At 43.1% G+C, this 71895-nt stretch overlaps 3 protein-coding genes, 1 long non-coding RNA gene and 1 pseudogene across 5 annotated transcripts in view; 4 read left to right on the top strand and 1 right to left on the bottom strand.

The window, feature by feature from the left end:
* SPRR2G (small proline rich protein 2G) overlaps nt 1–3950 on the bottom strand; it is a 14865-nt gene extending 10915 nt beyond the window's left edge. The window contains exon 1 of the mRNA XM_034935831.3: nt 3849–3950. The gene's annotated coding sequence lies outside the window, so the exon portion shown is untranslated. The remainder of the gene's footprint in view (nt 1–3848) is intronic.
* Nucleotides 3951–13793: 9843 nt separating this feature from the next.
* Nucleotides 13794–31504, top strand: LOC130541597 (uncharacterized). Its single transcript, XR_008955673.2, has 3 exons — nt 13794–14126; nt 15622–16149; nt 29904–31504. It is a non-coding gene; the product is annotated as an uncharacterized LOC130541597 (long non-coding RNA).
* An 11757-nt stretch (nt 31505–43261) lies between these two features.
* On the top strand, nt 43262–59117 carry LELP1 (late cornified envelope like proline rich 1). Of its 2 annotated transcripts, XM_057302534.2 has the most exons (6): nt 43262–43363; nt 44510–44963; nt 48669–51314; nt 55384–55713; nt 56676–57425; nt 57927–59110. In XM_057302534.2, the coding sequence occupies exon 2, from the start codon at nt 44531–44533 to the stop codon at nt 44825–44827; it is 297 nt and encodes a 98-aa protein (XP_057158517.1). In that variant the 5' UTR covers nt 43262–43363; nt 44510–44530; the 3' UTR covers nt 44828–44963; nt 48669–51314; nt 55384–55713; nt 56676–57425; nt 57927–59110. The 2 variants fall into 2 exon arrangements, with proteins under 2 accessions (XP_057158517.1, XP_003817237.1); XM_003817189.7 differs by having other exon boundaries at nt 55384–57425; nt 57927–59117.
* On the top strand, nt 57390–59112 carry PRR9 (proline rich 9). Its single transcript, XM_057302533.1, has 2 exons — nt 57390–57425; nt 57927–59112. Exon 2 carries the CDS (start codon nt 57947–57949, stop codon nt 58295–58297), a length of 351 nt encoding a protein of 116 aa, XP_057158516.1. The 5' UTR covers nt 57390–57425; nt 57927–57946; the 3' UTR covers nt 58298–59112.
* A 5753-nt stretch (nt 59118–64870) lies between the features above and the next one.
* On the top strand, nt 64871–65800 carry LOC100992307 (large ribosomal subunit protein uL10-like; annotated as a pseudogene).
* Nucleotides 65801–71895: the final 6095 nt, after the last annotated feature.

Here is a 71895-nt window from a genome sequence, read left to right as displayed (position 1 = left end):
TTCATTCACGCCAACAGTGCGTAAGTGCTCCAATTTCTCCACATCCTCATCAACACTTGTTATCCTTTGTTTTTTGGGAAGTCAGGAAACAACAGGTGCTGGAGAGGATGTGGAGAAATAGGAACACTTTTACACTGTTGGTGGGACCCTAAACTAGTTCAACCATTGTGGAAGTCAGTGTGGTGATTCCTCAGGGATCTAGAACTAGAAATACCATTTCACCCAGCCATCCCATTACTGGGTATATACCCAAAGGATTATAAAACATGCTGCTATAAAGACATATGCACATGTATGTTTATTGCGGCACTATTCACAATAGCAAAGGCTTGGAACCAACCCAAATGTCCAACAATGATAGACTGGATTAAGAAAATGTGGCACATATACACCATGGAATACTATGCAGCCATAAAAAATGATGAGTCCATGTCCTTTGTAGGGACATGGATGAAGCTGGAAACCATCATTCTCAGCAAATTATCACAAGGACAAAAAACCAAACACCACATGTTCTCACTCATAGGTGGGAATTGAACAATGAGAACACATGGACACAGGAAGTGGAACATCACACACCCGGGCCTGTTGTGGGGTGGGGGGAGGGATAGCATTAGGAGATATACCTAATGTTAAATGAAGAGTTAATGGGTGCCGCACACCAACATGGCACATGTATACATATGTAACAAACCTGCATGTTGTGCACATGTACCTTAAAACTTAAAGTATAATAAAAAATAGTAACAATAATAGTAGTCATCCTAACACATATGAAGTCACATCTCATTGTGGTTTTTGCTCTTCATTTTCCTGGTGATTAGTGATATTGAGCATTTTTTTCATATATATGTTGCCCATTTGTATTTCTTCATTGGAGAAATGTCTATTCAGGCACTTTGCCCAGTTTTTAGTTAGGTTATTTGTTTTCTTGCCTTTGAGTTGTTTGAGTTCCTTGTATATTTTGGATATCAACCCCCTATCACATGTATGGTTTGCAAATATTTTCTCTCATTCTGTATGATGACTTTTCACTCTGTTGATTCTTTCATTTGCTGTCAAGAGGTTTTTAATTTGATGCAGCCCCACTTGTCTACTTTTTTATTTCATTGCCTGTGATTTTCATGTAAGTTTCATCTATAACTTGCATTAAATCATTACCCTAGGACTCACCTAAGAGACCCAGGCTGCCATTAGCTGGTCTGTTGGAACTCTGGAGCAAAGAAATGAGAATGACCATATATAAACTGTGAATAATCTTAGAAATCAGATGGACAGAAATTACAAAGACTACTCTAGAATTAGAAATATAACCTCAGGTAATATGCAGACTTTGAGAATCTTCTCATCAAAAAGAAAATAGGTTTCAAATAATGGTAATTGACCTTTCTAAATTGACAATGTCTAAAATCTCCTTCATAAAATTAGAAGACAGAAAACTGCATTTCAACAGTCTCCATGATACCAATAGGGGGTTTTTGGTGGTGGTGGTGGTGGTGGTTGTTGTTGTTTAACTTTTATTTTAAGTTCAAGGGTACATGTGCAGGTTTGTTATATAGGTAAACTCGTGTCTTGGGGGTTTGTTGTACAGATTATTTCATCACCCAGATATTAAGCCCAGTACCCATTAGTTATTTTTCCTGATCCTCTCTCTCCTCCCCACCTCCTCCCTCTGATAGGCCCCAGTGTGTGTTGTTCCCCTCTATGTGTCCATGTGTTCTCATCATTTAGCTGTCACTTATAAGTGAGAACACGTGGTATTTGGTTTTCTGTTCCTGCATTACTCTGCTAAAGATAATGGCCCATAGCTCCATCCATGTTCTGGCAAAGCACATGACCTCATTTTGTTTTATGGCTGCATAATATTCCATGGTGAATACCAATTGTTTTCAGGAATGCACGTCCTCTGTTGAATGGAGCAGGGAGCTACCCAGAGTAACCCAAACACTCTGCCCTTCTGCTGTGCCTGAGCCAGGACATCCTGGAGGCTCCATTACTGCTATGGGTCCCACCATTAAACAGCAAGTTAGTGTGTCAGGGCTGGGGAAACAGACAGAATCACAGTTAAATTAGCCCACTGAAATGGTGCAGGCCCAAGACCCTGGCCTTAGAATTGCTTGGTGACCAGAGAGAGAAAGTGAGGGGCCGCAGGGTCCTAAAGCAGGACACATCATGGACTGGGAACCTCAAACTCCATGGCCTGACCACCTCAGACTTCCAGCTCATATCAGATGTTATGTCTTCCAGGAATCCTCTCCCAACTACATCTTTATCATTGCACTTGCCAACATATTTTAATTTTCTATGTGTCTTTATATTTTATACAAGATAGTATGAGCCCCTTAGGGCAGAGATAGTGCCTTACTCAATCTTGGGTCCCCAGTGCCTATGACAGGGCATGGTACATAATTTGGGTCAAAGAAATATTATCAAACAAGTAAATAAGCATCAGTTCTAACGCCTAAAATGACAATAAAGAATCTTCTCTCATGATTAGCAGGTCCAGTGATAATAATGGTAGAAACAAAACTGGCTTTTAACCATCCATTCAATCAATAGTTTTACTACATAGCAGACACCATTAAAAATGCACAAGATAAAGATTTGAGCTGTTCATGACCCTAATCTTGAAGAATATACAGTGTATTGTGACAGACAAGACTTGCTTCCAGATGATCACAACATGGAAAAAGTGGCACTCGAAAGGAAGCATTATTTTTAGAACTGTGCATGGATTGCGTGTGATTTTGTGTGCACATGTGATTGATAAAAACGGAGCTTAGGGATCAGCAGACAAATTATCTCATAGGTGAGGTTAAAAATATGGTTGTCTACACATTCCAAAAAGAAGGCCATCTTGCCAAAGGCACATGAATTTCTAAACATCTTATCTTTCCACTATATTAGCCCTGCCAAACATCACACGCCTACCTATAGCAATTGGAATTATGGGTGATAGAGACTTGACTATTTATATTTGGGGCTCTTATATTCGGGGACACATAAGAAAAGGGTAAGAGGTCTTCAAAATGTTAGCTGGGGAGCAGTGTATACCAATTCCAAAGCAAGTTTCAAAGCAAGAGACGTGTCCCATCCTCTTTTTGGAGCCTAAAAATGCAGCTCTCAATCCTCTTAACCTTGGCATTCTGTTCTCAGCTCAGTCCTTCCTACTCACTTTGTCCCTCTGACTGCTCTCTTCCTTTCCCGAGTCTTCAGCCCATCCATGTAACTTCTGTGCACGGCATCTGTGTCTCAGCCCTGTTGGGAGGCCATAGGAATGATATTCCTAAACAGCCAGTTAACATTTCAACCTAGATTATCACAGCTCTTGAGCACAGTGTATCCAAAACAAAACTCATCCCATTCTTCATAACCTTGCTGCTCTTCTGGAGGACCAAAACTCTATATCAACATCACCTATTCTGTCTTCCAAAGTCTAAGATTTTGAGTCATCTAAAATACCCTCATATTTCTCAGTCCTCACCAAATGGTATCAATACCGTTTCATACTAATATATAGTAATATCAATAATAGCAATACAATTAGAAAGAGAACTTTCTTTTATATAATTTATCTTACACTAAGTTATGAAATATTTTCGTTCTCAACTGCGTTTTTCAAGTAACAGGTTTTACATGATTTTAAAATAACAGAAAATGTTATTTGGTAAACAAAACTTAATGGACAAAATCATTCACAACCCAAAGAACAATGATGGAGATTATTTAAGTGCCCTTGGGCATGGAGAGGCACAGGTCTCTAACTGACTGATAGGCTGGCTCAGCAATGAATGGCAGGACCATGAGGCCAGGAAGAGAGGTACAAGAAAGGTGAAAAGTGGGTGTACCTGGAAGTTTTGTCCACCAGCAACTATTCCTGGAGAAAGTCATTTAGTCCAGAATCTCTAATCCAATGCTGATGGGTGGTCAGAAGCTCAAAAGAGTAGTCTGAAGAGGAGAGGGGAGAAGGAAGTAAGCGGCTCTGTTATTTTAAAATAATTTGAGTACCAAATACAGTCATCCCTCAGTATCCATGGGAGATTTGTTCCAGGACCCTCCCATAGATACCAAAATCCACAGATGCTCAAGTCCCTTATATAAAATCACATAGTGTTTGTATATAACCTATATACATCCTCTGGTATAATTTAAATCATCTTTAGATTACTTATAATACCTAATACGATTCCTAAACATCACTTCATTGTGTGGGGTGGGTTCAGCATAGAACTCTGCACACTGCAAATTCAAGTTTCGCTTTTTGCAACTTTGTGGAATTTTTTTCTGAATACATTTGACCCACAGTTGGTTGAATCCACAAATGTGGAACCCACAGACATGGAGTATCAGCTGTATGTTTAAGGAACGTATAAACCCTCCTCAGGATAGAGATGGAAACTAGCAGGATAACAGGATAACTTCTACACACTTCTCTCTTCTCCCTACACACTTCTCACCTCTCCCTGGTGCAAACTTTTGGGAAATTATTTTTGTTTCCATCCATCAAGTTGATCAAAGATAAAAGTAACTTAGGTCCTCTGAGAAAAGGAGCAACTAGAAGAGGATGATGAATGAGATGGTTCTACCTGGCAGGAGCTGAAAATCAGATCCAGAACATTTGCACCCAGGCAGCTTTCAGGATAGGATTTAGAAAGCAAACATGGATGGATGGATGGATGGATGGATGGATGGATGGATGGATGGACGGATGGATAGATCAGTTAATTGATCAAAATATAGGTGATTCTAAATATTGATAGATGTTGAACTAATACAATAAATAGGATATTCTAAGTTAAAAAAATCAAAGAGAATTCATTGATTCAAGCACAGAGGAAGCCTACTACAGAGCATAAAACTGAACCTGGAGTAGATAACAGACTTCACAACAACTTTCCCACAGCTAGATTATGACAGACAGTACTTCCCAGGTTCCAGAACTTGAATCCTTTTTCTGCCCTTTCTGACTTCATTTTCCTAATTTATAATGTAAGTCTGGCTCCTCAGAGGCATCAAATAGAGACTCAGGGACCATTGTTCTAACACAAAACTGCAAGAGGATGAGGCTGGGATACAAATCTAGTGTTATGTTATCTCCTCTCCCAGAACTCCTTTGGTCCAGAGGTTAAGAAAACATATATAAAATGGGTTGAGAACACAGCATGTATTCTGGTGGGGAAGTGGCAGAAATAATGAAAAGTCTAAGACAAAATAATATATAATAGAGTCCTGGAAGTGTGGCTTTGGAGGGAAATCAGAGCTCCACAGGTGATAAGCAACGCCTTATTTCAGTCCTTCTGGTGTGTCAGTGATAGTGTATAAAACCTTCTTTGAAGATGAAAAACTAAACTCTTACTTTGGGGGCCTCTGTGACTGTGAGGCACAGGCTTCATGGCCCCACCAATAGCAGTGACAGCCTTGGGGTCAACTCAGAAGTGTCTTTCTTGTCCTGTGTTGGAATCAGGCTGAACCTCTGACCGTGAACTCCACAGGCGCCAATTTTGCTTTCTATTCAAGGCTCAGCTGTTTGGATGGTGCAGCTAATGCTCTTACTCACCCAAGCCTTCTCTTTCCCATAAGCCATCCCTAATGCCTCACATGACACAATTCCTAGCTCCTTCTCTGCCCAGTCTCTTTCCTTGTACCTATATACTGGGTGGGTTGATAGGGCAGGTCCAGAGAATCATTCCTAATCTCTGTCTGGGCAGAGATTTTCCATGGACAGTCTCAGGGAGAACTAGATTTCTGCCCTGCCTTGTACCAAGGAGGGTTCTGCATTTGTAGTTTTAGTTCTGATTATAGTAGAGGGGAATGAAAGGTTTTTAATCATTGAGGATGAAGAAGATTTGAGTGTTTATGAGCCTCTCCTACATGGGTATTTAACTTAGTTACTTGGGCTTTTGTTGTTTGAGAAAGAACCCCATGTGAAAATCTGGTTTCTACAAGCCTTTTTGTTGTTGTTGTTGTTGTTCTCTTGGTCCCAAGGAAGTGTTCCTAATATCAGCAACGAAAAAATTACTACCCCTTCTTCTCTCTTCCTTGATACCTAAGCTCTGACGCTGCACCCTCAAATAAGCAGAATTGGGCCTCTGGACAGCAGAGGACCACCCAACCAGGTAGAAGCAACACATTTCACAGTCTCCAGATCATGGGGATGAAGATCTCCAAGAATAGATATGTCATTTCATTCATCACTCATTCCCATATTAGCCCACATTATCAAGATCTGGAAGACCAAAGATGGATTTTGAATCTAAGAAAAGAACAGTCCTACTCAAAACTCTCTTGGGACAACTGATACCATCCACACAAAGACAGAAAATATCTTGATGTGCTTGGCACTTTAGGAAGTTGAGTATCACAGAATTTGAGGGCAGTTAAAGAACTGTAAAAATCCACTTGATCTCTTCATAAAAGTGTTTAGGAAAAAAAAAATCCACTTGAAAATTGACAAAGGTCTATAAAGGGAACATAAGTTGGAATGGAGAAGAGGGGCCGAGATCCAGAACCATGGCATAATCAGAATGGACCCTGATGCAATCTACTTTGATTCCACCACCACCATCACAGAAGGCTCAAAATATATATGAGATATTTGGATCCTAATAACCTTGGCATGCCATACTGGAGTTAATGATCTGAAGAAATAAATAAGAGACCCTTTGTTTTGGAAAAAAAATAAAATCTCTGGCCAGGCGTGGTGGCTCATGCCTGTAATCCCAGCATTTTGGGAGGCCAAGGCAGGCGGATCACCTGAGGTCAGGAGTTCTCAACCAGCCTGACCAACATGGAGAAATCCCATCTCTACTAAAAATACAAAATTAGCCAGGCGTGGTGGTACATGCCTGTAATCCCAGCTACTCGGGAGGCTGAAGCAGGAGAATCGCTTAAACCTGGGAGGCAGAGGCTGCGGTGAGCAAAGATCACTCCATTGCACCCAGTCTGGGCAACAAGATTGAAACTCTGTCTCAAAAAAAAAACGAAAAAGAAAAAGAAATCTCTAAACTAGGTAGGGTAAATTTGGCAATTACAGTAAGTTATTTTGATATGTTTACTGTATTGGTACCATATAAATTTGTTTTACATCTGTTTAATGATTAGAGATTAGGAAGGTGGAACTTAACTATTACTCTGCTAGATGCTGAATGTACAATGGAGGATAACTCAGAAAACATTTAAGTTCTCTGACCTTATCTTCTTATAGAAGATATAAGCCAAAATATGTAAACTTACAAGTAAATAATTTTAAATGATAATAAAGGTTTTTGGATCTTACCTGCTTCATTGTCATTTGGACCAAAAGTCATGTTTGCCCTCCACCACAATAATATAGTAATGTTTTTAAGAAGATTCAACAAAAAATACATTTTATTTAATCATGTAATACTTGCTAATAATATGGCAATTATCTTAATACATTAGCCTAATATTTGCTACCCCATGTCTTATAAAATATTAGAACCTGAGTATAAATGGTTCCATGATCCCATGAGCAGGAGAAATGCCATATTCTAAATCACCTTCTTGGTGCTCTGAGTAGTGTCTCCGTCAAAGAAGAATCTGTTTTACTTTAACATCTCAAAAATAATATCACTAGGAGAGAAGAATGCTTTATATAACATAGTTATCAACACCAACCAAAAAGAATAGACTCTTCCACCAACTGTTGAAGCACCATCAGTTCTGGAAACACTCAGTTCCATAGAAGAACCTCCTAGACCAAAGGCTCAATGCAATGCCCATAGCTTTATCTATTTTCAACAAGCAGTCTGGGAATTGGTCTCTCAAAGCTCCACTTCAGTTGTGTCTTGATAGAACTTTCACTGTATCTTACATCACATAGAAGTATATCAGGAGCTCAACTCAGCACAGAGCTTCAGTTTTACAGCAAGAAAGACATGGATGTGAATGCCACAGAAATTGATTTCCCTCACAGTCTCACTAACTCTGTACCTATATTTTGGCATTTATAACAATCTGGTTTTGACTGTTATTATTTTTATCATAATAGCAGAATCATAATAGTTGCCAATTATTAAGTGCTTATTATCTGCTTGGGACATTACTAGATGCTATTTTATATTATCCGAAATTCTTAAATTTCAAAGAAGTTTTGAAGGAATTACATAAGCATATGAATGATCCTATGGAAAGGCATTGATACATTCTTAGAACTATTGAAGAGAACATAAAAGTATGCTAAAATACCCCCAGCAATGAAAAATCCAAATAAGTACCAAACGAAATCAGATAAAACCTGAGAAGGAAGATGCAGATTTGGACAACAGGGAATTCTTGGTCAATGTGCAATTTGAATCAGAAGAGCATAGGCTATGAGAGCACCCTATCTGGATGCCAATCCCAACTGTCATCTTGACTGTGTACTCATGAGTGTATGTGTGTGTGTGTGTGTGTGTGTGTAAGATATAAAATTTGGCATGTTAGATCATCAAATAAATCAGCCTTGAGAAACAAAATAAAATCCTAAGCCTCCCAACTGACTAAGTGGACCCGCTCTTGGCCAAGGGGGCCCCAGAGAAACCTCAAAACTGAGTTCCTAGCATTACAGAATGAGAGGTTGGAAGTGCCTTGTTATACTCCCTCCCTCACTAACCACCTTTAGGCTTTCTTCCCTCAGGGTTAAGCAGAAACCAGCCCTTTTGAAAGACTTGCTCTCCAATGATTTCAACCAACCTTGTGACTACTCCTCCCTTTTGCCTTTGAACACAACAGTGGACCGACGTTCCTTCCTGATAAAAGGCCACCTACGAGCCGGGGTCGCGGTGGCTCATGCCAGTAATCCCAGCATTTTGAGAGGCTGAGGTGGGTGGATCACGAGGTCAGGAGATCGAGATCATCTTGGCCAACATGGTGAAACCCCATCTCTACTAAAAATACAAAAAAATTAGTTGGGCATGGTGGTGCACACCTGTAGTCCCAGCCACTCGGGAGACTGAGGCAAGAGAATTGCTTGAACCGGGGAGGCAGAGGTTGCAGTGTGCTGAGATCATGCCACTGCACTCCAGTCTGGCAACAGACACAGACTCCATCTCAAAAAAAAAAAAAAGCCACCAACCACAAAGTGGTTCTGGCCAGTCAACAGAGGATGCACAGTGATGACTTTCATGTCCTCCACTTCACCTTTTAATGTCAGAAGGCTGAAAAGTTCAGCCTTCCATCATGTTAACACTGCCATTTTTTGAACAACCCAGGGCATGAAGCTCAATTGTGTATGTGCACATTTCTCCTTTCACAAATATTCATGACTCCTCCTACAGCTTATTCAACATGTATATTCAGCCACGCCATTCAGCATAAATTCCTGCCTTATTCTTCTCACCCTCCAAATATCTGTATTTCTGGCTTCTGGCTGGAGACTGTGTTTCCAAGTATGTCAGAATGGCTGCCTTGCAGACTGAACCGCTTTATGGAAAGAAAGCTCTCCTTTCCAAATATATGAATTTCATCATTCTTCAGTTCACAGTCTTACAGTTTATATTAACTAATGTAACTAATTAATTTATTTAGACATGATTTTAAGTTACAAAGTGTAATGGAATTTGGTTAGGTTTCTAAACAGCATTGAAATGCTTAAGAAAACATAAGAATCAAAATATGTATAAATTTTCTTCGAGTATGTATTTGGAATTGTATTAGTCAGTGGGAGACTTAAAGTACTCTAAAATTGAGGATATCAACTTGGTAACCTCAGTTTAAGTTGTTAAGAGAGTTTAACCGAAGTTGTTAACTGGATCAATTATTACTCCAAAGCTCCTTGAAAAAATTACACAAATTTCTAGAATTTTAATTAAATTAATAACATTAGTTATCTAACTTACGACTCACAAAAAGCAGTATAATTGGTAACTTTAATGAAGTAAATATGAATTTTGTAAACCAAAGTGTGCCTTAAATCATCTTTGTGATACACAAAAGCCAACTTCAAAGATACAAAAACAGTGTATGGCAATGAAAAATGAACAGAAAACAAAAGCTTTATGAGTTGCAAAGAGCAGGTAGAAAAGGTAGACCTGGGTTTAGGAATCAACTCCAGAAGACTATTGGGCAAGAGGACAAGAGAGAGGAAAGGAGGGAAGAAGAAAAGGTGGAAGAAGGGCTTGATAGAGAGATAAGAGAGGTATTCCATGGCTTCAAAAGAAAATACTTTTGATTTTAAAAATTAACCAGCATATGGTAAATCAGCTCAGGATCCCACAGACCCACATACCAGGCCCCTCACTTGCTTTTCTCCCACTCAAAGGTCCTACCTCCCTGCACCTCCCCACAGCTGCCCACCACCCTCTGAGAGCCTCTGCATATGGTGATTCAGGCCAGGACCCCACAAACCCACCTAAATAAATCAGCACTGGCTGGTCAGTGACTCAGAGAGGTGGTCAACAAGTGAGGAAGAACAGGGTATCATGGGCAACTGACACAGAAATTCTCAAAGGCCTAGAAGATCCAGGTTCCACGATCAGCTCATTCCACCCTCTTTGGCCTTGGCAGTGACATCAGATGGGAGGGTCAATCCTCCCTCTTTTCACGGAAGAGTACTTTGCTTGGCAAGGCTGTTCTTGTCACTAATGTTTATTTGTTCACACCTGCCTTAAATGCCAGTATGACTGAAATGTTGAAACTCTCTCATCTTCATTGGTTTAGCCTAAATTTTCCCAGGCAATTAGTTTCTCTGAATATGAGCAGGTAAACACCCTTCCTTCCTCCACCCTTTTCCCGGCCGTCCTGGGACTACTTGAAACACAGGTGTGTCTTACCACACACAAACACTAAAACTCAAAAAGAGAGTAAATAACAATTACAGCTACTATTGAGCTAATGGATTGCATATAAACATTCAAGATTCTTGGACTACAGGAGCCTTTACACCCACTCGCCTCCCCAGGAATGCTTCCCTGTATTCATTCATCAGGCTGACATTTGAGAATTTGGGTTATACGGACTTGTGTGATCACACCATATACCCTTTCAGTACCTGAATCTCCACTGCACATGCCACCACTTTTCCTCCACCCAGCCTACCACCACTCACCACTATGGACATTTCTTCAGCAGATAATTGCTCACTTTTTCCACTGGCTAGGGCTTGGGTATCATGCACCAAAATGCTGAAAGTTGACTGGAAACCCTGTGTATTCATCTCTGGTGAACAGCCACCTCTCAACTTCATAGCTGCCAACAGATGGTGGTCCCATCTCCCTGGCACAGATAGTGAAGTCTCTTTTTTTGCCCAGGTATGGTTCCATAAGCACAGTTTTCCCTACCAAATAATACAACAAAGCAAACACATCAACCAGTGAAATTAGTGGATGTCTAACATTACCCAAGGACCACAATTCCCCTCTTGAGCTCTGCCCAATGCTTCTGCCCTCCCCTCCCATGCCCCCCAAATCCCCAGCCCTGTACTCCAGCTATCAGTATCTACGTCTGTCCTTTGGCCATGTACTAAGGACTTGTTCAGACCTTCTTCTTTGGTTTACCAATTTCCTTTTACTCTCAACTTTAATCCTCCATTGAAATTGGAGTGACCTACAGCTTCAGGTATCCAGCATCCTCCTGAATATATGAGACAAGTGACAGTCAAGCCATGTCCCATGAGAGGACCAGGAATTGGCTTCCACTCTACTTCACCTCTCACCTTCCAGGGTCTATCAACACTCCCTGACTGAAAAAACTATCCTTAAATTATAACTCTCATGCTCAGAAGACCAGGTCTACTTCTCCAGACTGTCCTATTTAGTTTTTTCTAATGAACCTTTTTATCTATCAATTCCACAGAGTTCTTTCCTGGTGGCACCTATCACAATACGTGGTCTGGTCTCATGCGGTTGACTTTTGCTGTAGCATTACAACATAAGTTCAAGTCTTCTACCACTAACCTACCACCTACCAGTCCTTGCACACATCCTTCCCCCACTCAAGAGTCCTGCCCCCAACGCACCTCATTGCACCTTTCCTTTGGCTGCCCCCACAGAGAACGCAGAGATACTGTGGGAAAGGGCTTCTGTGTCCTCTTTCTCCTACCCTTCCTCAGGAGATGGAAACCTTGCTAGTCACTCAATACCTGCAAAACTGGAGTTTCCGGTACAAAAAAGAGTTAGACACATCACATTAGTAACTGGAATGAGGCACCCAAAAAATGGAAAACTGGGGCAAACCCTTTTGTTTTCCAAAAGTTTGACTGTGCTTGGGATCAAAGGTACAAGATTACTTTTTATGCCACCTTAATCCTCTGAAGCAGGAAGTTGAAGAAGAGACAGCGACTGGGATTATCCCTAAAAGGAGAGAAGAGTTCCCTTAGGGCTTGGGCTAGCCTTCATCTGGGCCGGAAGAAGATTGTATGGTTGGACTGACAGTGACCACTTTTTTCAAGGTGGGGTTTTAAAGAATTAGGATAGTTAAGTGCATAAATAGACAGGTGGACAAACATAATATAATTCTAGAATTAACTTTGGAACTCTTACAAGTCTTCAATATTAGAGATGAAGAAATAAAGTCATGGAGATACTGAGGAACTTCACTCAGACAGCACAGCTGGTTAATGTCAGTAAAGCTAGCATCCACATGTTCACATCCTATCTCACGTTCTTTCTACAACCCCAAGAGGCCTTACTTCGCTTAAATTGAAGTCAAATCCCAGCTATTCAGAAACCACAAAGAACAGTCTTCAAATGAGGACACAGACCTGAGAATTTGAGTGAAGGCCTTGGGACAGAACATGGCTAACACTTCCGGAACCCCCAGGCTTGTGATATTCGATTACTCCCTGGCTCCTCTTTCAGAGCCTGTGGTTTGGACAATAAGAAAGAGTGAAGTTGTCCTACAGACAGAGGGAAATAAATATGGAGGTTGTCCTACAGAGAGAGGGAAATAAATAGAGGGAAATGATGGAGGCTCTAAAGGGAAGTCAAACAGAAAAACAAATCTCAGATAAGAAAAGGAATCATGGGATCAGAAGCACATATTGAATGGAAATCTGCTCTAAAATACCTCCTGATGGTCTTTCAGCCTCTGCTTGAAGTCTGTCCACAATAGAGTGCTCTGTACAAGGGAGGCAACCAGATTTATTATTAATGAACTTACTTAGAAACTATTTCCTTGGTTGGACTGAAATGTGCTTCCCAGTGACTTCTGTTACTTTAGGAGAATTTTGCTCTGAACTACAGAGCAGTTCCCTCCTTGTCACTGGAGGTGTCAGAGCAGAGGCTAGAAGTCCTGAGTCAGTGATGCTCCAGGGAGTTCCTTCCATGGGGTTGGAGGTGGCAAGACTCAAGTCTCTCACTGGCTTCAAGAATCATTTATGCCTTGGTTCTTCCCCACCTAGGCCACTCTTCCACCTGCTCATGGACTCCTCGGGAAATTTTACAGATTCTTTCACACCATAAAGGATGGGGCAGGAAAGATTCACTCAGTAATTCAGAGGCATTCACATTTTTTACTTTGTTATAGCTTAATTTTTAGCAGATGGGCTTAGAAATTCATCTATGAGAAGGCCCTATGAAAGAGTCTATTTGAAACGTTATAGGGACATACATTTCTCTTATATGTTGACAAATGTTTGGCATAACCCATATGTAAGCCAACTATGAACAAAAGCTTTGATCAGACCTATTTCTTCCTCTTTGGTCACTCTTCCAAGAACTCCAATTTCATGATGTTGCTTTAGTAGAATTTAAAGAGCAGGCTAATACTGTGTAATTAATAGCATTTAGTTTTGTATCATCTCAGGATATTAATTACAAACAACAAAAGCTCACTCTGACTGATTAAACAGAAAAAGGGTTTATTAAAATATTATTGGGTAGATTATAGAACTCTTGGAAAAGCCGCAGAACCAGGCTTGAGGCTAAGCATATAGGGGAAATGTCCAAAAACCACACCACAAAACTAGCCTGGTGAGGAAGTTCTACTGCCACAGCGACTGCTCCACCATTGCTACATCATGCCAGGAACACATCCTTGCCTCCTCAGCCAGCCGCAAAAGGGAGCCACCACCCCTGCCAGCAAAATGTCTTCTGCAAGGAGACCCTCTTCCAATTGTTCCTTTCCAGAGCATAGCTCTGACTGGTAGAGCCTCCGTCACAGTGCACACCCTGACTGCAAAACAGACTGTGAGATTTACTTTCTGGGTTCTACCTTGGGAAGAAGGAATACAAGTCTGTAAAGGGAAGAAGGAATACAAGTCTGTAAAATAGTCCATACATAGTGACAGTGTGCAAAGAGTACTGGAAAGCAAGGGAAAGGATTACATATATTTGCTACAGGCCCAAATTATCACTGGTTTCAGATCCAGGCAAGTTGAGACAACACCTGCACTGTCAGCCACATATTTGAAGCATCTGTCAGGGCATCCAGTTTTGCTAGCTGAAAATGACCTGGATGGATGCTGGGCTTTAAAAAAAAGAAAGAAACAAAAGAAAAGAAAGAAGAAACACTTAATACCTCAGGCAGCAGGCTGTACCCTACAGTAAGGTAGACCTAACTGTATTTATTAATTGTGCTATGATGTTGACTGCTAAGATGTTATCATGGGTCCCAGACCCAGGGAATTGTTAGAATGATCAGAGCTAATATTGTGAGCTTAACAATTCCACCTGATATCTCCTCTATATCTTCCATTTACTTTTCTCCATTTCACTCTTTCTACCTTCATCCAGGTACCATCATCTCTCACTTGGACTAATCATAAGAACCTCTTAACTGGTCTTCAACTCCCAATCCCCTATAAGCTAAACACCACTCTGCCAAAATGATCTTTCAAAAATACAAAGGCAATTGTGTTACCCTGCCTGCTGTCCTTCCTTCACTGGCTTCCTGTTACACTTAGAAAAAATAGTTGAACTCCTTAACATTGACCCGTAAGGTTCTAATTGTTTGGCTGTTCCCATAAGTCCAGTCCATGCAACGCTCCTCTCCCTGGGTTTGGCTTAACAGGCCCTGGTCTCTCTATTCCCGATATGTGCCAGGTTCGTTCTTCCCTCCCAGCCTTCACACATGCTGCTCTCTCAGCCAGGAACTCTCCCTGATGGACTTTCATGTTCCATACAAGGTTCAGGCAAACTCTCATGGATTCTTTCAGATGAGGTTAGTTCCCTCTGTTTTATGCTTTTATAAATCTGAACAACTCCTTCATGACACATGTAACCATTATACTTAAGTAATTATCAAGGTAACCATTTGTTTTGTTTAATGTCTGTTATCCTTGCTGAATTTAAATTCCATGTGTTATTCACCACTGCTACATGCCCAGCACCTCACAGTTCCTAAGACATATGAGGCCTCAATAAATATTTCTTGGCCAGATGTGGTGGCTCACGCCTGTAATCCCAACACTTTGGGAGGCCAAGGCAGGTGGATCACCTGAGGGCAGTGAAACTCCGTCTCTACTAAAAATACAAAAATTAGCCAGATGTGGTGGTGCATGCCTATAATCCCAGCTACCCAGGAGGCTGAGACTGGAGAATTGCTGGAACCCTGGAGACAGAGGCTGCAGTGAGCCGAGATCATGCCACTGCACTCCAGCCTGGGCGACAGAGCAAAACTCCATCTCAAAAAAAAAAATGTTGAATGGTTTTTACAGTCCGGTTCATTTCTCTTTCCTCCTAGAAATGAAGACTTGGCCATGCAAGCAAGGGGAGGTGAGACCTGATACTGCCAGAGAAGGAATAGGGCACTGTCAACTCGCTAACTGGGTCCTAGTATTGGCTATGTAACCCTAGACAAGTTACTTTACATTTCTAGACCTCAGTTCAGCAGTTGGAACACGTGGACTTTGGATTTTCTTCTTCCTGGAACTTCCTTTATGCACTCATGTTTGTTACTCACGCATGTATTTATCCATTGTCCATGTCTGCTTGTCAGTTTTAGTTACCTCCTACCCCCACCTGTCCAAGGTGCTCTTGTCCTCAGAAGATCCCAGTGGCATGAATAAGACAGACTTGGAAACTTTTATCCTAGATAAAACTGGTCTGGAACACATAAAAAGTATTTCCCCAACAATTTTGATTCACTTCAATTCCTGAAAACTAACTTCTGACTTTCAAAGAAAATTCCACTTCGGCAGCTGTACAGGTACTAACAACAGTTTACCCTTACCTGGAAGAAGAGCCTTGGAGGAGAAAACACACCATGTCGGTATGGGTGTGACAAAGTCTACTTTTTCTAGCACTCCTGGGGCTCACAGAGAAGGCATTTATCAAGGGGCGAGATGAAAGCAGACTCAGATTTCATATAGCCAGTTCTTGCAGTCCATGTCAGTAAAAGTGAAAAAGCCCAGCAATAATGCATTGTCTCATTAAGGCTAATGTGAGTAAGATAATTCAAGTATGTAGATTTCTGGTAGTGTAATTTTATCTCAACAAAGAACTTAGAACAATGAGAAAAGTAAATAGAAACCATAATCCTATCATAACAGCCCCTGAAACCTGTGAGCGCAAGGGGGATCTAGAATATTTCCAATGCCCCCTTGCAGTTAGTTAATCCCCTCCCAAAGGCACTGTTCAGATTCCTCACCATAGGTTAGTTTTCCTTATTCTGCATTTCCCTGACTAATAGTGTTGTTAAGCACGTTTTAATATGATTTATATACATAGAATCATACAGAACGTACTCTGCTGTGTTTGGCTTATTTGCTAAACATAGTGTCTTGATACACATCAAATTCCTGCTTTTTTAATACTTTCTTAAGTTTTCTTAATGCTAGGCAGTATTTCATTGTATGAATTTTCCATAATTTATTGATTTACCTGCAGATGGACATTTAGGTTATTACAATTTGGGGCTATATGAACAAAGTTGTTACGAATATTTATGTACAAGTCTTTCGTGGACATGTTATTTCTCTTAAATGAATATTTAGGGGCGGAGCTTCTTGGTCATAGCATGGTTGTATGTTTAACTTTATAAGAAACCGCCAAATTGTTTTCTGCATTGATTGTGCCACCTTACATTCATACTAGCACTGTATGAGAGTTCCAGGGGCTCCACCTCCTTGCCACACTTGCTTTGTCATTAATTTTAATATTAGCCATTTTTGTGGGTCTGAAATGATATCTTATGGGGCTTTTTAACTGCATTTCCCTGACTGATAATATGGTTAAGGATTTCACATGCGTTTTGGTCATTTATACATTTTCACTTGAACATAAATGTAGGTCTATTTCTGAGTTCTTTATGCTTTTCATTTATCGATATGTGTATTCATACACCAAAACCACACATTCTTGATTGATGAGCATTTATAGTAAGTATTGAAACCAGATAGTGTGAGACCTACAACTTTGTTATTTTCCAAGATTGTTTAAACTTTTCTAGATTCTTTGAATTTCCATGTAAATTTTAAATTTGGTCCATTAAGTTCTCCAAAAAAAAAAGCCAGCTGGGATTTTTATTAGGATTGCAAGGAATAAATAGATCAATTTAAGAGGACTGATACATTCAAAATAGTGTGTTATCCAATATGTGAACCTATATCTCTTCATTTATTTGGGTCCTGTCTAGTGTTTCTCCAGATTGTTTTATTATTTTCAGTGTAGCAGTCTTACAAATTTTTGTTAAATACATTACTAACATTTTATCTTTTATGCTGTCATAAAGTTATTTCTAAATTTTATTTCCAATTGTGTGGTGATGGTTTATAGAAATATAATTGATTTCTATATATTGACCTTGTATTCTGTGGCCTTGATAAAGTTACATATTAGTTCCAATACATATTTCTATAAGTTTCTTAGGAATTTCTGCATGGGCAATTATGCCATTTGTGAGTAAAGACATTTGTGCTTCTTCTTTCCAATCCATGCTTGTACTTATTTTTCTTACCTTATTGCACTGGCTGGAACTTCCAGGAAATGTTAGAATAGAAGTAGTAAATTGGGATATACTTGCCTTGTTTCTGATATTAGGGGGAAAATATTTCACAGTTAATATAATGTTAGCCAAGGCTTTTCATAGATGACCTTCATTGCATAGAGAAAAATTCTTTCTATTCCTAGTTTGCAAGAGTTTTATCCTCAATGCATGTTGAATTTTGTCAAATGCTTTCTCTACATCTATTCAGATGATATAATTTCTTCCTTTACTCAGTTAATTTGGTGAATTACATTTATAATATTAAATAAACCTTGCATTCTGTGACAAATCCTCTTAATATATTGCTAGACTCAATTTACTGGTATTTTCTTAAGGATTTTTGCTTCTATGCTCCTGAGGAATAACGATCTGTAACTTTCTTTTCATTTAATGTCCTTGTCAAGTTTCAATATCAGGGCTACATTAACCTGAAAAAGACTTGGTGAATATTCCCTCTTTCTCTGTTTTATGAAAGAAATTATGTATGATTGAAATTTTTATTTCTTAAGTGTGTGGTATAATTCACCAGTTAATCCTTTTGGACCTGGGGCATTCTATATGGGAAGGTTTTAAACTATGGGTTTTATTTCTGTAATAATTTTAGAGATTGTCTCAGTCAGGGTACAATGAGAGGAACAGAACCAGTTGGAAATGTACTTCAGAGATTTACTACAAGGACTCAATTTATGTGATTGCAAAGGCAGCTAGGCAAGTCTAAAATCCAGAAGTCAGGACATCAAGAGGTTAAGCTGGAACTCTGTCATAGGCTGAAGCTGTAATCCACACATAGAATTTCTTCAGGGAAGATTTAGCTTGGCTTTTAAAGCCCTTCAACTGATTGAATCAGACCAGCCTATATAAACTAGGATTTTCTCCCTTACTTAAAGTCAATTCATAATGGACTTTAATCACATCTACCTTCACAGCAACACCTAGATTAGTATTTGATTGAGTAACTAGGGACTGTCATGCAGCCAAGCTGACACGTCAAAAGACCATCACAGGGCTGTCAAGTTTTCATTTATGTGTTAGTTTTTTATTTTCAAGGAATTTGTGCTTTTCATCTAAGTTGTAGAATTCAATATGAAGTTGTTTATAATATCCACTCATTTTAAATATAACAATGTCACGCCTATCATTTGTGAAATGGTTTCATTTTTAAATATACAAATATCATCGTGTGTGTGAAGGTACTCACGCCACAAACTAAATAAGGATAATAATGTTTGAAGTAATGATAGTAGTCATAATAATAATTTTTAAGACCTAGGATTCATCTCTTATTCCTCTTTTCCTCACCTCCCACATACTACTTCTTCCTAGATCCCAAGTTCTGCCTTAAGCTTATTATCACTTCTCATCTTCTCATTATCTTCAATGTTCTTACCCTAATTAGAGCCACCATCATCCTCACCTGAACCACTGCAGAAGTTTCCTATCTTGTGTCCTGATTTCTATCTTGTCTCCGTATTCCTATCTTGTGCCACAGCAATCCCATATCAGAACAACCACAGCAATCATATAAAATATAGAGAAGATTATGTCCTCCCTAATTGAAATGATCAAATATCTTGCCATTGTAGCTAGAGAAAAATCTGAAGACCTTACTGTCCTACAAAGCACTTCATGCTGTGGCACTGACTCTTATGCTGACTTCATCATATCTTTCTTTCCTTGTTCACTAAGTTGCAGGAATATTGGCATTCTGGTGGCTTCCCTCCCTTTAAAGTAACCTTTTAACTGACTAAAATTGAAGTATAAATTCATAAAAGCTCACCAAGTACAGGTATACAACTTAATAAAGCTTCATAAGCTAAACAACCATGCAACCAATGCACAAATGAAGAAATAACATGTTACCAGCATCTCAGAAGCAGTCCACCTGGGAAGCAGGTCCTCAGAAGCAGTCCGAGTCACTACCAGCCCCCAAACATTAACTTTTTCCTGGCATCTAACACTGTACATTTGTTCTTCATGTTCTGAACTGTATATAAAGGGAATCATACAGTATGAACTCTTTGGTGCCTGGATTTTTTTTCCCCAAAATTGTGTTTGTGATACTGATTCATTTTCTGGTTTGTAGATATAAATTGTTCATTCTGATTGCTGTATGGTATTTCTCTATGAGAATATGCTACCATTTATGCATCCATTTTATTGCTAAAAGGTATTTTAGTAGTTTCCAATTTGGAATTTTTAAAAATAGTGCTAATGTGAATATTTACGTATTTGTCCTTTTGTGACTATATGTACACACTTCTGTTAGGTACATACCTAGGAAAATATAATGACTGGGTCAGAGGATAGGGATATGCTCAGCTCTAGTGAATACTGTTAACTTTTCCAAATTCTTTCTACCATCTATTATTCCCATCAGCAGTGTATGAAAGTTTCAATTGCTCCACACTCTGTCTAAACTTGGTATTGTCTATCTTTTTTCGTGTTAGCCATTTCGGTGGCTATGTGGAGATAACACGTTGTGACTTGAATTTGCATTTCTCTTATGAATGATGAGATTAAACTCTTTATTATATGTTTATTGGAAATACGGAAATGCCCTTTCATGAATTGCCTGTTCAGGTTGTTCAGATATTTTTCTATTTGCTCATTTCTTGTTTTTTTGTTGATCTGTGAGTAGGAACACATGTGTATATATGTTCTGGGAAGAAGCCCTTTGTTAAATATAGATATTACATACAGCTTCTCCATCTCTGTGGCTTGGCATTTTGCACTCTTGGTGGTGTTTTTGATAATCAGAAATTTTTAGTTTTAATGAAATCCAATTTGTCATTTTTCCACCTTATTGGTATGCTTTTTATTACCTGATTAAGGAATCTTTCCTATTGACAAGATCTGAAGACATTCTCCCAGAGTTTAGAATTTTGTTTGTTTGTTTTTGGTTGTGTAATATATTTTTATTTTCTATGGGTACATAATATACATATTTATGGGGTACATGTGACATTTGGTTACACACACATAGAATGTATAATGATCAAGTCACAGTGTTTAGAATATCCATCACCGTGAGCATTTATCGTTTATCTGTGGTGAGGACATTTCAGTTCCTCACTTCCAGATATTTTGAAAGATACAACACATTCTCATTAACTATAGTCAGCTCACTCTAATATCAATCATTAGAACTTGTTTATTCTATTTAGCTATATGTTTGTACCCATTAACCAACCTCTCTTTTTTTTTTTTTTTTTTTTTTTTTTTGAGAGGGAGTCTCGCTCTGTCGCCCAGGCTGAAGTGCAGTGGCGCGATCTCGGCTCACTGCAAGCTCCGCCTCCCGGGTTCACGCCATTCTCCTGCCTCAGCCTCCCGAGTAGCTGGGACTACAGGCGCCCGCTACCACGCCCGGCTAATTTTTTGTATTTTTAGTAGAGACGGGGTTTCACCGTGTTAGCCAGGATGGTCTCGATCTCCTGACCTCGTGATCCGCCCGCCTCGGCCTCCCAAAGTGCTGGGATTACAGGCGTGAGCCACCGCGCCCGGCCTAACCAACCTCTCTTTATCCCCCACAACCCCATGCACATACACGCCTTTCCCAGCCTCTGGTAACTATCATTCTATTCTCTACCTTCATGAAATCACCATTTTTAACTCCCACATATGATGGAACATGTGATCATTGTCTTTCTGTGTCTGGCATATTCTATTTAACATAATGACCTCCATCCAGTTTCATCCATTTTGCTGCAAATAATATGATTTCCTTATTTTTATGGCTGAGTAGTATTCCATTATATATTTATATATATATATATATATAAATATATAATATTTTCTTTGTGCATTCTTCTGTTGATGGACTCTTAGGTTGATTCCATATCTTTGCTATTGTGATAGTGCTGCAGTAAACATTAGGATGCGTATATCCTTTTGATATACTGATTTTCTTTCCTTCAAATAAATACTTAGTAGTGGGATTGCAGGATCACATGGTAGTTCTATTTTTAGTTATTTCAGAAATCTCCATACTGTTACCCATAATGGCTGTATTAATTTGCATACCCACCAATGGTGTATGAGAATTCTCTGCATCCTCTCAAGCATCTGTTATTCTTCATCTTTTTGATCATAGCCATTCTTGCTGGAGTGAGAGGATATCTCACTGTGGTTTTAGTTTGCATTGCCCTGAGGATTAGTGATATTGAGCAATTTTTCATATACTTGTTGGCCATTTGTATATCTTCTTTTTAGAAATGTCTGTTTAGATCCTTTGCCCACTTTTTAACAGGGTTGTTTGGTTTTTTGCTGTTGTTTGAATTCCTGCATACCCAAAATATAATACTTATATTTTGTTTTAAGAATTTTTTTATTAGGTTGGTGCAAAAGTTATCGTGGTTTTTGTCATGACTTTATTTTTTTATTATACTTAAAGTTCTGAGATACATCTGCAGAACATGCAGGTTTGTTACATAGGTATACATTTGCCATGGTGGTTTGCTGCACCCACCAACCCATCATCTATATTTTAAGCCCCACATGCATTAGGTATTTGTCCTAATGCTCTCCCTCCCCTTGTACTCCACCACCCCTGACAGGCCCTGGTATGTGATGTTCCCCTCCCTCTGTCCATGTGTTCTCATTGTTCAACTCCCACTTATGAGTGAGAACATGTGGTGTTTGGTTTTCAGTTCCTGCGTTAGTTTGCTAAGAATGATGATTTCCAGCTTCATCCATGTCCCTGCAAAGGACATGAACTCATTCTTTTTTATGGCTGCATAGTATTCCATGGTGTATATGTGCCACATTTTCTTTAGTCTATCATTGATGGGCATTTGGGTCGGTTCCAAGTCTTTGCTATTGTGAATAGTGCTACAATAAACATGTGTGCACATGTCTTTGTAGTAGAATGATTTAGAATCCTTTGGGTGTATACCAGTAATGGGATTGCTGGGTCAAATGGTATTTCTGGTTAGAGATCTTTGAGGAATTCCTGCATTGTCTTCCACAATGGTTAAGCTAATTTACACTCCCACCAACAGTGTAAAAGTGTTCGTATATATCCACATCCTCTCCAGCATCTATTGTTTCCTGACTTTTTTTTTCTTTTTTTTTTTGGGGGGGTGGGGACAGAGTTTCACTCTTGTTGCCCAGGCTAGAGTGCAATGGCATGATCTCGGCTCACCACAATTTCCGCCTCCTGGGTTCAAGCGATTCTTTTAAATTATGTGTGGTGGCGCAAGCCTGTAATCCCAAGTAGCTGGGATTACAGGCATGCGCCACCACACCCAGCTAATTTTTTATTTTCAGTAGAAACAGGGTTTCTCCATGCTGGTCAGGCAGGTCTCAAACTCCCAACCTCAAGTGATCCACCCGCCTCAGCCTCCCAAAGTGCTGGGATTACAGGCATGAGCCACCACGCCTGGCCCCTGACTTTTTAATCATCGCCATTCTACCTGGAGTGAGATGGTATCTCATTGTGGCTTTGATCTGCATTTCTCTAATGTCCAGTGATGATGAGCTTTTTTTCATGTGTTTGTTGGCCACATATATGTCTTCTTTTGACAAGTGTCTGTTCATATCCTTTGCCCACTTTTTGTTGGGGTTGTTTGTTTTTTTCTTGTAAATTTATTTAAATTCCTTGTAGATTCTGGATATTAGACCTTTGTCAGATGGATAGATTGCAAAAATTTTCTCCCATTCTGCAGGTTGCCTGTTCACTCTGATGATATTTTCTTTTGCTGTGCACAAGCTCTTTAGTTTAATTAGATCCAATTTGCCAATTTTGGCTTTTGTTGCAATTGCTTTTGGTGTTTCAGTCATGAAGTCTTTGCACATGCCTATGTCCTGAATGGTATTGCCTAGGTTTTCTTCTAGGGTTTTTATGGTTTTAGATTTCACATTTAAGTCTTTAATCCATCTTGAGTTAATTTTTGTATAAGGTGTAAGGAAGGGATCCAGTTTCAGCTTTCTGCATATGGTTAGGCAGTTTTCCAGCACCTTTTATTACATAGGGAATTCCTTCCCCATTGCTTGTTTTCATCAGGTTTGTCAAAGATCAGATGGTTGTAGATGTGTGGCATTATTTCTGAGGCCTCTGTTCTGTTCCATTGGTCTATATATCTGTTTTGGTACCAGTACCATGCTGTTTGGTTACTGTAGCCTTGTAGTATAGTTTGAAGTCAGGTAGCGTGATGCCTCCAGCTTTATTCTTTTTGCTTAGGATTGTCTTGGCTATGTGGGCTCTTTTTTGGTTCCACATGAAATTTAAAGTACTTTTTTCTAATTCAGTGAAGAAAATCAATGATAGCTTGATGGGAATAGCATTGAATCTCTAAATTACTTTAGGCAGTATGGCCATTGATTCTTCCTGTCCATGAGCATGGAAGTTTTTCCAGTTGTTTGTGTCCTCTCTCATTTCCTTGAGCAGTGGTTTGTAGTTATCCTTGAAGAGGTCCTTCACGTCCATTGTAAGTTGCATTCCTAGGTATTTTATTTTCTTTGTAGCAATTTTGAATGGGAGTTCACTCATGATTTGGCTCTCTGTTTGTCTATTATTGGTGTATAAGAATGCTTGTGATTTTTACACATTAATTTAGTATCCTGAGACTGCTGTATTTGCTTATCAGCTTAAGGAGTTTTTGGGCTGAGAAAATGGGGTTTTCTAAATATACAATCATGTCATCTGCAAACAGAGACAACTTGACTTCCCCTCTTCCTGTCTGAATGCCTTTTATTTCTTTCTCTTGCATGATTGCCCTGGCCAGAACTTCCAATAATATGTTGAAATAGGAGTGGTGAGAGAGGGCATGCTTGTCTTGTGCAGGTTTTCAAAGGTAATCCTTCCAGTTTTTGCACATTCAGTATGATACTGGCTATGGGTTTGTCATAAAGAACTCTTACTATTTTGAGATATGTTCCATCAATACCTAGTTTATTGAGTGTTTTTATCATGAAGAGGTGTTGAATTTTATTGAAGGCCTTTTCTGTATCTATTGAGATAATCATGTGGTTTTTATCATTGGTTCTGTTTATGTGATGGATTACATTTATTGATTTGCGTATGTTGAACTGCCCTTGCATCCCAGGGATGAAGCTGACCTGATCGTGGTGGATAAGCTTTTTGATGTGCTGCTGGATTCAGTTTGCCAGTATTTTATTGAGGATTTTCACATCGATGTTCATCAGGAATATTGGCCTGAAATTTTCTTTTTTTGTTGTGTCTCTGCCAGGTTTTGGTATCAGGATGATGCTGGCCTCATAAAATGATTTAGGGAGGATTCCCTCTTTTTCTATTGTTTGGAATAGTGTCAGAAGGAATGGTACCAGCTCCTCTTTGTACCTCTGGTAGAATTTGGCTGTGAATCCTTCTGGTCCTGGGCTTTTTTTTTTTTTTTTGTGGTTAGTAGGCTATTAATTATTGCCTCAATTTCAGAACTTGTTATTGGTCTACTCAGGGATTCGACTTCTTCCTGGTTTAGACTTGGGAGTGTGTATGTGTCCAGGAATGCATCCATTTCTCCTATATTTTCTAGTTTATTTGCGTAGAGGTGTTTATAGTGTTCTCTGATGGTAGTTTGTATTTCTGAGGGATCAGTGGTGATATCCCCTTTATCATTTTTTATTGTGTCTGTTTGATTCTTCTCTCTTTTCTTCTTTGTTAGTCTGGCTAGCAGTCTATCTATTTTGTTAATCTTTTCAAAAAACCAGCTCCTGGATTCATTTTTTGAAGGGTTTTTCATGTCTCTATCTCCTTCAGTTCTGGTCAGATCTTAGTTACTTCTTGTCTCCTGCTAGCTTTTGAATTTGTTTGCTCTTGCTTCTCTAGTTCTTTTAGCTATCATGTTAGGGTGTCGATTTTAGATCTTTCCTGCCTTCTGATGTAGGCATTTAGTGCTATAAATTTCCCTCTTTATGCTGCTTTAGCTGTGTCCCAGAGATTCTGGTACATTGTGCCTTTGTCCTCATTGGTTTCAAAGAACTTATTTATTTCTGCCTTAATTTCATTATTTACCCAGTAATCATTCAGGGGCAGGTTGTTCAGTTTCCATGTAGTTGTTCAGTTTTGAGTGAGTTTCTTAATCCTGACTTTTAATTTGATTGCACTGTGGTCTGAGAGACTGTTTGTTATAATTTCCATTCTTTTGCATTTGCTGAGGAATGTTTTACTTCCAATTATGTGGTCAATTTTAGAATAAGTGCAATGTGGTGCTGAGAGGAATGTACATTCTGTTGATTTGGGGTGAAGAGTTCTGTAGATGTCTATTAGGTCTGCTTGGTCCAGACCTGAGTTCAAGTCCTGAATATCCTTGTTAATTTTCTGTCTCATTCATCTGTCTAATACTGATAGTGGGGTGTTAAAGTCTCCCACTATTATTGTGTGAGAGTCTAAGTCTCCTTGTATGTCTCTAAGAACTTGCTTTATGAATCTGGGTGCTCCTGTATTGGGTGCATATATATTTAGGATAGTTAGCTCTTCTTGTTGCATTGATCCCTTTACCATTATGTAATGTCTTTCTTTGTATTTTTTGACCTTTGTTGGTTTAAAATCAGTTTTATCAGAGACTAGAATTGCAATCCCTGCTCTTTTTTTTTCCATTTGCTACATCCCTTTATTTTGAGCCTATGTGTGTCTTTGCAAGTGAGATGGGTCTCCTGAATACAACACACCAATGGGTCTTGACTCTTTATCCAATTTGCCAGTCTGTGTCTTGTAATTGGGGCATTTAGCCTATTTACATCTAAGGTTAATATTGTTATGTGTGAATTTGATCCTGTCATCATGATGCTAGCTGGTTATTTTACACATTAGTTAATGCAGATTCTTCATAGTGTCTTTGGTCTTTATATTTTGGTATACTTTTGCAGTGGCTGGTACCATTTTTTCCTTGCCATATTTAGTGCTTCCTTCAGGAGCTCTTGTAAGGTTGGCCTGGGGGTGACAAAATCACTCAGCATTTGCTTGTCTGTAAAGGATTTTATTTCTCCTTCACTTATGAAACTTAGTTTGGCTGGATATGAAATTCTGGGTTGAAAATTCTTTCCTTTAGGAATGTTGAATATTGGCCCCCACTCTCTTCTGGCATGTAGGGTTTCTGCAGAGATACACTATTAGTCTGATGGGCTTCCCTTTGTAGGTAACCTGACCTTTCTCTCTGGCTGCCCTTAACATATTTTTTTTTTCATTTCAACCTTGGAGAATCTGACAGTTATGTGTCTTGGGGTTGCTCTTCTCAAGGAGAATCTTAGAGGTGTTCTCTGTATTTCCTGAATTTGAATGTTGGCCTGCCTTGCTAGGTTGGGAAAGTTCTCCTCGATAACATCCTGAAGTGTGTTTTCCAACTTGGTTCCATTCTCCCCGTCACTTTCACATACACCAATCAATCGTATGCTTGCTCTTTTCACATAGTCCCATATTTCTTGGAGGCTTTGTTTGTTCCTTTTCATTCTTTTTTCTCTTATCTTGTCTTCATGCTTTCTTTCATTAAGTTGATCTTCAGTCTCTGATATCCTTTCTTCTGCTTGATCAATTCGGCTATTGATACTTGTGTATGCTTCACAAAGTTCTCGTGCTGTGTTTTTCAGCTCCATCAGGTCATTTATCTTCTTCTCCAAACTGGTTATTCTAGTTAGCAATTCCTGTAGCCTTTTATCAAGGTTCTTAGCTTTCTTGCATTGGGTTAGAACATGCTCCTTTAGCTCAGAGGAGTTTGTTATTACCAACCTTCTGAAGCCTACTTCTGTCAATTCGTCAAATTCATTCTCCGTCCAGTTTTACGCCCTTGTTGGAGAGGAGTTGTGATCATTTGGAGGAGAAGAGGCATTCTTGGTTTTGGAATTTTCAGCATTTTGGGGCTGGTTTTTCCTCATCTTCATGGATTTATCCGCCTTTGAGCTTTAATGCTGATGCCCTTTGGATGGGGTTTTTGAGTGGGTGTCCTTTTTGTTGATGTTGATGTTATTGCTCTCTGTTTGTTAGTTTTCCTTCCAACAGTCAGGCCCCTCTTCTGCAGGTCTGCTAGAGTTTGCTGGAGGTCCAGCAAAGATTGCTGCCTACTCCTTCCTCTGGAAGTTTCATCCCACAGGGGTACCTGCCTGATGCCAGCCAGAGCTCTCCTGTGTGAGGTATCTGTCGACCACTCCTGGGAGGTGTCTCCCAGTCAGGAGGCACAGGGGTCAGGGACCCACTTGAGGAGGCAGTCTGTCCCTTAGTAGAGCTTGAGCACTGTGCTGGGAGATCTGCTGCTGTCTTCAGGGCTGGCAGGCAGGAAATTTTAAGTCTGCTGAAGCTGCACCCACAGCCACCCCTTCCCCCAGGTGCTCTGTCCCAGGGAGATGGGAGTTTTATTTATAAGCTCCTGACTGGGGCTGCTGCCTTTCTTTCAGAGATGCCCCACACAGTGAGGAGGAATTTAGAGAGGCACTCTGGCCACAGCCGCTTTGCCACACTGTGGTGAGTTTGGCTTCCTTAACACTGTAAGGGGAGACAGCCTACTCAAGCCTCAGTAATGCTAGACACACCTCCCCGCACCAAGCTCAATCATCCCAGGCCAACTTCAGACAGCTGTGCTGGCAGCAAGAATTTCAAGCCAGTGGTTCTTAGCTTGCTGGGCTCCATGGGACCCGCTGATCAAGATCACTTCGCTCCCTGTCTTCAACACCCTTTCCAGGAGAGTGAACAGCTCTGTCTCAATGGGGCTCCAGGCGCCACTGGGGTATGAAAAAAAACTCCTGCAGCTAGCTCAAGGTCTGCCCAAACAGCCACCTAGTTTTGTGCTTGAAACCCAGGACCCTCATGGTGTAGGCACACGAGGGAATACCCTGGTCTGTGGGTTGCCAAAACCATGGGGAAAGTGTAGTATCTGGGCCAGGTAGCACAGTCCCTCACGGCTTCCTTTGGCTAGGGACGGTAGTTCCCCACCCCTTTGCACTTCCTGGGTGAGGCGACGCCCCACCCTGCTTCTGCTCACCCTCCATGGGCTGCACCCAATGTCTAACCAGTCCCAATGAGATGAACCAGGTACCTCAGTTGGAAATGCAGAAATCACCTGCCTTCCGCGTTGGTCTTGCTAGGAGCTCCAGACCAGAGCTGGTCCTATTCAGTCATCTTGCCAGCTCTCTTTAAGAAATTTTTTATCTATGTTCATGAAAGAGGTTGACCAAAGTTTTTCTTTTACATTTGAAATTTTTATATTGTTTTCTTCTACTTCAACTTGAATTTCCATTTTACTTCTTTATGACATTTTTAGTGTAACATATGCTTAAATATATTTATTGACTACTCTCTTTGAAAGAATGTGTAAGTACATTGAAATTGAAATATTTGTCTCTTATTCCCTATGGTTATAAGGCTCTGTGTTTATAAATTCTTCTAAGTCAGACATCATTATACTTATTAGGATTAATAATAATTATTGTTCATTTTACCAAATAAAATATACTTATATTTTATAGATAATAATATTTAAAGTTTTATTAGAAACATTTAATGAACTTATAAGAGCTGTCTCTTTTTTGTTTTCAATTACTTCATAGAACCATAGAAAATATTATCTGTTGATAGTTTCCATCTTTTTATATGTAAGTAACTAAGGAAACTTGTTTATGTGGCTACTCAAGTTGGGTTTCCTGGCAGAGATGAGGGAGATTGCCAGGACATACAATTTAGTATGCTCCCAGATTCTAACACATAAGATGGGCCATGACAAGGGACACTAATGTTCCTGAAGAAGTAATGATCAAGTTGTAAGTCATAGGGGTAGTACAGAAGGTCCAGGGAAGTTGCCAAGGTGGGATGAGTAAGGAGAAAAAATGCCTTAGGAACAGGGGACACAGAGTCAAAGAAAGGACGATGCCAACTCCTGGGAGGGGCAGACACTGCGGTTCCTAGCCATCTGTGGGGCAGCCCCACAAAAGGCTCCTGTGGGGTGGGCAGTCTCAGGAGCGAGTGCAATGGGGATGTCTTGTCACTGACATTAAAGAAAGGGGTGATGAGAGAGGGTGTTTCTCTCTTGTGGTATTTTGGGGAATAATCTTCTTCACTGATGTTGTCTTATACTAAAGTACTTTCTTCTTTCTCTCAGTTTACTTTCAACTAAGGAAAATGTCCTAGCAGCAGCAGAAATAAGGCAAAGTCCCCTGCCAGCACCACTCCCAACTCAGGTCCCACAGCCCTGTCCTCCCCAGGTGCCTGAGCCCTGTCTCCCACCCTTCATACAGTAGAAGTCCAGCTGTTAATACCACTTATGCCAGCAAGACTGCGCAGCAAAGCAGAAATGACCCTCAGACGCCACCTTCTCTGACCTGGACAAGAGGATACTGCATCCCCCGCCCACTTCCATCCCCTTACTTCCAGCAATAATAGGGACCACCACACAACCTAGAAGATGCTACCTGTCTTCAGATTCAAGATGGAAGATATTGTCATAGTCTACTGGGGTCTCCTCCCTGAATCGACAGCCCCTCCCAGCTTTTCACCCAGGAGACAACATGGTTTAGACAGAGTGCCACGTTTTCAAACCTTCCACCTGTGATCCAAATATGCCATATTTCCACCGGCTACCTTCTCTACCACACTGCCTTCTGCTGGCTATATGAGATTCCTGCAAGAACACAGAACATTCACATCTCTGCCTCAATGGAATTCAAAAACTTCATTAACGTTTCTAGGAGCAAACATTGTTTAAAAAAATTAACACATGAAAACTGCTTAAATCAATGAAAAATTTGCCAGAATTCTTTACAGCACAACTCCACACTCTTTGATGAAGACAATCACATTGTCTGTTTGTATTTTCTCCCTAATAATCTCCATAAATCCTAACAAAGCTCACCCCTTCCTCTGGACTTTGAACCTATTCCAAGACCTATGATGTTTTTTTTCTCTCTCTGCTTCCCAATCAAACATATGTATCCCTGACTGGTCATGTCTCTGCTCTTTGCTGGAGATGTAAAAAAGTCAAGAGAGACAAAGTCACAGAGAGACAAAGGACAAATGGAGGAAAGTGGAGACTGAATGGTAAATCCTTGGAAGGACCCTAGAGGCAATCAGGGGCCACCCAAGAGTGACAAGGGGACCTGGTTCAAGTCAGAAGGTCTTCTTTTTCCCTCTGGTTGCCCAGTCTCAGTCTCTGATTTCAGCTGCCTCCAGACCCACCTCTACATGAGGCACCTATCCATTTCTGATTAGGGACTCGCCATGCAGGGAAGGTGAGGAGAGTACACAAAGGAGCCATCAGTGTCAGGGCTGCAGGAGGGATGAGCATGTGACAGGCCCTGCAAGGTTCATAGATGTGTGAGTGCTCAGCATCTGGGACCAGAATTATGAGCCTGGCTCTGCACAGAGCCCAGTCTGTTGGGGATGGACCCCAGAGAGAGTTATTACTGCAGCAGTTCTCACACTACTTGGCCTTGAAAATAATTTACACACTTAAGATTATTAAGGACCCTAAGTAGATTTTATTCATGTGATTTACATCTATTGATATTTCTTGTATTAAAAATTAAAACTAGAAAATTTTAAACACATTTTACATAAGTAGATATTGCACTAGCTGGCAGAGTGATGATGTCATTGCATATCATCTACTCTCCAGAAAATTCTACCATAGACTAATGAAAAAAATATGAGTAAAAATGTCAAATAATGTCAGCATTATGATTAAAATTGTTTTGATCTCACTGACCCTACTGAATGCATCTCAGGGACCCCAAGGTTCCCACACCACACTTTGACAACGACTGGTCTAGGGCATGATTGTAGGCCCGGTCTCCAGGGTCTCAGAGCACAACACACCACAGTAGCACAAGTCTCAAAGGGTTGAGGACATTCTCCTTGGTCTCAGCTTACTTGCGGGTTTTATTTATGCCTGTTGTTTAACTATCCAGCTAAATTAAGTTCTGACCTTTAATTCAATAATCATTAATCAGAACCAATTTAGCACTGCTAAATTGAGTTCTGTACCATTATTCAACAATCATTGACAACAACAGCTAGAAAGCATCTAGTTTATAAAACCTGAAGACAAAGAGAATAAGACACTGAGGCTCTCTAGAGAAGCCTCCTCGGTTGTCTCCTGCAGCAGTGGGGACACACATGTGCTGCATGAACCATTAGGCTGATCTGACGAGGGCTTCTATTAGGCACAGAGGGCATGTGGGATGATGTATTGAATGTATGTCTTCATAAGGGACAGCCTTGAATTATGTGCAGGCTTGTGGAAGCTGAGGAAGAAGGCAGAGCAGAGGATGTCTCCTGGGTTCCTATCTGGGTTTCTTCCTTGGGTTCCTAAGTGCAACCGGCAGGAGTTTCCTTGGGAGCTAATCATATTCAGTGATTATGGAAGTTTGAATCTAATCATATTATATCCCAGTTCTCCTCCCACCAGCCACACAATAGCCTCTCCCTTATTTCCATGGAGGCAAAACCACATCATAGTCAATTGAAAAATATACCTGAAGGATAAAAAATTTCAAGAACAATCAAGAGTGGAGATGGAAGAGAAAGGATAAGAACTAATTTTATAGTAGGATTGGGAAGGTCCCCCCAAATTGCACCCACTTCCCTTTTGCCTAGTCAAGATTATAGGTTCCTGGGTCCCTTCACTGTGCACAGGAATGTACCTGCTGGTTGATTTCAGACTGAAACAAAGAGTAGAGCTTCTGGTTCTTGTTCTAAATCTTGTTATTAAACTCTTCTCCTGGGCCTAAATTTTTCTCAAGCTCTTTGCATTGTAGGTATGTAGAATATATTTTTCTCTACAATTTCCACAGCTTAAAGTCTTTTTGTTTAAGTTTAGCAGGCAGAATTTCTTAAATAAACTTTAAGCTGACACTACTGCCTGTGTAGGTAAGAACCCCCATCCATCATCCACTGTCCGGCCCCAAACCACTGATGTGTTTCTAGCACCACCACCTGGGAACTGGTGGTATCAAAAGATCAGAGCTACCTGGGCTATGCCTTGGCAAGGAGCACAAGGTGCGTCCTTTGTGAGGCACACACTAGGACTAGGTTTCCATTTCTTTATTTTGAGAGATTCGGTAAACCTTCTCCTTGTCCGCTGACCAGCCCAGGAAGTCTTGGTGGTGAAGAGAAGAAAAGGATGTAGCTTTTCTTACATCCAATAAGATAAACAAATGCAGCTAGAGAACAAAAGACTGGATAAACTGCCACAGGATGGTCGATATGCATTGACCTAGAAAGAGACAGAATCCCCTCTACATCATTCCTGGAGGTGACAGCTCCCCAGGAGGTTTTCTGTGACCCACTCACCCCCACCTATCATCCAAATGGATTTCCACAGCACGCTGAACAAATTTCAGCCATACTTCCCCACACTTAGCTCTGTGCCTCAACATCAGTGACCACACTCACTCTTGCCTAGACTGCAGAGTATTTGTCCAGGTTGCTCTGTATCTTCATTCCCTATGCTGCCCTCAAACATGTGCATGCACACACACTCACACGCACACACATGCACACATGAGGACACAGGCATGCATATGCACACACAGGGTCTAGCCTCTGGGAGAGGCTCAATGACTTTAAACTTCATTTAATCCTAAAGAGCAGAGCTAGAGGTGGTGTGAGTTAATGTTAAGCGATTTCATTTCAAGTCTCCGAAAGAGATGGTGGGATTGGGGTGGGGGCATATGAAAGATGCTAAACACCCAGCCCAGGAATCCTTATAGAAGAACTGTTTCCTGGAGATGAGGAGCTCAGCAAGTCCATTCTGCTTGTCTCCTCTCAGACACCAGGAAGTCCCAAAGACCTAAGGTGCTGCTGAGTAAATTAGACCTGCCTCCATATCCCTTTCTCTCACTCCCACATCTCCATCCAGGGCAGCTATCAAACTGGAACCCCACTGGGGGCTTAGAGCAATCATACCTCCGCAGGTCTATGAGGGCTGCATGGACACCAGAGCCCCTTGCACACTGCCTGGCCACCATGCTCCAGCCCACAAGATGACAGCTGCAGATGAAGAAACGAAAGACACAGATCACAGACATGATTCTCTTCGACCTGAGCTGGAACTTAACTTTCTTGGATCCCATGCTTTGCTCCTCCTTCTGCATCATCTTGAGCTTGTACCCAGGCTAGGGTAACAAAGGCCTGGGAATTTTACTCTTTCTGATGTTCAATTCTGATTCAATGATACAATGTCAAACTGACATGTATTAACCTCCTGAAAAAAAAAGAGAGATCAGATTTTAAAGTAACTAGGAATAGCATAGATGAAGAAGAGAAACAGTCAATAATAGGAGAAAAGACAAAGTGTCTGCATAACTATTAATAGAACATATCAAAACACAGGAAAATTTGCATGACATTCTAAAAGTCATTTAGTCCTGCCTCCCATCAAATTATTCTCCACCAAAAGGCCTTCAAAAGATTAGTTGGCACTTCATTAAACACTTGCTGGGCCAGACAGTTGATAAACTTAGGAAGTGCTGCTACTGGCCTGAGAAGAGGGTGTTAGCAACTTCTTCCTTACCTCCTGCCACTTCCACCCGCACGTGCTGCTCCCACTCTCTGGAACATTTGGGAGCATGTCTTCATAAGGGACAGCCTTGAATTATGTGCAGGCTTGTGCTCCCTTCTCCAAACTTTTCCTTCCTCAGACTAAAACTCCCCTACTCCACTTTCCATTTTTTAACAGGCACTCTATCTTGGTGCTTCCCAAACTTATTGCTTTTTTTCTGAATCATTGCAATGTGAGAATGATTGTCTCAGACAGCAGCATCCGTAACCAGCCTCAGCCCTCTGAGTTTGGAGTAGACATGGGCAGGCATCGGCTCCTTGGTGCAGCCCCAGAGATACTCCCCTTGGCTGAGTGCTGTGCTCCAGTGGAGGCAACCATGGCTTTGATCATGGTAGTGAGTGAGTGGGAGTGAAGGTCTTAGTCCCCAAGGATGGAGAATTAGGGAGAGGAGAGGGAATATCTCACATGTGAACATTCAGGAGGAAGCTCCTCCACTGCTGTCACTAAAGCATAAAAGTTTATCTCCTGTTTTTTGCAGTGTATCATCAACACAGGAAAGATGACCTAGCAGCAGCTGCAGCAGTGCCAGATCCCCTGCCAGTCCCCTTCTGGGTCCCCAAGCCCTGCTCTGTACCCCACAGCTGGCAGAAGTGGACTTCCTCTCCATGCTAACAGGAATACCACCAAAGCCAAAGAGGCTCTTCTGAAGCCTCCCTTCCCCCCAGCATGTAGGCAGTACGTTGCTCCCTGCACCCTCTCCAATCTCTTTCTTCCAGAATCACAAAGCCCAGAAATTACCTTTCATCTACTGAAAGAGAAAGATACCTTCATAGACCAACAATCTGAGAGCAGTTCATCAAGGGTCTCCTCCCGGCTCCTCCTCCAAGCAAGGATTGGACACGTGGGCCATGTTTCAGGCTTCTTTGGTAAACAGCAGACCTGCTCTCCATTCTCTATTTTGACACTGTGTGGTCAGGACCAGTCAGTTCATCTAACTGTTGCCTCCACCACCACTACTGCCACCTGCTGGCTCAAGAAGGCATCTCAAGTATGGAGTTTTCCTTCCTTAGCTCTCTGTACCCCTGGGTTCCACCATTTTGGGGGTCTTAAGTAGCAAGGATGATCAAAATTCTAAGAAAGAAAAACTGCTTTAGACAATGGTAAAGTCTTAAGAATTTTCTCTTTCCAATCCTTCAGCTTCAATCAAGACAATTACAACATTTATTTATCACCTCCTCTCCTAAGAGAGCTGACCCCTCAGTCTGCTTCTAAGCCTGTTTTGAACATGCTGAGATGACTCTTCCTTTCCTCTAGAGGCATGGGGACTCTATCTCACTCATCACACACACCTCCTTCCCTCGTGCTCCCACCCTGAGCACCCCACAGCCCACAAGACCCCAACTCTCATGAGCAACAAGGAGAAGACCTTCCCAGGCCACTGGGCCTCCATAGGTGGTGAGTGACTCCTCCCAGGTCCTTCCCAGAAAACAGCAGGAATTAGACAAAAGTACACTCAGGACCTTCCTGGGGGCCAGGTGTACCATCCTTCCCCTTCCTTATCCTCTTTTTAAATTTATTTATATTTTTGTGGTAAGAACATTTAACATGAGCTCTATCCTCTTAACAAATTGTAAGTGTATTAATACAATGCAAAATTGTTGACTATGGGTACAAAGTTGTTCAGCAGATCTCTTGAGCTTATTCATCTTACTTAATTATTTTATGCCTGTTGATTAATAACTCATTTCATCCTCCCCCTGTCCCTGGTAACCACTGTTACAGCCTTTGATTTAATGAATTTGACTATTTTTAGATACTTGATGTAAGTGGAATGATGCAGTATTTGTCTTTCTGTATTTGACTTATTTCACTGCATAATGTCCTCAAGGGCCATTTATGTTGTTGAATAAGGCAGAATTTCTTTCCTTTTTAAGGCTGGATAGTATTCTATCATGTGTATGTACCACATTTTCTTCATTCATCTGTTGATGGACATTTAGGTTATTTTCACATCTTAGCTAAAGTTTGATTAGATAAAGCTGCTTATTCCAACTGCTACTGTTCCAGCCCATGCTGCCTCCTGTGACAAAAGAAGATCATTAGGGAAACACAGTGCTGCCTCCCACTTTATTAAAAAATATGAAGACCTTGTAAAGCTGGTTAAGAAATTGACAAGAACTACTTCAAATCATCTGAAAATGTCCCCCAAATTTCCTGACTTTGTGATCCCACACTCAGTGAAGGAAATGGGTCTCTGCTTTTCACTGCCTTCCTTACCTGTGCAAAGAGTTCTCGCTTTGTGCCCTGAGCCTGCAGAAGTCACTCTCAACCTGCTGAGGGATTTTCTCTTCATCTCTGCTCTCTCCATTAAGACATCTGCCCCAGTGGGCCCCCAGTTTATTGCCCTTGCTTGTAGCTGGGAAGGTGATGGTGTCACAGGAGGAAAAAGGAAACAGAAGCCTGGTGGGCACCTTAGGAGGAGCCCTCAGGTAGAATGTGGACTCCACAGAGGAGTCCGGTAGAGCTTCACTCAAGAGAATGACTCCCATTTACCCACAGCATCCTTCCCTACCGTGCCTGGCCCAGCTACCTCCCTGCCAAGTCCACTCCATCCTGTGTCCTCCCCAGTGCTCCTGAAGCGGGTCTCACCAGGCAGAGAATGTGTGTGTGTGTGTGTGTGTGTGTGTGTGTGTGTGTGTGTGTGTGTGTGTGTGTGTATGTTGGAGGATGAAGAGGAGGTGCAGGGCAAGATAAACCCTAGCTGCAGGGAAGGGGAGATGGACACTCGCTGAAGCTTGAGTCCATCTCTGCTTGGGAGCCTGGATCAGATGGCGGCTGTATCCTGGACAAATCCAACATGATCTGGGATTTTCAGCCTACACAGCCCAGCGGTACCTGCCTCCTGGAATCTCTGGGCCTCATACAGATATATTCATGTTGGAAGCTGACCCTGAGAAACAGATCTCCATCTCCATAAAGTTGGATCTCCCTCCTCTGACAGACAGTTTATTTGATTCTTATCTCCCCTGCTGAACTTTGTCTTGTATATCCATTCATTTATTTCCCAAATATTCACTGAGCATCTATTATATGTCAGGCCCTGGCCCAGCACTAAAGATGCAAAGAATAATAAGAAAGCCCTTTCCTGGATTAGGGCACTGTATGAGACAGAAGACAGCATTGCCCCCCGGCAGAACAGGTGGGGAGTCAATCCATGGGGAGCACATCAGGCATGTTCAGAGATGGTATCTCTTAACTGCAGCAGGGTGGGGGTCCAGAGCAGTCCACATGGAAGGTGGAATTTTCAAATTGTATATAGAAGATAAAAAATAAATAAATATCAATAAGGCAAAAAGGAGGGGGATACGCCAGTTAGAGAGAAAAGCAATTGCAAAACCATTGAAATATTATTCCATCTCCTTATTGACAAGAAGCATTAACTATTGCCTGGCCAACATGTGCCAAGACACACACTGGACACTGCAGAAACAGAGATTTTAAAAAGTAATTGGTTCCTGATCTCTACACTACATCATGTGAGAGAGTAGATCGGGAAATAACTACAAAATATGGGGATAAAAATTTCAGAATGAGCTTGGCTAAGGCAACTAACTGCCTGGGAAGGTGAGAGAAATCATGCCCAAGGAGAATTTCCTATGAGTTCAAGGTTAAGGAGGAGAGAGGGAGGACTCGGCTGGCAGAGCAAAAACTCGGAGTTTAAAAAAATAAAAAAAGTCTAGCATATTTTGGAAACTGCAAGTAGCTTTACCCCAGAATCTACGGTAAAAGTAGAAGACCGAGCTGAAAGTAGATACCAGATTAGTAAGAGTTTTGTTGACCCAACCAAGAGCCTTGGGCCTCATCTTAAATTCAATAGTAAAATTAAGCTTTTGTTTTATAAAATTCACTTCGGCAATGCTGTGGGGGTTGAATTAGTGGTGGGACTCTTTGGAGACAGGGAGACCTGTGATGATGATGCCACAATAAAGGCAGCAACCATGGCTGTGAGGGGATGGGGGACCAACTTGAGAGAAATGTGCCTGCAGCTCCCAAACACACCCTGGCTTAGAAGCCTGTGGCTCAGGAGGTAGAATCTGCAGATCCTGATAGCACATTTGGTGTGAGGTTGAGTAGGAAGCAAGAGTCTGGGATGATCCCAGGTTTCTGGTTAAGTCTTGGTGGACAGGATGCTATTCACAGAGTCGGAGCGCGTAAGAGGAGCAAGAGGGGCATGTTAGGAAAAATGTGGAAGCTGTTGAACTCTGATTTTGTAAAATTCAGCTTGAGGTACCAAAGTACATCCAATGGATGTTAGTATTGGGACCTAGAGCTCAGGGAAGAGGGTGGGCTTTGGGATTCTCTATGCAGAGCTGGTACTTTCAGCAATGGTGGATAATAATATCAGCAGCAAGGGTGAAAAATGAAGGTGCAGGTGATGTTGAAAGGATTCAGCAGAGGAGAAAGGGCTCGGGAAGGAGAGTAGATGAGGCTGTAAGTGGGAGTCTACCCATGTCACAGAGGACCAAAAGGGAAGAGGGTTAAAATATAGGACATAACTGTAACAATTACTGCAGTAAAGTCAAATAGGATAAACCCTGAACCATGTCCATGAGGATTTCATAGAACATTCTTCCCCCTTTATATAATGAATGAGCAAAAATACACAAATATCAAGAAAAACTTACACAATGGTGATTGATAAACAGTGAAAGGGGAGGATGTATATCTGGTTCCCATGGGCCAGATATGAGCCATAAGGGAGGGAAAACTGGCTGTCCAGGTGGTCTAAAATCCTGTCCAAGAGGTGAAGATGAGGAATACCAGCCAAGAGAAGCTGTAGGAGAGCTTGCCAATGCCTAGGTGCTACAGGAGCCATGCACAGCTAGACAAAGCAGACATGCCTGTCATACTAAAGAACTGCGGCCAACACCCAGCCAGCAGGGAGAGGAGAGTCTGTGAAGAACACATTCAAGTTCTCCACGGGAGAGAGGTCAGCCGTAAGCAACTGCCAAGCCCAGAAAGCTCCTATGCCAGTTCACAAAGTTTTCAGGTCTTTCTTTCTCATTCCTTTGCAACCCCTACCCAAATGGACAAGAGGCAGCTGGGTGAGCAAGGGAAGAAAATTAAAAACTTCTAGTAGCTAATAGAGAAGATACTCTTCTTTTCTGTGCAGCCTTCCTTCCTGCAGTAGTACCAAGTAGGAAAGAGAAGGAAATCCAACATTCAAGGAAAGACCTTCTGATTACTGAAATAAGATTTTTTTATGTAAATAGAAATTATTTTTAAGTAAATAGAAGTAAGAAATCATGCGATTTCTTAGCATGATTCTAAAAGTCAAGGGCATCTGCTAGAGATTTCATTCCAAGAGAAAGGGAAGAGCCAGCCCCACAGAGAGGGTTTTAAGAGGCATCAAGAGAAGAAATAGAGTTGCTTTCTGACCATCATGCAGGTTCTGCTTGTTCAACAAGAATTACACAGACAGAAAAAGGCATGGAAAAAAATAGAAATACTTTGCCAAAAAAGCAGCGAGGGAGATTCTAATGGAGTTAAAATTTCTGATACATAGCATGTCCTCGGGCTGATACAATATGCAGACATACAGAGCCTTCAGACAGACACAGAGAGGAATCACTGAATGGCCCAATGACTTTTTTGGCCTAAATTAAGTTACTATCTTTTATCAATAACATTGATATCAACTCTTCCTACTCAAAAGTGAAATCATCCGTTAATAGTTAACATTAAAATATCTAATCTTACTGTGAACGCCACCAGGAGCTTTGGCTGGAAGGCAGGGGAAAAAAATGCTATGGAGAAGGGGTCTGAGGAAAATATTGAGTTGGAGAAGTGGGATTATAGGGCCAACACCAGAAAATGAGAGAATGAGACAGAAATGAAGACACAGAGAGAGAGGTTCAGCAAACCAATGAAGACACCTGGCCAGCGTTGACAAAAACGATAACTAATATGAATAACAAACATTTTTGGGGGGTACTTCATACAGGGCATCTCCAGTCTTTACAATTCTATGAGTCTAGTGAGGCACTGTAATGGATGAGGGTGTAGGTTTTGCACTTGCAAATATGACTGGCATGTTATGAGCAATCGACATAAGTTATATATTATCTTAAGATGATGGTGACATTATATCATTTTATAGATGAGGGAATCGAGACCTGGATGGTTAAGTAAATTACTAAGAGTTGTTCAGCAAGTAAAGGATGAAAGCAGGATTTTTTTTTTTTTTTTGAGACGGAGTCTCACTCTATTGCCCAGGCTGGAGTGCAATGGCGTGATCTCGGTTCACTGCAACCTTTGCCTCCCAGGTTCAAGCGATTCTTCTGCCTCAGCCTCCCGAGTAGCTGGGATTTCAGGCATGTGCCACCACGCCCAGCGAATTTGCTAATTTTTGTATTTTCAGTAGAGATGGGGTTTCACCATGTTGGCCAGGCTGGTCTCAAAACTCCTGACCTCGTGATCCGCCCACCTCAGCCTCCCAAAGTGCTGGGATTACAGGCGTGAGCCACCGCACCTAGCAAAAGCAGGATTTAAACCCAGAAATCTGACTTCAGGGTCCTCTTCTAACCCTAATCTAGGCAAGCCGGGCTTTGACATTTATCTCTTCTTCCAGCCTCTCGTGGAGGCCCAGCAGCCTAAGAAGCCTGTTCTGTGTTTCGTCTCAGTAGTAGCTCCTTCCAGCTAGCGAAGGAAGTCACAGCCACCAAACCCTAAGTGAAAGGTAAGGCTAGTAGCTGGGATACCAAATGTAACACTGCCAGGAGTGCTGACCTTTACAGAGGAAGGTTTTAAAGACTGGAAAGATAATGGGCAAACGTCCTACTGAAAGTCCAGTGACTGATATACTTTGATTCACTGAGAACTGCTTGAGCAAGAAATAGGAGAGGGAAGAAAGGAGAAAGAGAAAGATAACAATGGCTAGTAGAAATCACTACATTTTTTACATTGCTGTCACAAATGACTGCCATCCCCATATCTAGATTGGTAGCTTTGGTCCAGAGCTGAACATAGGTGAGGCTGGGTCTCCTGAGATGGGGGTGAGAGCTGCTTCTCAACAGCTTTGAGGAGAGAGAGCTGATGAACAATATTATGGAAGAAAGAGGAAATTCTTATGAAAGGAGTGAGCTGCACAAAGACTATGACTCTATCGTCAATTATTCCAGTGATAGGGGGTTAAATCCCAACCCATTCTCCTCTTTTATTTAGGTTCATTTGAGGTTTAATTGAATATGGCATTATTTATCCTTGTGAATAAACCCCATATGAGGTTTCTCCATCTTCAACTCATGATCTTCTATTCAATAAACACTTGTTAAACTGAAATGAACTGAAGGCCTCAGGTCTCCCCAGCGGCCCAAGGGCCAAAGCCATATTTCCAATAACCACCCAAGAGGGTTCACTCTAACTAAACTCTTCTCAGACTTAAACCCATATTCTTTTAGCACAAATCTCTTCCCCTGTTTCCTCAGCTCTCATTAAAAGTAATATTAACACCCCAAAACCTGGTGAAACATTGTCCCAAAGAGTTAAACAAACTAGTGACTAATACAAATTCTTGAGTTTACATGATGGTAGATTTTAAAAAAAGAACAACTTGCTGAAATGCTGAAACTCTCTCCATTTGTAAGATAACAAAATTGGCTGAAGTCATTGGAGCCAATCTGGCAGACTGGAGTCTGCACAGAAAAAGCGTGCTGATGTCACAGCCAAATTTCCACTGCATGTTTCATACTGACCCTCCCCGAAACTGCACATGTGACCCGTGAGGTAGCATGAAGACATAACTTCCCATGCCCGAGGACTTTTTCCAGCCCTCCCTTTTCCTTCCACCAGTCACCTACTAAGCCCAGAATCTAATCCCTAACCTTTCCCAATAAAATGACTGCCTTAAAGCCAGCACAGGGAGACAGATTCGAGCTGAACTCTTGTCTCCTTGATGGTCGAGTTGCAGTAAAAAGCTTTTCTTTTCTCAAAAACCTGGTGTCATCGTATTGCCCTCTAGTACACTAGGAAGAAGCCCTTTTGCTTCGGAGTCATCTTCAGTTCTTAGTTTTCTGCACAGTCAGTAAATAAGTCCCATGAATCTGCCTGTCTAATGAGGCCTTTCTCATGGGCACCCAGACCCATGACTGCCTTCCTTCAGATGTGGAGATTTTCATAATTTCTTTAAAACAGTCTCATTCGACTTTTACTTCACCACCCCATCTCCCAATCCATCCTAATATTTAAATACCTTAGGCACAATCGTGTCACAATTTTAATCAAAAGTCACTAGAGATTCATTCGTGATGACTGCCACGATGAACCTCCTAAACCTGAGTTCAGGCACCCTGTGTCTAAGCCTACCCACCTTTCACACTCCAGCCTCCCATCGCCACTCCTAACACACCCCCATTCCAACCACAAAGACCCTGGTCAGGCCTTTAAAAAAGGCAAGGAAGGAATTCTGAGAGGCAAATCTTTGTGCCCTAAGGCAGGATCTGGGGCTAACCCAATTGTGTGGGGTGGTAAGAAGAGGTTTCAGAATCTCACATTAGAAAAATAAAGAAAAGAAGAATGTCAAAATGGCTGTGATCAATTCAGGGTTGCTCTCCTAGAAGGGTGGGGAAGGGGCAGGTTCAGAGGAATTAAACTTTGAGGGTGGAAGAGGAGCTGGAGACCATGTGTCAACAGTGGGCCAGCTTTTCTGCTCCTAGCAACAATGAGCCTCCCATCCTCAGAGCCCAGGACTCTTCACTGCAGCCTCATTTTACCAGCCTGAATGTTGAGGGGTCTAGGGAGGGGTGGGACAGCCAAGGGGGGTGATTCATCATGGCTCTATTCTGGTGTCCAGGGCTTGTTGTGCTGGGAGCTATGGAGTCACTCAACAATTGCCCCTCGATGATGCTGCAATGACCTCATAAGTGGAGGTCATTTCCCCTGCCCCCACCCCCAGCTTCCTCAGATCTGGGCAGAGGAACCAGAGGGAAAAGCCACCTTCCCAGGCACAGCCATAACATCCACCTCACTCAACTGCTTGTCAAGTTCACCACCAACACAGAGGGGTAAGTTGCATTTGGACAGGTGGAAGTGGCCACTCTTTGGCCTCTTCTACCCTGGGAGTGACCTGAAGTACCCCACGCACTGAGCAGGGTTGGGAAAGTCATGTTTGAATGAAAGTTTCCTGTTATTTTCAGTGGTAAGAACTGGTGTGTGCTTCACCTTGGAATAGAGTCTCAACAATTTTAGAGTTCAACTTAATAATATGCCTCCCCAGAGAGCTATACTGATTTTAAAACAAAATTTAAAATGTTACTTTTATATTGTTAAAAGAAATATAACCAATTAGATCCAACTTGAAGTATTGTGAGGGACTGAAAATCCCTGTCCATATCTAGGAGTTAAACTGTCCGTACAGAAATGCCTAGCTCAGGGCAAAACTCAACAGGAGAGAAAAGGAATTCCCTTCTGAAAATCACATTTTGTGGCTCTATCATTCAGATTTTCAGAGAAATTGGAATTTCGTGGTTCATCTCCTGATTTCTTCCCTTACCCTATTATTTATCAGAACCTGGATGGAGGCAAAGGAGTGGGCAGTTCTAGAGTAGCCCATGGGAACCCACTCATGGCAGGGATTAAATTACTTTCCCTCCCATGGCCTCTAGTAAAGAAAGCAATTCTCAAGGTTCAGGGAACTTAGGTGGGACACAGGATTGAAAGCAGTGTCCTAGGCCCCCAAGTCTGCTAGTGTACCTCCCATCTATCTTCAGAGGAACAGGAAGTGGCCCTAGAGGAGCGAAACTTCTATTGTGCCATGAATGCCTTGAGCAATCTGGTCAAACTTAGGGACTCCTTGGAATCATGTTTCTAAATGAATTAAATACAACATATGGAGTTACAGAGACACCAACTCTACTGAAACACAGTTTCAGTGGGGTGGGGGAGGTGGGGGGTCCAAAACCATAGGTTAAGAACTCCTACTAGAGTCTACGGCATGGAAGCAAGAATAAGTGAAAAGGAAGCAGAGTTAAGGGTGGAGAGATTAAGAAATGCTATCTCAAACTCATACAAGGATGAGGGCGGCCCTAAATGAGAAGATGATCTAGAGCCTGAATGCATCTCAGGGAAGACTTTCTTAAGTACAAGGATAAGCTGTAAGAAGCCTGTAGGTATCCTCTCCCACCTACAATGCATCTCATATTTCTTTGCAGGGCTCAGATAATCAAGAAACAATGTCGAGTGATGATAAAATTAAATCAAATGACCCCAAGACTGAGCCCAAGAACTGCAATCCCAAGTGTGAACAAAAGTGTGAGTCCAAATGCCAGCCCAGCTGTTTAAAGAAGCTGCTGCAACGCTGCTCCGAAAAGTGCCCACGGGAAAAGTGTCCAGCACCACCCAAGTGCCCGCCCTGCCCCTCGCAGTCTCCTTCATCCTGCCCTCCCCAGCCCTGCACCAAGCCCTGTCCTCCTAAATGCCCTTCATCCTGCTCACATGCTTGCCCACCTCCCTGCCCTCCCCCAGAGTGAGGCACTGTGGGCACTACCCAACCCCACCACCACTGCCACCTCCACCATGTACAACGCTGTGGGGCTGGAGACTGAAACCATGAACTGACAAGTAAACGTGTTCCTCTGCTGTGCAAGACTTCTCCTGGTGTTTCTGGTGGGTTTTGATTTGTTTTGTTTGTTGTTTTACAGCACTAAACCACCAACAAGCAATCCCTGAGAAGTGAGGCTAGAACCCTGCACTCTCAACAACCTTTGAGAACTGACTTTCCCTCTGACCCCACCTGCTGCTTAGAGGCAGGTGCCCACATCTGAAGGGTGTACCCAGGTAATGCCAGGCTGTGTTAGAGCAAAGCCTGAGAGATCCATAAATATGGTTGCAGCTGTGAAAGTGTCTAACCCCAAGAAGCAGGAAAGAGATGGTATGAGGGAGAAAGAGGAGTAGAATATTGGTGAAAGGTCCAGGAAGGCTCAGGGAAAGGCATTGTACTACCTTTCTGTTAGTCCTGTTGCATAATACTTATGCAGAAGGGCTCTCAGTACAGGCTGCATGGGTTTAATGAAACTCTATCTCTGCTCCCTAACACCTTGTAACCTTAAGCAAGTTGCTTAACTTCTTTGTGTCTCAGTTTTCCTCTCTTTGCAAAAGGAATGATGATGCTAACAGTACTGCTGTTATGAAGTTGTTGTGAGGCTAAAGAATTAACAGACGCCAGGCCAGGCACGGTGGCTCATGCCTGTAATCCTAGCACTTTGGGAGGCCGAGGCAGGTGGATAGCCTGAGGTCAGGAGTTCGAGACCAACCTGGCCAACATGGCAAAACCCCGTCTCTACTAAAAATACAAAAATTAGCTGGGCGTGGCGCACGCCTGTAATCCCAGCTACTCGGGAGGCTGAAGAAGGAGAATCATTTGAACCCAGGAGATGGAGGTTGCAGTGAGCCGAGATCGCACCACTGCACTCCAGCCTGCATGAGAGGAGCGAGACTCCATCTCAAAAAAAAAAAAAAAAAGTTAACAAATGCCAAGTGCTAGGTTTACAGGGACATAGTGAGTTGGTGAAGGAGCACCCCACACCCACCGGTGTAACACTCATCACACCTGAACTTCATTGGTTTGTGTAATTCTTCTTAGCCTGTAAATCTCCTGACCACAGGAGTCAGGCTTTGACATCTGTAAGCATACAGTTAGACATTCTTTTAAAAATATTCAAAAAGGAGTTACAGATTATACCACTATCTGTTACCTGGCTCTAATACTGAACTATAGTTACATAACATGTCACTAGTGGAAGAATCCCAGTGAAGGGTACATGAAACCTCTATTTTTGCAACACTCTGTGAATCTATAAAATTTCAAAATAAAAACTTAAGTACAAAAAACTAGATATTGTACATATCTGGGACCTCAATTAGGAATGAATAGGGAAAGCCTTCATAGCTGATGTGTTAGTGGAGATTATTTACAAGTAGTTAGAGAAAGTCCGTGTCAAACTAGCTTAATTCACAAAACAGAATTTATCAGCTCATGCTGAGAAGGGTTTGGGAACAGGGCATAGGATTAAAGGGAGAACTGTAGGAATCAAGACTTCAAGGCCTGGGATCAGGGACCCACTCACCATCTCAGCCACTCTCATCTCGCCAGCCTCTACAATGCCTCAGAATATGTCCCATCCTCTCCTAGTGCCCCCCACCCCGCCATTCAGTAAGGTCCTGGGCCAGTTGCATACCCAGCTTGTTGACAGGTTGGGCACAAGGATATTCCTATTTTCACCAGGAGAGGAACCTGATTGCCTAGAAGGTCACGAGCATGCCCCTGTGGCCAAGCAGATGACAGAGCTTTGACGCACAGACAAACCAGTTGTGAATTGTTTCGGGGCACTGCACATAAGCAGCGATACAGTGAACAGCATTTAAGGATTCCCTGCTATCATCGTAATAGATAACTGAAGAGCCAAATCTGGGATGGCTCCCTATGGAACCATTACACAAAACTAGCTCTCATCCTTCTGAGCCTGAAGGATGGTTCAGACAGCGAAGGGTATGGCAAGTATAGAGAGTCCAAAATGTGTCAAAGAAAAAATAACTGGGACCCCACCAGCCTGAGTCTGTACAGTCAGCTGGTGACAGAGCAGGCTTTTAGAATACGTGAAGTAGGCGGAGCATTTAAGGCACCACCCCCTCGTTTTCCAGGTGTGACATGAGGAGACCTTGGGGTCTCAGGGTCTTCTGAGGCACTGAGGTTCCCATACTCTAGATCCCTGCAGAGAGGCACTCACTGGATGCCAGGAGTCTCTGAAAGTCTAGTTTAGAGCATTGGGGACTGTGGTAACAGGTGGAAACCCCTTCAGCTGTGGGCAACAGGTGGAAAACCCTTCTACCTCACAGGAAGTCAAAAAGGAGGAAGGACAGAAGAAAGGGAGAGAGAGAGAGAGATAATAGAACAATAACGTGGCATCTTCATCCATGGTCAACAGACCATCCTCTATTAAATGGTCACTTTTAAATAATAAATCCTGAACCCAGTGCTAAAGAGTGTACTACAGTTGGTGGGAATATAAATAGACAAAAATCCTTTTAGAAAACAATTCAAGGAATGTGGGAATATGTATCATCAAAAGCATTAGATGATTCAACTCTTTGGCCCAATGGGTCCACTTCATAGAACCTATTCAAAAAAAAATTGCAAAATGGTGGGTAGGGGAGCTATATAAATAAAGGTGATTATCACAGCATAACTTAGAAACAATTTAAATATCTAACAAGGTTTGATTAAGTAAACTTGAACCTATTATATGATGAAACATTGTTTTAAGACATTAAATTTAATAATACATTAATAAATTCATTACATTAAATTTAATAATTTTAAAACATTAAAATAAATTTTAATTTATTTAAATTTAATGTATTAACCTATTCAATGTATTAAATTAATTTAATACATTAAAATGAATTAAAGAAAGTAAGGCCTCAATTGAAAATATAACGTAAAGCCATTATCTTTAACCAAAACCTTCCTTGATAATAATGGTAATAATAATAACAAAAGGAAATTTGTGGATATTCTCATTATTTTAAGACAATGGGGATATGGGTAACTAGTAGTTTATTTCTATTTTAATCTGGATTTTCACATGTTTTTGTTTCGTGATGGGTTAAAAAAGAAGTAATCATGAAATAATCAATAATTTATGAAATAATCATGACTACTTCAGAGACCCCCAAAGTCCTTTATTTTACTCAATGTACAAACACAGGGAAGGAAGAATGTTTTAGGGAGTATGCACCACATCGAAGGCACCTCGCCGTGGATGCCTTCCCTCCAGGGGCAGGATCTCAGTCCCAGGCCAGGCAGTACGCGTCAGGGGGCTGTGCCCTCCCAGGTGGTTCTGCAAACTCTGGGCACAGCCTGAAAGGAGGCAGCTCTGGGAACATGAAACCATTCATTTCCAATTTAGGTCTCGTTTCTCCCATGTAAACGGAACCAAATATAGACATCTCTTTTTTTTTTTTTTTCTTGAGATGGAGTCTTGCTCTGTCGCCCAGGCTGGAGTGCAGTGGCGCGACCTCGGCTCACTGCAAGCTCCGCCTCCCGGGTTCACGTCATCCTCCTGCCTCAGCCTCCAGAGTAGCTGGGACTACAGGTGCCCACCACCACACCTGGCTAATTTTTTGTATTTTTAGTAGAGACGGGGTTTCACCATGTTAGCCAGGATGGTCTCGATCTCCTGACCTCGTGATCCGCCCGCCTTGGCCTCCCAAAGTGCTGGGAAAGTCTCGTATAGAGCACTGGGGACTGTGGTAACAGGTGGAAACCCCTTCAGCTGTGGGTAACAGGTGGAAAACCTTTCTACCTCACAGGAAGTCAAAAAGGAGGAGGGACAGAAGAGCCACCGCGCCCGGCCAAGATAGACATCTCTTAATGGCTACTTTCCCAACAAAAAGCTGGATCAAAGGCAATTCTGGGGAAATGGTTGGGACATGATGAGGGTGCCACCTCCCTATAGAATGCCATAATTACTCCCAGCCCCAGCGGCAGTCACCAGGGTTCTGCCCCAAACAGTAGAGGGCTGTATAAATAAGCAACGCCTGAAGAGTGGCATCACAAGAATCTGTGCAGCACCAGGCTCGATGGCTCCCAGATAACAAGACAGGCAGGACCAAGGCCTCTCCCTTCATGACAAAGCAGTTCTGAGGATCCATTAAGATGGTCACAAAAGGAGCCTCCACCACAGACCCCTTTGCCTTGTGCTTTCTTGAGAATCAGGCAGAGTACAGCTAGCCTTCTAAAAGGGCTTCTAAACCCTCCCAAATCAGGCAGCTGGCTGTGAGGTGGGCTGGCGCTGTGAGGGCTGGGCACAGAACCTCGGGGATGTCTGGCTTTGAAGCTGAAAGGAACCTTAGAGATCTTTTTCCTGCATCCTCCACTCCACGCATGAATGCCAACTGGGGAGAGGGGAGGAAGTAACCAGTTACCAAACGTCCTATTTTTCCTGTCCTGTTCCCACAGGACCAAGATTGCAGCTCAGCACACGAGCACAGGCAAATTCTAGAAGGCTTTATCAGTGATAAGTCATAACTGCTTCCATGTCACAGGGGTTGATGCTCAGCAAAGAGATCAGTAAAAACACTAAGCCGTTTGCCAAACACATAAAGATTTTAAAATACAAACTGATGGTAAAATGCATACCAGGATATTTTCAGCTGTACCTGTCTTCCAAGTGCAGGAAATCTCATATGTCTCATCTCCAGAGCTATATGCTCCCTCCCAGGCTCAAAGGAAACTCTTCTCAGACTAAGGAGTCATGGCTTTTTCCCAGAAATGCGCTCATCATCTCTCACCTACACCATTCAACCCTCCTAACTGGCTTTCGAAGTTCACCTTCCTCCAGTTCTTACTCCAGTGGAAGCCAGCCAAGGCAGTCTTGCTAAAATTCAAATTTATACATGATGTCCTTGCTTAAAATCCTTGAGTCTCCCCTTTGCCTAGAGGGCAGCTCAAATAACATTCTGTCATGCAAAAGCCTTCAGAATCAAGCCCCTGACTCCTTCTCTAGCCATAAGGCCATTTCTCCATCTCCTTCTAGAACTTTACAGCCCAGGAACAGGTAACTGCTGGCATTTCCTGGCACACAACACAGAGTCTCTGGCCTTTGTGACTTTACACCCCCTTCTCTATCATTTTGCTCTGCCTCCACTGAATCTTCCTCTGAATGATCCACCTGGGCAAATCCTCATCCTTTAAGTCAACTCAGGGGTCACCTGCTCCAAAAATCTTCCCCACATCCCACCCCCAAACTGGTTAGATGCCCCACTCTGTGGTCTCAGAGCTTCCAAGCCTTCCTCCCCTTATCACTTCACATTCTGGCCATGTGTTCATAACCTGACTCTCCCACCAGCCTGCCCTTTGATTAGGGGCAGCCGGGCACACATCGCTGACATGCAGTAATAACCAATGATTGGATGCTCAGAGGCTGCAGAGCCACTTTCCCAAACAAGAGGGGATTGCTCTGGACTAAGCCCCTGTCCACTGTGCTCCTTAACCTCGTAGCATGGAGTTATCCCCAGAATGCGACAGCGGGGAGAGGGGAAGGGGACTCAGCATGAGTGGCCTGGGGCTGAAAGGCAGCCCTGGCCCTTGTTGCAGTCTTGTCCTTGGCCACTTTCCCCTTCAGCCACAAGATACAGATCCTGCCAGCCCTCCTAATGCCTTGCCAGGAAGATGCAGTCTACCTCCATGTGGGTCCCTCACCTCGGGCAGCAGCAAGGAAAGGGAAAGGGCTTGGCATCCTACAGACATGGGCTCCAAGCAAGCACTGCACCAGCCAGCTGTGGAGCCGGGCAAAATGCTTCGCCTCATTGGGAGAAGGGAGCTCTTCACCTGAGGAATGAGAAGAAAAGTCTCACCAAGGGGCAAGGTGGGGTGATGAAGTCAGATAACTTATATCAAGCCCCTAGTGTGGGCAACTGAACTTAGGAAGCCAAGATGCCAACAGTACTCTAGTATCTATGTACACACTCGGAGTCACAACCCATCGCCTACTGCAGCAAAAGCTTCCTGCTATCTGCTGTGAGAAGCAGTGCATTTGAGGGAGAAACAGGGAGTTCCACAAAAGGATGACAAATATCTCTGAAGGCAAGTAGAGTTAGGGGCCACCTCGCCACCCCATTCCCAGGTTGGGCCCACAGTAGGAGCCAGAAGGAGATGCTCATATTGCCGAATATCAGAGCTGAACGTGGCATTTAAAATATCCTCAGTGTCTACATGAGGAAGCGAAGGTCCAGAGAGGGGAACAACCAAAGTCACAGGGTGTCGGTTGTAGAAAGCATCCAGGATTTCTAATCCTGATTTAGGCCAAGGTGCGCCAGAAATCAAACTCAAAAGGGAAAAAGTTGAAGATCTACAACAAATTTAAGTAACTGGGGAACATCCTTCCTCCCCACCATCTGTGTTGGTGATCTTTGTCCTGGAGTCCCTGAACACCCTATAGATGACGGCATGTACATGTGAGTATTTCCTGTGATCCCAAACTGTGAACAGCCACTGGCTGGTCTGTGTCTTTGTTGTCTTCCCAAAGCTTATAAGGAATCCCCAATACACTGGTCTGCTAAGTGTTTTTGTTTTTGTTTTTTAATTATTATACTTTAAGTTTTAGGGTACATGTGCACATTGTGCAGGTTAGTTACATATGTATACATGTGCCATGCTGGTGCGCTGCACCCACTAACTCGTCATCTAGCATTAGGTATATCTCCCGATGCTATCCCTCCCCCCTCCCCCCACCCCACAACAGTCCCCAGAGTGTGATATTCCCCTTCCTGTGTCCATGTGATCTCATTGTTCAATTCCCACCTATGAGTGAGAATATGCGGTGTTTGGTTTTTTGTTCTTGCGATAGTTTACTGAGAATGATGATTTCCAATTTCATCCATGTCCCTACAAAGGACATGAACTCATCATTTTTTATGGCTGCATAGTATTCCATGGTGTATATGTGCCACATTTTCTTAATCCAGTCTATCATTGTTGGACATTTGGGTTGGTTCCATTACTGGGTATATACCCAAAGGACTATAAATCATGCTGCTATAAAGACACATGCACACGTATGTTTATTGTGGCATTATTCACAATAGCTAAGTGTTTTTTATGTGGACCATTGCCCAGACCAGACATGAGCTGACCACATAATCTTGAACAAGATCTTTGACACTTTTGTGCCTCAATTTCCTCATCTAAAAAACGCAGTCAATAAATAGTTCTGTGTCTCCTGTTTAAAGCACGTGCTGGGGCTAAAACAAGGAGGTAGAATCAGATGGCCTCTCAAGTCCCGTCTGGCCCTGAGGACTTGTGATTTACAGCTCTTTCCTGAATTCACACCTCTGATTCAGACCCCCTGTGTGGGTGACACAGGAGGAAAGGAAGGGAGAGGAGTGATGGACTTCCCCCCAGGAATTCGCAAGCTGCCCAGGGGCACCCGCTCTGCAGGAAACCAAATTCTGCACCATTCAGCTCTATCAGAGACATTGCCCTGTAATATGCAGATGAATGGGTCAGAGGAGTCTGAGGACTTTTAAGATCTGAACAGAGGAGATAGTTATTTGATGGGAATGGGAGGAAAAAAAACTGTCTTGCACACACCTGAGACTCTTCTGCTGATCCTGTCTAATTATGCCCTGGCTCCCAATAATGACAGCTCCAGAAGTCTAAAATCTTAAATCTCAGATGTCATTAAATCAGATTAACTCCAATCTTGCTGGAGGGCTGGGGATGATCACAGAAACAACTTAGTCACCTTATCTTAAGATTTGGGGTGAGACAATTTTTCCAAAGCTTTCTAATCCACAACCCCAGATACTGGGCCACCAAGATTGATTTTTGAGGACTCAGACCCCAAATACTCCCACTCCACACCTAGGAAAAGACAGGTCACCTAAGGTCAATCAGCCACTGGGTGAGCCACTGCCGCATGCAGAAGACAGAAGACTGGGTCTTCCTATGGGTACATTACAACCTGACCAAGGAAAAAGTGCCCACACACGTGTCCACACACTACAAAGTTACATAGTTACCCAGGCTACCCATTCATGATCACATTTACAGTATCACAGAATGTCAGAGATGGGATGGACCTGACTGAAAGTCTAACTTTCCTATTTTAAAGATGATGAGGCCAGGCCACTTACTGAGCTGAGGAAGACTGTGGTAGGAGGAGTTTTTGAGGCAAGATCAGGAGTTTGGCTTTGGGCATGTATTAGATGTTCTATGACACACACACGTGGAGAGATAAATACACGGCAGAATTTGAACCTGTTTTAAAGAAAAATGTGCAGTGTCTCACGCCTGTAATCCCAGCACTTTGGGAGGCCAAGGGGGTGGATCACGAGATCAAGAGATCGAGACCAGCCTGAACAACATGGTGAAACACCGTGTCTACTAAAAACACAAAAATTACCTGGGTGTGGTGGCATGTGCCTGTAGTCCCAGCTACTTGGGAGGCTAAGGCAGGAGAATCGCTTGAACCTGGGAGGCAGAGGTTGCACTGCCCCGAGATCACGTGCCACTGCACACCAGCCTGGCCAACAGAGCAAGACTCCATCTCAAAAAAAAAAAAAAAATTTCAAGTCAAAGACCAAGTATTGGAGGGACAGAGCAAAGGACATAGAACAAGAAGAACCAGGGAAATCAAGGAAGGCTTCATGGAGGAGGTGAGTCTTGAACTGATTCAGATTGCACTAATATTCATAAGTAGCTTGATGGCCCTAAGTTTTGGAGCATACATTCTCTAATTTATTCCTCACAAGAAATCTGTGAAATAGTATTTTCCTTTCTCAACAAGAGGAAATTGAGATTATGAGAGGTTAAATCGCTTATCCAATACTGCATATACTCTATGTGATAGTCAACCCCAGATGAATGGAATCCTGAGTTCTTTCTCCATATATCTCAGTCGCTCTTTTTTGTTGTTGTTTGTTTTGTTTTGCTTTGTTTTTTGAGATGGAGTCTCACTCTTTTTGCCCAGGCTGGAGTGCAATGGCACAACCTCAGCTCCCTGCAACCTCCACCTGCTGGGTTCAAGCGATTCTCCTGCCTCAGCCTCCCCATTAGCTAGGATTACAGGAGCCCGCCACCATGCCCATCTAATTTTGTATTTTTAGTAGAGACGGGGTTTCACCATGTTGGCCAGGCTGGTCTCAAACTCCTGACCTCAAGTGATCCACCTGCCTCAGCCTCCCAAAGTGCTGGGATTATACGCGTGAGCCACCACACCCAGCTCAGCGCCTCTTTATCAAAAGCTAGCCTTTGATTGAGGATGCTGACATGACAAGTAGGAATATATTTAAATGAGGGAATGGTAAATGAGATTTTATTCTTCATCTGAGGCTCCCTTCCTCAAGAGCTCCCAAGAGCCTCCAGCACTAGGAAGGTTATTAGGTTTCTACTGCTTCTGTGACAAGTTACCACAAATTTAGTGGCTTAAAACAACAAAAGTGAATCCTATGACAGTTCTGGAGCTCAGAGGCTGACAGAAGTCTCACCAGACTGAAATAGAGTGCCTGCAAAGCTGCACCTCTTTCCGGAGGTCCTACTGGAGAATCTGTTTCCAGACTGTAGAAGCCGCCCTCATTTCTGGCTCGTGGACTCCTTCCATATTCAAAATCAGCAATGGCCAGTTAAGTCTTTCTCAAATCACATCACTCTGACAGACTCTTCTTGCTTTTAAGAGCCGTACACTTATGTTGGCCCCACCTGGATCATCAAGGATAATCTCCCTATTTTAAAGTCGTCTGATTAGCAACTTTGATTTTATTCACTACTTTCAGTCTCTCTTGCCAAGTAACCTAACGTGTTTACAAATTCTAGCGATTAGGTGGCAAACATATTTAGGAGGCCATTATTCTGCCTACCACAGAAGGACTTTGGGGTCAATTTCAAGATTGTTCCACTGTCATGAATCAACTTGATGGCAGGCAGGGCATCCAGTGAGAGGAGTCAAACTCTGGGCTCTACCTAACTGGGCTCACCTCCCCTCCATGAGAACATGATCTAGTCTCTTGTTCTGCACATTTCTATTTAGTCTCCTTGTCCTGGGGCTTAACCAAAGTCACAGACATACATGACATGAGCAAGGTCATCTCATGCATCCTGTCACAGGAAACTTCCAGAAATCCCAGCTAAGAAGGTCTCTTCCCAGAGTCTCTTGCTCATTCCTTTCCTAAGCCGGCCTCCATCTATCCTTTCATTTCACTTGTATCTCTGTACTTCAACAGCCTCCCAACAAGGATTCCTTCCTAGAGGCCACCTGAAATGCCCTTGTCCACCCTCCTTGCCTGGGTAATTCATACTGTCCGGTAAGACAAAGCACAGACATCCCCTCCCCCAGGAGCTTTCCATGACCTTCCACCCAAAACCAAGGAAGAGGCCTTCTTCTGGAGCACAGGGGCTTACCTCTGGCCATATTCTCCATGAAACTGTGAGTCATTTTGGAAGGGAAATGCATCGACATAACGTAGGGGCCATGAGTGACTGAAAGAACATATTATTAAACTCTGTGATGAATTCCTTGTTTTCTAGGACACAGGAGAGTTGCTTTGTCTCTTCAACAGCATTCTAAGAAAAGATGAAAAATGCAAAGAGGAAGAGAATTGAAAGGAGGAGATGAAAAAGGAGGAGAAAAAGAAGGATGAGTCTCCCCACCCTACACCTACTCTCCCAGATGCCCCAAATGACTTTTTCTCTTCAGATATACAGCTGGGTATTCCAAGTCTTTCCACTCTCAGGCCTCTGTCTACTGCCAGGACCTCAATGGGGCTCATGGTGATGTCACATTAACCTCTGAGAACCAGTCTCAAAGGTCAAAAATGCTTCCTGATCTCCCCAGCTTACCTTTTAAAAACTTTTCAGGTATCAAGCATCCAAAACCTATATAAACATTTGAGACATTTTTGATTTTAGCCAAATATTCTTCTTAGGAAATGACTTAAACCTACCCCTTCAAGTTAAGAGATTGAACATAACTTTTTTTATATACTTTAAGTTTTAGGGTACATGTGCACAACGTGCAGGTTAGTTACATATGTATACATGTGCCATGTTGGTGTGCTGCACCCAGTAACTCGTCATTTAACATTAGGTATATCTCCAAATGCTATCCCTCCCCTCTCCTCCCACCCCACAACAGGCCCCTGTGTGTGAGAACATAACTTTAAATTAAGGAGAAAGGAAGGGAACATCATCATATTTAAAGACCCTTGAATTTGGTCAACTTCAGCAAACAAACACAGAACCACCACTTTAAGGAAATGGGGGCTTCTTTCAAAGTAAATCTTTTCCCATTTTCAATTAAATGAGATTTTCCTCCACTCCCAGCTCTCCCACATCCACCTTCTTTATTCCTTCATTAATACATTTACCCCATCAATAATCATTTGTCTTCCATCATCTTCCACTTACTATACCTATGGCATAGTACCTATCCTCTAGGAACTTATAACCCCGGAAAAAATAAGATCTATACATAAATATCTGGAAAGTCCTAATTTCAATAGTAAATGTCATATGAATAATATAAACAATAGATACCATGGGAGTGCATAAAGAGGTGGATTCATTTCTGGTTTAGAGTAATCAGGAAAGGCTCTCAGAGGGTGGTAGACATGAGTAAAGCTTTGCAGAATGCTTAGGATTTCCACAGGCACAGGGAGAACACACCAGGTAAAAACTAACAGCCCAAACTAGAAAGTAGAGGTAGAGAAAACTGGGTGTGTTTGCTTTGAAACTTTTCCTTTCATCCCCTGACTTTTATTGACTTGAGTTCTAAGAAAACGTTTTCCAGAAGGCAAAGAGACAAGTTAACTTTGTTCCAGCCTGTTCTCCTGGTCACTATGAAAACTCTGTGAGTAATTCCACTTTCAGAAGGGTGTTATAAATCAAGGTTGAGAAGATGAAGATTGTCTGCCTTCTCCTTCTTCTGTCTTCCCCTTCACCCCACTTCACAACCTAAGAGTAACAAATGAACCGCAATTTCCCTCAAGACCACCACGCAGGAAAATCACTCTCTTCAGCAGGCTGAAAGCCTTTTGTTGGCTTGGAACCACAGGACGAGCCTTCGTCCTTGCATCTGAAGGGTGACTTTCTAGGCTTGATGAAGAAGCGTCTGCAACAGGCCATACAAGCCCTTGACCCAGAGAGGCCCCAGGCCTTAGGCATAAAATCTTCCCATTGGTGAAGATGAGATGAGCAAGGTGGATCTTATCTCTCACCACATCCTGTACCAGTTTGGGTAGACAAGGAATCCTGGTTGAACAGACTGAGATAACACTTTATGAACATTCTTTTCCTGCTGCCTCTGATGAGAGAGATCTGAGAGAAGCCCCTCCCTGCTGAGGTCTGGTGAGGACCCACAGGCCAAAATGCAGTCTGATTAACAGGCATCCCAAGCAGTGACTCAAACCATCGGCAATTTCAGAGGAAGCTTGTTATGGTGACTCCACAATTAGTACCACAGCCCATGTGGCCAGTCAGTCCCGCGGGAGGCTGGACTAAGCACCATATAAAAGTCCCACCTTGCTGGGCTTCACAGTCCACAGCCTTTGTTGAGTCTTGTTGAAGATCAGGTAAGTGGGGCATCTGTGCCCTCTCTCTCCCTGTTACTCTGTCTTTAGGTGGCCACTGTTCTGTTCCTCTTATGGACTGTACTTTCTACTGATTTTTTAAGTGGTTTGCCATTTCTTGGGCCTCACTATCCTGTATATTCTATCCAGACTAGAATTTGTCTATCTAGTCTAGTCTCTTGCACCTGATTTTCAAAAGGAATCGTAGACTAGAAGAAAAGGGAAAAAAACCTGTGGTAGGACTGGGGTTTGGAGCTATGGATGTCTAGAGAGAGGCCACGAGAACACTCCCACTTTTGAGACAGGTGCCACAGGGAGCTATGGCCAGGATAGAAAAGAGAAAGAGATAAAAAGCAGCCAAGAAATTAGTTCTTATTTCCACTCCTCATTCCACTCCATTAGTTCTTCCATCCACTCCTCATTCCTCTTTCTCAACCCTTCATTCCCCAGTTCCCATGCTGATATTTTTAATGCAGATAATTTTGAATCTTGTGTTTTTTTCAGGCTCTGCAAATCACCCCAGGATGTCCTTCAGTGAGCAGCAGTGCAAGCAGCCCTGTGTGCCCCCTCCATGCCTCCCAAAAACCCAGGAGCTGTGCCAAGCAAAGGCTGAGGAGGTGTGCCTCCCCACATGCCAGCACCCCTGCCAAGATAAGTGTCTAGTGCAGGCCCAGGAGGTATGTCTTTCTCAGTGTCAGGAATCAACTCAAGAAAAATGCCCACAGCAAGGCCAAGATCCATGCCTACCTCCATGCCAAGACCAGTGTCCACCTCAGTGTGCAGAGCCATGCCAGGAGCTATTCCAGACAAAATGTGTGGAGGTTTGCCCACAGAAAGTCCAGGAGAAGTGCTCATCCCCTGGCAAGGGAAAGTAGCTGCTCATATGTCATCTGGGTTCAAGAAGATGGCCAGCCGATGAAACCCTGACCCCAGCCCATGCTCTGGTGACCTTCTTCTGTGGGTACCTCTGTGTGCAATGTACCTTCTTGCCTCCTGGCTTCCTTAGCATTCCAGGACTTGGTCTGTGTCTCTGAAGACAGTTCTTTCTGTATTTCATCACCCTCTGTGAATAAGCGTTGTTCTCAGCAGTCTGATGGAAGGTCTCAAATGTAGGAATGGTGTGGTTGTCAGGGAAGACCACAGAAGCCTAGCACAGCTTCCTTGGTGCAAAAATTCACCCAGCTCTGGGTGTGTAACAGCCAAGGATGCCTTCATTCATCTTTCAGAGTTTCGGGCTCTCAAATAAGCTTCAAAACAAACGGAATGCTGATGGACTTTCCACTTATCACCACCACCACCAACTCCACCACCACCACCACCACAGGTGTTGAGACAAAGCGGCTTGCGATGTTTCAAAAATCAAAAATTGGGTGATTTTGTCTCTGTACACTAAAAAGAACAGCAAATTATTGAACATTGAAATGTTGGTTGTGCTTTTTTAAAATGAACCGAAAGTATGTAAATGATTGAATCCAAACAACCAGAAAGGAAAGATAAGATGGATGTTTGGTGCCCTTGTCAATCTCTGTGCTTCATAGCTGGTCTAATGTGGGCCCTTAGTTCTCACCATGTACACTCTTTAGAGATGTGATTTGTGTCTGTGTGATGCAGGCTGGTCTGTTCTCCAGCTTCCTTGCCTTCTTCTCCCTGGTGAAGGTAAAATACATAATAAAGCTGATCCTAAGGCTGATATCTGACTTGACGTGTGCTCTCTTTTCTCCACCATCAAACCCCTCATTGTCCTTGTGACAACTGTCTCCTCCTTTGGTGGGGGAGGGGAGTAATCTGAAACAGGAATAAAACACAGACCTCACCGGTGCATAAAACAGCAGTTCTGAAAGAGGCTTCCTGAAGGTCACTGAGACCACCCCACCCACAACATATCCTAGGTTCACCCACTTGTGCACTTCACACATGAGAAAATCCAGCAAGGGGCTAGGACCTGACCACACTCAAAACCTCAGGTCCAGGTTCTTTCTACTACAGCATCTTTCCTCTCTGATCCTTGCTTTCCAAAGGGAAGGGCTGAAATGGAAAGGAGGGGAGATGTGTGGAAGACGGATCCCCAATCAATTCATAACACCTACAAACATAGCATCTGTGTCAAAGGAGAGAGCGAAGCATGCCTCTGAGATGAATGCAGACTCGAGGACCAAAACTGTCTGCCCTGCCATCTGGCCAGGTTTCAGGTAAGCCTGGGGCCTGGGTAACCGGCCTGCTGCCCCCCACCCATGGAGGAAACACAGGCAGTGGCCACTGGGGTTTGTGAACGGGTGGAGAGGGCACTGTACTGACATGAAATAACCACAGGCTGCTCCCTCGGCAGTGCCCCGAGCTCCGACCTGAGCCCAAAGGAAGCTATGCCAAGGACCAGCTTCCTAGGGGGGATGTAGCTTCTTACCCATTCTACAGGTCCCCCCTCCCTCCTCAATCCTCATGAGGAAGAGGTGGAGGGCCGGGACAGCCCCTCCTTGTAGGGCATGTAGAGCTCTATGTCTCAGTCATTTGGCTAAACTGAGGGTCACTGAGTCTGTGGGTGACATGGACCAGGCCCTGAACTCCATGCACATTCTCTATGGGGATTCTAACAGCAGCCTTGGGGAGTTCCTGTGCTGCCCATTTGCTTAGGAACTTGTCCTAAAGCCAGTAAGTGGTGAAGTCAGGATGCTAACCCAAGTCCCTCTGACTTCAGAATGGAGCTCTCACTTTTGTAATGAAAGTGCTATGGCATACAGAAGAGATTTCCAGAAACTCATTCATTCATTTATCCACCTAAAACATGCTCCCTGACACCTACCAGGTGTCAGGCACCATGCCAGGTACTGGAGAGACAGTGGTGAACCAGGCAGTCAGTATCCCTGTGCAGAGCTACGAGCTGTCTCTTCTGCAGGCCACATGCACCAAGGATACCTTTCTGAAAACCTCCTGGATATCTCAAGTCCCTGAACATCTCCAGATGCCAGAATCACAGTTCTCTTGCCTCCTTGCCTAGTCGAAATAGGTTTTCTCATCCATTTTCCAACCTTGGAATAAACCAGCTGCTCCCCAGGGCCAGCAGCTCCCAGAGCTCCAACCTGCGGAGATGTGCCAGAGAGGCCTTCCTATCAGTGAAGCTTCTGTTCACAGACACTTCTCCAGCTTGGCTCAAGTCCAGGAAACATCTTTGTTCTCCAGCATCAAAGGCATGCACAGATTGGAGTCCAAGATCAGACACCCAGGCATTAAAGGAAGCACGGGGCTAATGAACAGGGAGAGTCCAGACTTATCAGAGAGAGGAGAAATCTGCTGATTACAGGGGAGGCCTCTACAGTTAGGAAGGGGACAAGTCTGCAGATTGCAGATAGGAGAGCAAACGCCAAGCAGCCAGCAGGCCTTCATCTAGCTCTGTCATAGGAACCTCCATACCTCCTCATCCTCACAGAGGTCTGCCCCAGCCACTGCCTGGGCCACTGCTGCTGCAGCCTGGTCTCTTAAGACACAGACCAGGTCCATGGCCACAGAGGCCACAGGGACAGCTAAGACACAGCATTCAGACTTCCCCAGCTGCCGCTTCTGTGCTGAGCCTTTCAGGAAGTAGGGAGGGGCCTTACCAAGGAGAGCCCTGGATGTTAGGGGTTCTAGCTAACAGTTAACTCAGCATGAGACAATAGTGGATCTGTGGGCCCCACATGCCAAGAGGAAAAAATACAAACAGACAGGAATTCACAGGAGGAGCTGTGGATTCACTCAATCACTCAAAATATTTATGGAGAAACTACTATGCCAAGCCAGACTCTGGAAACCTGCGACAGTGCCAGGAGGTGGGCAAGCAGAGCAGTGGCCTGAAAGACTTTCACATCAGGAAGTGTTGAAATATATTTAGTCTACAAAAGAAAATACCCAAGGGAGTGGGACAGCTGAACTCAAATATTTTAAGTGCTTTTATGAGGAAGGAGTGAGATTTTTGTGAAGTGCCAAAGTTAGGACCCATGGGCAGAAATCATGAAATTGGGCTCAGTTTAAGAACTTTCTTATAATGAGATCTATTGGACTGTGACAGGAGCTGCCTTTAGATGCATTGTGTCCCATGAACTGGAGGTTTGCAAGCCAGTAGATGACAACCAGCTCCTCCCAATCCATCAAATACTGTGACTCCTCTAACTGTAACTTGCACGTGGAAATGGGACCCAGGGGCAGGGAGCCTCCCGCGAAGGGAGATTCAGAAGACCTGACCGCAAGCTCAGGAGAAAGGAAGTTTCCCTGGCTTCCAGAACACTGCTGGGAGGCTCTTCAGGGGGCCCAAACTTCTGGGGACCAGCAGAATGTGTGACCATGGATTGAAACTAAAAGAAAGGAGGAAGACAGGTAAGTCATGGGAAGAGGCTCCCCCAGATTTGGGGTTTTCTTAATGTTTTTGGACCCACAAATGCTTCAGCCCTGAGAAGCACCCTACAGTAATTCCTCACTGCTTTCTAATCTCGTTCTTCCCAGCTGGGTTTAGTGTGCTCGCTCCCTTTTACATCTCATTTCTTTACCATCCAGATACCCTTTCTCTTCTGCACCAAAGTGATCCGCCTGTTCTTCCACCTGACAACCCATCGCAGATTCCTTTCTGCCTGCACCTTCCTCTCTCCCACCCAGGGCTCTCCCCTGTTTGTCTCAGCCAAACCAGGGGTTTCAACCTGACCTCCAGGAAGCCCTCCATGGTTTCAGCCTAGCTGCTAAGTACTGCAGCTTGGGCTCTGTGCTGCAGTGGCCCCAGGGGTCCGCAGCCCTCTACCAGCTGCCTGTATTTGAATGACACATGTCTCCTGTCAGCATGAGAGCCCAGATAACAGCTCCTGGGGCTGGCTGTGTTCTTGCCTGACTTCACAGGGCCCATCACACTGAGGTCTGAGACACCTGCATGGCTGGTCACCAGCATGCCCCCTGAGCAGAGACAAAGGAGGGTGCTGGCTTCCAGACCACCTGGACAATCTCTTTTATTGATAGGGTAACCAGCTCATCTTGATTTGCCTGGAACTGTCCCAATTTTAGCACTGAAAGTTCTGAATCCTGGAAACTCCCTCAGTCCCCGACAAACTGGGATGGTTGGCTGCCCTAAGCACCTGTGTGTATAAGACATGATGCGTTGTTCCAGGTGGGGGAGCACAGAGGGAAAGCAGATGAGGCCCTCCATGCTGGAGGAACTTATAGCCCAAGGGATTTTTCTGGAAAACTGTAAACCCAGGAGGCCTAGTTCCCACTGCCTGCCCCCTCCATAGCCACATTCTCCATGAGCAGGGGTGGGGGCAGCAGGGGCTGGTGAGGGGTGATCAAATACTAGATCAATGAGCAGGTTCCCAGCCTAGGCCTCTTTCAGCATGAACTGGCAGGTCTTGACCAGGAGAAGTGGTATCGTGGGGGCCACCACCCCCATTCGACAGCAGATCTGGACTTGTCCACTCCTGCTCTCCTTCTCTCCTACGGACACCTGCCTCACATCTGAAAATGGTTGAAAGGAAAGAGGTGGCCAGCTGGCAGGGCCTTCTCAACTCAACCTTCCTCATCACCCGGTTCCCAAGCCAGCCTCATAACCTGTTCTTCCTCCTTTAGAAGCCGCTGGGGACCGTTTCTGTTCTCTTCCCAACAGCACCACCTGCTGGCCATAGAGGCACTTGGCCTTCTGCTAATCACACCCAGTCTGGCCTGAGTTGGAAATGGCCGCACACACTACGGCCGTCAATGCTCCATGTGGAGAAGACAAGAGTACAGAGATGCAGCATCTAACAGAGTCAGAGGAAGGCTATATGTGCAAGACAGAGTTACATTACTTATAGGGTGGGAGCAACACGAATAATGGTTCAGGACATAGGCTCAGGAATCAGACTTCTGGAATTCAAATCTAGACTCCACCACTTCTATTGTTCCCTTAAAACAAATTTCTCCTATGTTAGAGTAAGCGACACAGAATCTCCTATGTGCCAAGCACTGGAGTTACAGCAGCGAACCAGATACACAGAATCCCTGCCTCCCAGAGCTCACATGAGGAGGAAGACAGACAAAAAGCAACTCAACAAATGCATAAATAAGAAAGTGAAAATGAAGAAAATGAAACAAAGTGGTGAGGAGTGACCAGAGAAGAGGGGTGCTCTTTAGCTCAGGTAGCGTGGAAAGGCCGATCTGAGATGGGGATGTCCGAGTAGCGACATGAACAATAGGAGGAGCCATCCATGTGGGATCGGGGTAAGTATCAGCGCAAAGAGAACAGCAGGTACAGGGAGTACTGCGAGTCAGACTGCCCCTGGAGCCTTAACTCGGATGCTGCATTTGAAGGTAGACCCTGGCCAACTTTTAGTTCATCCAAATTAATGTGAGAAAAAGAGCGAGGTCTCTGGGCACCGTGTCACATGAGCCATGGCTGAAGGAAGGGGGCGTTTCATCCAGAGATGAGGAGACTTAGAGACACACAGTGGCTGTCTTCAGGCCTGTCAAATGTCAAAGAGAGAGGCAGTGGATATATTCTTGTGATCCCAAGGAGAATAGCATGGATCAGTGAGTTCTGGGCACAGAAAAGCGGATTCTGCTCATATCAGGAATAAAATGGCCCAGCAAATGAAATGAGCTGCTCATGAAGTAGTGATCCCACCATCCATGAAATATGCAAGCAGAGACCAAATAAGTAGCTGAGATTATAGGAAGTGTGGATGCAATGCTTTTAATCTTTAATTATCACCTACTCTTGCACTTGAATTGCTTATAGGTTACCACAAGATTTTGCTTCTCTCTGAATACGGTAAAATAGCCTTTGTCAGCCAGTCCCTGAAGGGATGTCTGCCCCAGGGTTGGGGAACATCACAGCAGGGCAGGAGAAAACTGGCTGTTGGGTACAGAACACGCTTCTTGTCAAACCCGGAGCAGACTCTGGCAAAGATGAAAAGCAGAGGTCCTCACCTCCCTTTCATATGCTCCCCTTTTCTGTCCCAGCACCAGAAGATGGAACTTCCTTTTCCTTACAATGGTCTAAGAAAAAACTAGTCTAAGCAATTAGAGAAAATATCCTACAATTCCCAAGTCCTAAAAGTTTTTATGTTGCACACCCTGGTAATAAAAATATTTCAGCCTCACCAATAAACATATAAAAACGGTGTTCAACCTCTCATTATTCATCACAGAAATGCAAATGAAAACCTCAAAGAGATACCACAACACACCGACTGGAGGGGATAAAAGTAAGAAGACAGAATCACAGTGTGGGTGAGGTTGTGGGAGTGCAAATTGGTACAACCACTTTGGAAAACTCTTTGACGGTCATGACTAAAGTAGAATGTATACACAGCCAATGACTGAACAATTCCTCTCCTAGGCATCTGCCCTGCATACGGTCACCAAAACTCAAATATTAGAATGTTCATTCTAGCTCTCATCAGGCATCCTTGTGAAAGTGGCATCATCTTTAAACCCTGCATGGCAACCCCTGACACACTGCCATGCTGCCCAGGGAATACAGGGCAACCTGGAAGTCCAACTACTTCCTTCAGATCATCCAATTTTTCAATCATTATCTGAAATGTTTCATTGTAGGAGCAGCAATGTGGGCTCCAAGTAGATGCAGCAGATCCACATGTCCCTCTGAGGGAAAGCCATGGTGCCAATGGGCAAGAACACCATGATGCACAAGGCCATCCAAGGGCACCTGGAAAACAACCCAGCTCTGGAAAAATTGTTGCCTCGTATCCAGGGAAATGTGGGCTTTGCGTTCACCAAGGAAGACCTCACTAAGATCAGGGGCATGCTGCTGAATAGTAAGGTGCCAGCTGCCGCCCATGCTGGTGCCATTGCCCCATGTGAAGTCACTGTCCCAGGCCAGAACACCGGTCTGGAGCCTGAGAAGACCTCCTTTTTCCAGGCTTTAAGCATCACCACTGAAATCCTGAGTAATGTGCAGCTGATCAAGACTGGTGACAAAGTGGGAGCCAGCGAAGCCACACTGCTGAACATGCTGAATGAACATCTCTCCCTTCTCCTTTGGGCTGATTATCCAGCAGCTGTTCGACAGTAGCAGTATCTACAACCCTGAAGTGCTTGACCTCACATAGGAAACTGCATTCTCACCTCCTGGAGGGTGTCTGCAATGTTGCCAGTGTTTGCCTGCAGATTGGTTACCCAACTGTTGCATCAGTACCTCATTCTACCATCAATGGGTACAAGCAAGTCCTGGCTTTGTCTGTGGAAACTGATTGCACCTTCCCACTTGCTGAAAAGGTCAAGGCCTTCTTGGCTGATCCATCTGCCTTTGTGGCTGCTGCCCCTGGGGCCACTGCCACCACTGCTGCTCCTGCTGCAGCTCCAGCCAAGGCTGAAGCCAAGTAGAGTTGGAGGAGTTGGATGAGAATATGGGATTTGGCCTATTTGACTAATCACCAAAAGGCAACCAACTCAGCCAGCTTTATTTGCAAAACAAAGAAATGAAGGCTTAGTTCTTTCAAAAAAAACTGTTTATTCTAGTGTTATTCATAATATCCAAGTATCAGAAAGAATACAAATACCCATCAATGAATAAATAAACGGTGGTATATTCAGACAATGGAATTCCATACAGCAATGTATACAAATGATCTACAGCTACACACAGCAATGCGGATGAATCTCACAAACATAAAGTAAGTGGCCAAAAAAAAAGACACATAAAAAAGCATTAGGATGAAACATATGAAATTGCCATTTATGGAGGTCAAAAACTGTTCATAGGGTTCAACATAAAACACGCTGTATAGTTCCATTTATATCATTTATGTACAGTACAAAAGCTGGCCAAATAAATCTCTGTTGTAGACAGTAAGAACATGGTTGTGTGTGTGTTGGTTGTAGTAGCGTGGTCATTGGCTGGGAGAAGAAGGAAGGCTTCTGTGTTGCTAATAACATTCTATTTTTTTATCTGGGGGCTGCTTATCTGGTTGTGTTCAGTTTGTGAAAATTCATTGAGCTGGACATTTACAATATATGCACTTTTCTGAATGCATATTTTAATAAAGAGTTGAAAGTTTTATTGGGGTTCATCATATAATACATATATATTATTTAGAAGCAATAGATATGTACTGTCATTCTAACATCATGTAAGTTAAAAAACAAACACAAAATACAGACAATTTTAAAAGAAAAGATAAAAATACATTAAAAAAAAGTTCAAATTTTTTCTTTCTGTTCCCAATGAATAGTTTTATGCACCCTCAGTGAACAATCAGCTCTTCTGGAGATTTTTTATAATGAAGTCCTGGATTACGTAAATGCTGCATGATCTTTGGCAAATCTCCCAGCCTCAGTTTCTGCATCTGTAAAATTGCACTGATGGTCACCCACCATCCTAGATGGCTGTCCTCAGGATCGAATGAGGTATTTGTGGAAGCATTTAGTAATTCGTAAAATGTGAAGGGTTAATATGATTATTACTATTAGCAGATAGTTACTATTAACATAGATTTACATGATAGTGAAGCCAATTCTATAGTAAATAGTTTGGATTTCATTAAAAGTAGCTAGAGATTTCAAGAGGAGTGTTCCCCATCACTAGGATGGCAAAACTATCTGCCAAAGGTATTGTAGAGTGATTCCTGCACCAGGAAGAGAGTGGAAATAATAATATTAAAAGTGATAATAATGGTGAATACTATGTGGCAGATATTTTCTAAGCACTTTATGTATATTAGCTGCTATTATAACCCTTATAACAAGGAAAAGAAGGAGGTCATATTAATATGACTATTTTATAGACAAGAAACTAAGGCTCAAAGAAATTAACCTACGCAAGATCTCAGAGATAACAATTGAGATAGCCTAGTTTAGATGCTCTTCACATTACCCTCCAAAGCTGATGCGAGCATTCAAAATCTATTCCCATTCAGCAAAGCTCAGTCTAATATCAAGGCAAACTTCCTTTCATTAATCTATTATTCAGCAAGTATTTTTGAGCCCCTATTACATGCCAAACTCTATACTGGGTATTGGGTATGCAATGGTAAATAAGCAAACACAGTCCCTGCCCTCAGAGCGTATGATCTAGTAAAAGAGGCAATCAATATAAGAAATACACAAAAAAAATACATAATTCTAAATTTTGTTACATTCAACAAAAGAAAGTTCTAGGTTATATAAAATAATGAATTGGAGAACCTAATTTAGACTAGAGATCAGGAAAATCTTCCATGAGAAAATAAAATTTAATCTGAAACTGGAGAGATAGCAGGAGTTGTCCAGGTGACAAAAAGAAAAAAATTATAGTGGAAACAAAAGATGGTTCTGATATAGGAAAAGCCTGATAGTTGTCTCAGACACAAAGACAGGGAGTGAGAGGGACTGTGTCCCCAGACAGGGACAGGAGGTGTGTGGGCAGGAGCAGACCCCACAAGCCTCTGAGACCACGTGACAGGTTTTGACTTTTGCCCTAAGAGTGAAGCATTAAAGATTTTTAAGCAGAGAGTGACAAGATTCAATTTGCAGATTGTAAATATTGCTCTAGTTAAAGTGTGGAGAATGGATTAGAGGAAGCAAGCAAGAAGTGAAGCGGGAGCCACTGGGGACACCATGGCTATAGCCAAGTCTCTAGAATGACCTCTGTGCAGCAGCAGCCACCATTTCCAGAAGCAGCTGGGAAAGACTGAAGGAGGAACAGGTTTGGGTGCAGTCCAGGTAAGAAGACCAGGGGCTCAGTTTTGAACCTGTCAATTTTGAGATGCATATAGAATAACCAAGCAGAGATACAAAGTAAACACTTACATCTATGAGTCAGGAGCTCAGGAAAAATTCAGGAATGGAGATCTACACTTAGGAGCCATCATCATAGGGGTAGCATTCTAGCTTTGGGGTGTATAGATCATCCAGTGACAGAATATAGATTAAGAAAAGAAGAGAACTTAAGACCATGCCCTGAGAAACTTCAACAGCTAAAGGTTGAGAAGAGAGAGAGCCCTTGAAAAAAGATTAAGAAGGAGTCAATGATTTAAGAGAAAAGTCAGGAAGGAGAGAGTGTGCAAAATGCTGAATGCCACTGAGGATCAGGAAGTGCCCACACTGAGTGACAACATGGAGAGCAGGCATGGGGGTGGGAGGGTCCAGCCAGGCTGGTCACCCAGGGATTGCTCAAATACTGGAACCTCTTCCCACTCACTTCTCTTCTTCTAAGGCACAGTGGTTTGCCATTAGATCCTGGTACATGGGAATAAGTGAGTGAATGAATGATAAATGATCTGAGGACCCAAAAGGTTTAACAGCTTGACCAAGATTATCTGGCCAGTAAGTATCAAAGCCAGAGCTGAAACCCAGCTCATCTGATTCCAATGCCCATATTCTTGGTTTAAAAATACAAGCTTTAACCCAGGGGAAATACCTCTGATGACACACTCTCTGTCATGTTTAATATCATACTTTAAGGACTATTATACTTATCTCTAAAACTGAATCTATGGCTTAGGAGTTCATCAAAAACTGGGGTAGGGAGTGAGAGGCATCCCCTAAGGTCACCTATCCAGGGGATAATGCATGAAGGAATAACCTTTACACTAAATGAATGTATAGTTTGGGTGACATCCTTGAGACCCTGTCTCAACTGACGAGCATGTGAGAGTCTGGCCACTCGCCCTGTAGGGCCAGCTCAGAGGGGAGCTTGGTGTTCTGGAGTTGTCGGTCAGGGGTGATGGTGGTGACTGTGGTATCATGGGGGCCACCACCGCCATTCATGGTTGAAAGAAAAGAGGTGGTCAGCTGGCAGGGCCTTCTCAACTCAACCTCCCTCATCACCCGGTTCCCAAGCCAGCCTCATAACCAGTCCTCCCTCCTTTAGAAGCCGCTGGGGACCCCTTTTCTCTTCTCTTCCCAACAGCACCACCTGCTGGCCATAGAGGCACTTGGCCTTCTGCTAATCACACCCAGTCTGGCCTGAGTTGGAGATGGCCGCACACTCTCCGGCCATCAATGCTCCATGTGGAGAAGACAAGAGTACAGAGATGCAGCATCTAACAGAGTCAGAGGAAGGCTGATATGTGCAAGACAGAGTTACATTACTTATAGGGTGGGAGCAACACGAATAATGGTTCAGGACATAGGCTCAGGAATCAGACTTCTGGAATTCAAATCTAGACTCCACCACTTCTGTTGTTCCCTTAAAACAAATTTCTCCTATGTGAGAGTAAGTGACACAGAATCTCCTATGTGCCAAGCACTGGAGTTACAGCAGCGAACCAGATACACAGAATCCCTGCCTCCCAGGGCTCACATGAGGAGGAAGACAGACAAAAAGCAACTCAGCAAATGCATAAATAAGAAATTGAAGAAAATGAAACAAAATGACCAGGGAAGAGGGGTGCTCTTTAGCTTGGGTAATGTGGAAAGGCCGATCTGAGGTGACAGCAACAGAGATGATGGGTTACATGATGGTGGCAATGGCAGGGTGCTGGAGGTGAGAGGAAATCTGAGGGAACATTTTCTTGAATGTGAATTGACTGACAAAAGTGTCACTGAACACATTACCTTTGATTCCTAAATAGCCAGAATGACAAAGCCTATCTGTAGATTACTCACTGTGTTCTCATTCATTTATTTTTTCATTCAACAAATCTTTGTTGAGTAGCTACTGTATGCCAAGCTTTCCTTTAGGTGCTGGAGATGTAGCAGTAAACAGACCAAAAGTGCTGTTTTTGTGGAGTTTACACTTAGAGGACACCAAAAGCTCATTTATTCATTCACTGAGCTCCTGCTGAGCACCTAATGCCAAGCATGATGCCAGACACTGATGGGTCCCAGACCCTAAACAATAGGGCTATCTTGGGGTGGGCACATCGTGGCCAGGGTGAATATGCACCTGCATCTGTTTAGGTTTGTTCACAGGCATAAACACACACCTGCCTGAGCATGTATCCCATCAAACCTCAGACAACATGTATATACTGTTCAGATGTTATTCAAAATGCATTGGGAAGACCCCGAAGGGGTCTCAGTAGAGGCTTTTTATTTGATTCAAAGCTTCAAAAGATTATTCCATCTGCAAAATGTATAAAGGCTGGATGTTGGAGGAAGCATGAAATAGGGAGAGGAAGGACCTGCTACTAGAGTTATGGCTAAAGGTGGTAGATGGCAGCAGTGGAGACAAAGACAAGAGGGTGACACTAAGTGTTCTGGAGGAATAACTAACAGGAGCAGCAGGGGGACTCAATGTGTGGGGTAAAGGAGGAGAAAGAAGGCAGAAATACTCCCAAGTTTATGGCTTAGGCCACTAGGTGGATGCAGAGAGGTGAGGACTAGGAGATATGTGGGTATGTGTCTGAAGCTCAGCGATATCTGGGCCAAAAATGTACATATTTGAGAGCTGTCATCACATAGAAGGTATTTAAAGATATGTGAGTGGCTGAGATCACCCAAGGAGAAGAAGAGGGCCCTACCGAGCCGGGGACACCACAAGATCTCAAGGTTGGACAGCGCAGAAGGAGCCTGTACAGCCAGCTGACAAAGAGCGGTCAGTGAAGGAAGAGAAACTAGGAGGGTGGAGACTGGAAAGACAAGAGAAGACAGATGTCCAAGAAAGGAAGGAAAATCAATGGAGTCAACCAATACTAACTGGTCAAGAAATGCAGAGTGGCTGGTGACCTTGATGAGGACAGCCTGGTGGGGACACAGAGGCCAGAACAGAACAGAGTGGACTGAGGAGCAAAGGGAGGTACCAAGCAGGGCAGTCTGTGGGGTTCCTGGATGCAGCTGGATTGGTTTGCCGCTCAAAGAAAATCGCAGCTCAGACCTACTCTGGGACAGAAGAGGCCTTCATGAAAGATGCCTGGCTGCAGGTGTCCAGGTGTGGGAAGGTGAGTGGGGGGAGGCAGGACTGAGCAGCACTTCCCCAAACCAGGAGGGAAGCCAACACCGAAGCCCAGGCTTCCATTTATAGAGTTTCCACAAGTGGACCTGGACTACTCCACCCTGTTCACAAAGCAACCTCGCCTGAACCTTTGACACCAGAGGCTGAGTCAGGCCCAGATGGCAAACACACTTTAAGCCCTAATCAGACTTTGCATGGGTTTACTCAGCCCATGCCTGCTTCTCTGCCCCCACCATGTCCTCCTAGAAGAGGGAACACCTCTTCCCCGTCACCCACCAGAGCCTCACCTGCATGAGGTTCACACACTGCACTCTCTCACACCATATACCACACACGCACACACACACATACATACACAAAGCCAGTGTGATGATTCCAGATGCTGGAACCATGCCTCCCCTTGCCCTTTGCCAAATGCCTGCCATGCTGGCCACAGACGCAGAAGGAAAATGACAATTCTGCCCTTTTGTAATGCATGCTACTATTTTTGTCCATCACAGAGTCCTCAATTTGAGGCCTAAGTGTTCCTAGACTTCATCTGGTGTTGGAGGAAGCCCTTGCTGCCAGGGAAGCCCCAGTGTGAAGACAGGACATAGCAAAACTCAGGGAGACCCCGGGATGAGGAAGAAGACAGCCCCACACTCTGGAGCC

Source organism: Pan paniscus, chromosome 1 (assembly GCF_029289425.2).
Source record: "Pan paniscus chromosome 1, NHGRI_mPanPan1-v2.0_pri, whole genome shotgun sequence".
In the NCBI taxonomy this organism is placed as follows: Eukaryota; Metazoa; Chordata; class Mammalia; order Primates; family Hominidae; genus Pan; species Pan paniscus.
This window is presented reverse-complemented; position numbering and strand designations above follow the sequence as displayed.

What these genes read in the sequence shown, in the direction of transcription:
- LELP1 (XM_003817189.7), top strand. Translation starts at nt 44,531, where the DNA reads ATGTCGAGTGATGATAAAATTAAATCAAATGACCCCAAGACTGAGCCC.
- PRR9 (XM_057302533.1), top strand. Translation starts at nt 57,947, where the DNA reads ATGTCCTTCAGTGAGCAGCAGTGCAAGCAGCCCTGTGTGCCCCCTCCA.